The following is a 61825-nucleotide window of genomic DNA, read 5'->3' on the forward strand; positions in this document are numbered from 1 at the left end:
CTATTATAAATTCATATTTTTAAAAACTTTTTGGCCCTTCTGTAAAACCAACTCCCCCTCTACTCTTAAGAATTAAATAATTATGACTTTCAAGAAATTTAACCCTTAAAATGCCAGGTTCTCTCACCATGCCCAGCTGTGTTTCAGATGGGAAAAACTGGAAAAATGTTTTTTTTTCGATATAATACTTTCAAAGTAGATTTTTTTGTTTCTGGTCATCAGAGCCTGGTATATGTCACTAATTTTTGAAAAAAAAAAAGGTTTTTATGCATTAATATTTTTGCTGCTGTGTCAGATAAATAAGTCTGACACATAAGCTCTTAATGACCAAAAATGCTCACTTCAAAAATAAGGCTAAACAATTATTATACATTCATATTTTTCAAACTTATTTTGGTTACTGTTTAAAGCAACTCACCCTCTAACCATAAAAATTTAAAAATCATGACTTTCAAGAAATTTAACCCTTTAAATGCCGGGTTCTCTGTGCTCTCCTGTGTTTCAGATGGGAAAGACGTGAAAAACAAAAAAAGTTTCTCTTAACATAATACACTCAAAATTGATTTGTTTTTTTTTTCAGAGCCTGGTATGGCATTTATATTTCGCAACTTTGATTCTTAGGCATTATCATGTTTTTCACAGTGTCAGATGTCTGATAAATAAATACACACTTAAACCCTTAATGACCATAATGGTCTATTTTATTCATTTACCGATAAAATTATTAGCCGTTCATATTTTTATTAACATTTTTTTTGCTAATTTTTTAAACCCACTCCCCCTCTACTCATAAGAGTTAAATAATCATAATTTTCAAGAAGTGTAACCCTTTAAATGCTGGGTTCTGTCTCTGTACCCCCCCTGTGTTTTAGATAAGAAAAAAAATGAAAAAATAGTATTTTAAAAATATAACACATTCAAAGTAATTTTTTTCCTGATCATTAGAACCTGTTATATGTTATTAATTTTTGGCAACATTGATTTTTATGCATTATTATGTTTGCAGCAGCGTCAGCTGTTAAATAAATGCAACACATAAGCCCTTAATGTCCAAAATGGCTCACTTCATAAATTAGCCTAAAAAATGATAATACATTTCTATTTTTCAAACTTATTTCAGTGGCTTTTTAAAGCAACCCATAAAAATTAAAAAAAAATCACAACTTTCAAGAAATTGAATCCTTTAAATGCAACGTTCCGTCTCCATGATCTTTTATGTTTCAAATGGGGAAAAGTGAAAAAAAAATTAGATTTTTCAACATAATAAAATTATTATGTGTTCATATTTTTTTAAACTTTTTGCTAATTTTTTAAACCCACTCCCCCTCTACTCATAAGAATTAAATAATCATAATTTTCAAGAAATGTAACCCTTTAAATGCTGGGTTCTGTCTCTGTGCTCCCCTGTGTTTAAGATAAGAAAAATTTGGAAAAAATAATAGTATTTTTAAGATTTAAAACATTCAAAGTAGATTTTTTTAAAGATAATCAGAGCCTGTTATATGTCATTCATTTTTGCATTTTTGATTGCTGCAGGGTCAGATGTTAAATCAATGCAACACTTAAACCCTAAAATATATAATTTTTTTTTTTTTTTTTTACTTTTTTTGGTTACTGTTTAAAAGCAACTCCCCCTCTTGCTAAAATTTTTAAAAATGTAAAAAATCATAATTTTCAAGAAATTTAACCCTTTAATTGCCAGGTTCCGTCTTCATGCCCAACTGTGTTTCAGATGGGAGAAAGTAAAAATAATAATTTTTTTCAATATAATAAATTCAAAATAGTTATTTTTTATTCTCCCTGATTGTCAGAGCCTGGTCTATGTCATGCATTTTTGGTGACATTGATTTTTATGCATTATTATGTATGCCACAGTGTCAGATGTTAAATAAATGCAACACTTAAGCCCTTAATGACCAAAATGGCTCATTTCATAAATTAGGCTAAAAATGATCATAGATTCATATTTTTTCACCTTGTTTAAGATGGGAAAAGAAATAGAAAAAGTCTTTTTTTTTTTTTTTTTAAATGATACATTCAAAGTGGTGTTTTTTCTCCCTGGTCATCAGAGCCTGGTACATGTCATTAATTTTTGGCAACTCTGACTTTCATGCATTATTAGGTTTGCTGCAGTGTCAGATGTTAAATAAATGCGACACTTAAGCCCTTAATGGCCAAAAAGGCTCACTTCATAAATTAGGCTATAAAGTTATTATAGATTCATACTTTTAAAGAATTGGTTAATCTTTTTAACTTCTTCCTTTTGCTCTCTCTTCCTTTTTCCTCCATCTCAGTTACTTTTTCTTATCCAGTGATGCTCCCTGATCTCTAACACACACACACACGCACACACTCTCTGTTCTTTGATGGGGTCCTGGTATATTGTATTGAATATGACTGAGGTCTGGTGCAGCGGGCCTGTACAGACAAAAGCCACTGCACATGGGGGGGTGGCAGATCCCTCTGAAGCCATGCCAGTGTCTGTGCCAAGAGTGCAAACACGCACGCACACACCCCCACACACACACACACACACACACCAGTGATTATCAAGCAAAGCCCGACAAGTGGGGAGCTTATAGAACTGCAGGAAAGGCCTGGCACTCATCCACCCACGGGCCTCTTTACCCCCACCCCCCACCTCTCTGCTTAGCACACAGTGGGGGGTCAGCACACACACACGCATACACTCCATCCACCCCCTGCAGAAAAAACAGCTTCTGTATTGTGTTTCCGTGTTATTCTTCTTTTTTCAGCCAATCCCAGGGCTCGCAGTGAAGACAGGAGTGGTGCGTTTCAGGGGAGCTTTCACTCTAACAAAGACATCTCGACCACATCAAAGTGTTGGAGCGCTGACACGCACAGAAATCATGCAACATGCACGCCTTTGTTTCATTCCAGAATCAAAACAAAATGGGATAATGAAGGCACAAGGGACGCTGATTAAAGGATCAGTTCGTCAAAATAAAAGCACATTTAGAACTTGTTTTTTCACTTACTGCTAATCTGAAAATGCGAGAAGTTCTGGTTCAGTGTGTTTTATTTCCTCTCAGACTTCTCTTGTCATCTAAATACAATGGAGACCAAGGGAGCTTTCTTCATGAGGATCACAGCCTTTAAAATATGACATTTAAGACAATGCAGTGTTAACAGCTCTTTCCAGTCTTACTGTCCCAGCACTCATGAGAGTACAGAAGAAGCTGCTGCTGGTTCCCATTGGGACTTTCTTCAGCAGACACAAGTGTGAAGAAATTAGTATAACGCTAAAGCTCATGAAGAACATGGATTCACTAACAAAGCTACGAAACGCTACATATAGATTTGCTTTTTGGAATGGGGGTCTCTGTGGCCGAGTAGCTGCATGCAGACCAATGCAGCGCTTCTCTGTTTGGGTCGGGGTCTGGGTTTGGAGGATGCCGGGAGAACCTAACCTGCCTGACTGCTTTGTGCCAACTGTGAAGTTTGGTGGAGGAGGGATAATGGTATGGGGCTGTTATTCAGGGTTAAGGCCTCTTATCTCCAGAAGACCAAGCTCCACCATACTAAGACATTCTGGACAATGCTATGCTTCCAACTGTTTGAGGAAGGCCCTTTTCTATTCTAGCATGACTGTGGCCCAGTGCACAAAGAAGGACTATACAGACATGGTTTGATGAGTCAGGTGTGGAAGAACATGATTGGATGAATGGGAAAGCCTTCCATGGAGAGGGGAGGCTGTTAAAGCAGCTAACATGTATTTTGTTCCAGCTTCCCTCCATGTTTAACAGGTTATAAGAGTGGTATGGATCTCATCATCCGAGGCATATTATGAACGTAAATAGATTTGTTTTACAATTATAAAACTGTTCCTTTAAGATGTTTGTCTTGACAAATTTCTCAGACCCAGCTACACTAGTTAGAGTGAGCCGTCAGCCATATTTGACCCTTTCTTCCTTAAACAATGTTTGTGCTGAGTGGGCTTATTGTGTGTCGCCGCTGCCTCATTGTCTCGCTGTCTTTACACCACTGTACCGGTACTCCTGTCCACCTGCCCGGCTCTCACGCACACAAACAAATGAGCCTCAGGAGAGTGGAATCTCCACAGCTGCCCGATCGGCACGTGTCCTGACCTGCACTGTCGAAATGTCAAGGGTCACAGGTTGCCTTCCAACAGATGGACCGTGTGAGCGTGCGCGTAAGCATCGGGGGCTGGTATCGGCTGATTGTCAGCGCCTGCTCACATGGTTCGAACGTGACAACAAGCACTCAGAGAAAGAAAGGGGGAAGTAGGGAGCAGGCCTGGCGTGTGCCGGGGTCGCGACAGGTCGGAGGTCAACAAAGCGGACAAAGGCCAGCAACTCTGATGAGGTCACCGGCCTCCGGCTTCTTTCAGCCATTCACAGCTTTTTATTGCTGGGCTGCCAGTGACCTGGCATTTGTGCCGTGATCCCTGATGGTCTGTGGTCCTGTGTGGAAACAGAGCAAGGTGACTGCTAATTAAGAGGATGGGTGTAAATCTGAAAGGCCAGCTTTGATTCAGTGTGGTGTATATGTTTGGGTCTGTGTAGACATGATACCAGATTTTCAACAAAAATATAAGTCCTACTTACCTACCATTTGCCAATTTATTATTTCAACTACCCAGAAATGTAGGGAGACTTCTCTATACTGTCTTAACTGCACAAATACATAGGTAACATTTCAGCATTAAAACATTTCCAACTGAAATTGAGTAGAAAAAAGGCCCACTGTTTGGATGACTTTCTTGTAAATATTCATAAAGACAAAGAAAAACTTGAAAGTGTGGAGACTGTGAAGGTTTTTGTCCATTACAAGCATCAGTAAAGATTAAGCTCATCAATTATAAAGCATTTCTGAATAAAGCATTTTTCATTCATAAGCTGCAGCAGTAGACAGGAGCGTAGCTAGGAATTTTAGAAGGACAGTTAGACAGGACTGCCCTCAGCTGGTAATCCAAGCAGGAATGTTGCTTTGCTTTGCAAATATCTATTCAAATTGATTTATTTTTGGATTTTCACTATGGTTAAATAAAATTAAGTTGTATCATTTATGTCTTCTCACTTATCATCCTCATCTCGCTCTCTGTCCCTGCTTTCTTCTTCTTTATCATCCTACCTTTTATCTCAGTCTTATCCTTGCTTCCTTCTCCATCATCCTCATCTTGCTCCTTGTCCTGCCTTTTTTCTCCTCCATCATCCTACCTTTTTCTTGCTCTCCCTCCCTGCTTTCCTCTTCCTTTATCATCTTACCTTTTTCTCATTCTCTGTCCCTGCTTTCTTCTCCTTCATCATCCTCATCTTGCCCCTCTGTCACTGCTTTCTTTTTCTTAAATTTCAGTGTGCTGAACAATTCATGTAGTCACTTTGGATTCATTAATGGCATTAATAACTGAGTAAAAACACATTTCTAAGCTTCTAAAGGGCCTGCCTACTGTGGGCTGAGGTAATCAGTGACTTATGACTTGTTTAGGCCTCTAAGTGGACCGTAAGGTTAAAAACCAAACCAAACGAAAGAAGACTAAACTAAAATACAAAGCCGGTCAGTGAAGTCAGTTCTCATTCAGGTCACTTTTGCCAGTCCCAAGCCCAAATAAAGGAGCAAGGTTGAGATTATGACATAAAAATAAAACCATATACAGAATATAGTTCTTTGGTAGTTCTGAAGCTATTTAGTGCTTTTTAAATCCCTTTTTCCCTCCCATGAGGTTATTCCTCTCTCCTAAAGCATCCGTTACAATCACATGCACATGGCCAATTGTGCAAATTAGGTGATGATGTCATTTAGTGGCTTCTGGTGACTTTAAGGCCAGCCAGTCGGTACTTTTCTTTACTGAGGAGTTGACAACAGTGCAGCCACAAAATCTACTGAGCATGATGGAAGAGGACTTTATGGAAGCCCATTTCTGCCACCAGGAACATTAGAAAATAATTTCCTCCCTTCATTGTTTGTACTGGACTGTTTTATTCTGTATGCTTAATAGTTGAGGTAATCACAATGTGGGAAATAATGTGCAGGTAGCAGAACATTTTTTTATTCATAAGAGGTTAAACGACGTCCATATGGAAGCCCATTTCCAACAAATGAAAGATAAGATGTGAAAGTAAGCCAAAATTATGAGGAAAAAAAAGTCAAAACTATCATTTAAAAGTCAGAATTATGAGATAAAAAGACAAACTATGAGAGAGAAAGCCGTTATAATGAGATAAAAAAAAAAAAGTCGAAATAATGACATTAAAAGATATAATTGTAAGATAAAAAGTCAAAATTATGAGATAAAACATCAAAATTATGAGGAAAAAAAGTCAAAACTTTGATTTAAAAATCAAAATTGTGAGATTAGAACTATAGATAATGAGATTAAAAATCAAAATTATGAGATAAAAATCAAAATTATGAGATTTAATGTCTAAATTATGAGATATAAGGTCAAAATTATGAGATAAATAGTCAAAATTTGGACACAAAAGTCCTAATTTTGAGATGAAAGTTGATATTATTAGATGAAAAATCAAAATTATGAGATTAAAAGTCAAAGTTTTGAAATGAAGTAATAATTATGAGATAAAAAGTCAAAATTATGAAATAAAAAGTCAAATTCTTGAGATAAAAGTCAATATTATGAGAACAAAAGTCAAATCATAATTAAATCATAATTATGATAAAAAAAAGGCAAAATTATGAAATAAAAAAGTCAATATTTTGAGATGAAAAGTCAAAATTATGAAATATAGATTTGAAATTATGAGATAAAAATCAAAATTATGAGATAAAAACTCGAAATTATGAGATTATATGTCTAAATTATGAGATTTAAAGTCAAAATTATGAGAAAAGGGGTCATAATTTTGAGATAAAAAGTCAAAATCAATAGATAAAAGTCATAACTGTGAAATAAAAAGTCAAAATTATGAAATTAAAGTCCTAATTTTGAGATGAAAGTCATTATTATGAGATAAAAAGTAGACATTATGAGATGAGTCTCATAATCATAACATCTCACCTCATAATTTTTTCTCATAATTTCGACATTTTATCTAAAAATTAGGACTTTGGATTTGTTTTTTCAAGAATTGCCTTACTACTTTTTCTTTTTTATTTGGGAGAAATTGGCTTTCATGGGACGTCCTGGTTCAGTGTGCATGTCAGAGTTACTGTTCTTATTTCTCTTCACTTAGTCAGTAGTACATCTTACATAATTCATCAAGTGTTAATTTCGAAGTATCTGAAATGACCTAAACTCAAGTGCAAGTACACAACACTAAAAAACTTTTGAAAATGCAACACACAATAACAGTTTTTTTAAGTACGGTTTAGTAATTGGATTTCACAGTGTACAGAATCTGCTCAGGAATCCTAGAAGAGATGGATGAACCCGGTTATCTTTCAGCGTGTACCACTAATGGAGTCTGAATAAAGAACTGGTCATATGTAAGCAACAAATGTAAAACATCACTGAGGCGTGCTGGTCAGTGAACTCTGAGCTAGCTACAGTTAAATCATGAAAGTAGAAGTGGTACTGATGTTGGAGCTTTGTTAAGGCGCTATTGAGGGACTTTTAGTTTGAAGAGTATTACAATGCAAACTTTATGCTGAGTCAATGATGGAAATAATCAGAGCTACCACTATGGAATGTTTCTCTACAGTTTTTAAGTACAATGAGAGAGACAGAGAGAGTAAATAAGAACAGACAGTGTAAAGAGGAAAGGAGGGATTTGGAGCCACAGCAGAGGGGTGACGGAGAGATACGAGCCCATGGAAAAGGCCTTGTTTGCCAGCTGGGAGAGGCATGAGCTCATTGCCCCGTGCTACTCTGCACCATTATCCCCCTTAACGTGTGCTCCTCCTCTCTCTGCCTCCTATCAACCTCCCCTCCCATCACACACACACTGACACACTCATCCGACTGTTCTGTTTATTGATGACTCAAGCTTGCCATTCCTTTCCGGATACACAGTCAACACTGGAGCTCTGGCACCTCAGGGCCTAATGGACTGATCTCGACTGTTTACAGCTGTGCCCTTTCTAGAATGACTCACAAAGGAACAAAGAGGTCTCTGTGTGCAAGAGAGCTTTTCCTATTCTCGTCAACAGGACCTACCAATGCGCACTGTAGTCTTTTTTTTTCTTCGAAAGCCCTCCTGTCTCTCCTCCTTTGACAAGCTTGTCATGTCTTCTCCTGACTCCCTGTCTGCTTATCTTCTTTGTCTGACAGTCCCTATCTTTCATCTACTGGAGGTTCTTTACCTTGTCATCTGTCACCACCGCCACACACACACACACTACCTCTCACCCGCTTCCTCTTCGCCATATGTCGCTTTATATTTTACTCACAAAGACTTCCTCTCCTCCTGAACTCTGAAACAAAGTCATTGACATCAGTCAGTCTGGAAAGAGTTACAGAGCCGTTTCTAAGGCCAAAGAGAGCCGTAACCCACAACTGGAGAAAAAGTTAAACAGTGGTGAACCTTCAGACAACTAGAAAAGCACGTAACATGACCATTTACCATGTAAGTTATCAGTCTGGTAAGGGTTATAAACTCACTTCAAAGGCTATCACGATAAGAGCCATTATCCACAAATGGAGAAAACTTGGAACAGTGGCAAACCTTCAACTCAAAAAGCAGTATACAAACCCAAGTCCATCCACCATTTAGTCAAATTATTATTTTAGAAAGGGTTGTAAAGCCAATTTCTAAGGCTCTGGAAATCAGCAAACCACAGTGAGAGCCACTGACCACTAATGGAGAAAACTCAGAATGGTGATGAACTTTCAAATGGTTAGAAATGCAGTATGCAAGCTCGAGTCCGTTTAACAGTTAGACCAATTATCAGTCTTGGAAGGGTTGCAGAGCCACTTCTAAAGCCACTATGAGAGCCATTATCCACAATTGTAGAAAACATGGAACAGAGGTGAACCTTCAGACGACTAGAAAAGCAGTATACAACCTCAAGTCCATCCACTATTTATTCAAATTATCATTCTGGAAAGGGTTGCATAACCACATCTAAGGCTTTTGGACTCCAGCATATCACAGTGAGAGCCATTGTCCACAACTGGAGAAAACTTGCTCATGACCATTTACCATGTAAGTTAATTGTCAGTCCTGGAAGGGCTGCAAACCCACGTCTAAGGCTTTCGGACTCCGGCATATCATGATGAGAGCCATTATCCACGAATGGAGAAAACTTGGAACAGTGGTTAACATTCAGAAGGAATGAAAAGAAGTATACAATGTTCAGTCTATTTAACATTTAGACCAATTATCAGCCCTAAAAGGGTTTCAGAGCCACTTCTAAGGCCACTGTGAGAGCCATTATCCACAACCAGACAAAACTTGGAACAGTGGTGAACCTTCAAAGACTGGAAAAGCAGTATACAAGCTGAAGTCCATCCATCATTTAGTGAAAACATCAGTCTTGAGAGGGTTGCAAAGCCACTTTTAAGGCTTTGGGGAGTCAGCAAACCATGTGAGAGCCATTATTCACAATTTGGGAAAACTTGGAACGGTGATGAACCTTCAGATGGTTACAAAAGCAGTATGCAAGCTTGAGTCCATTTAACATTTAGCCCTTTTATCAGTCTGTAAAGGGTTGCAAAGCTAAATTCTAAGGCTGCAGTGAGAGCCATTACCCACATAGGAATACTTTGAACAGTGGTGAACCTTCAAATGACTAAAAAAGCAACATATAGGATCAGGCCCACTTACCATTTAGTCCATTTATTAGTCTGGTAAGGGTTGCAAAGCCATTTCTAAAGTTCTGGGACTACAGCAAATCATGGTGAGAGCCATTATCTACAACTGGAGAAAGCCTCAAAAATGCTTGCTGGAAAGGGTGGAAATGCCAGTTATTAGGTTTAGGGGGCAATGAATTTTTCACATAGGGCCAGGTAGGTTTGGATGAAACATTTAAATGTGATGAATATGCAAAAAAAAAAAAAAAAAAAAATGAAATAAGGTATGGGAAAAATAGTTTTTCCACAGCTATATAAATCCTAAATCGTGCCTTTATGAACCCTGCAGGGCCTCAAAACTTGTTAGTCTCATTAAAATGAGAATACAGATAAAAAAAAAAATTAGGAGATTTGCTCGACCAGTTCTTAAAGAACCCCTGAGAAGTCATTGTAAATGAATAAAGCCGGTCATAAATGTATGTTAAATGTCAAAGTGAAAGCAATTTTCCCTCCATAGTCTCCTGCTAAACCAGATTGTCTTCCCATCCCCCCACCCATTCTCTTCTCTATCCACCCTTGAACCTTTCACCTTTGCCCCACTTACCCAACTCTCCGATGTGTACATATGTGTTTTGCGGATATGTGTCTTTCCATGCATACCTGAGGCTGTGAGTGCCTCTGTGTGTGAATACTTGCCTGTTTGACATCAGCTTTCCACCCTCCGTGGCTCGAAAAGGCCCCATGTTTGTTTGCTTAGCGCAAAGCCCCGGCGCGAGCGCTGCATCGGCACTCACCGATTAGCCCGCCCGGGAACAACACCCATCGGAATGTCTGGAATTATACACAACAAGGATTAGCTCATCCCTGTCTGTTGTCTCTGGCCTCCCTGTTTGTCATGCTTTCTCTGCATGGACACAGAGATGGACAGACAGATAGACGGACAGAGGAAGAAGGATGGTGCCGTAAGTGTGGCTCTTGAAGGCCGTTAACCTAAGTGCTAATGTTTGCAATAAGCCAGGGTTTGTTTTGCTTTTACTTCAACTCTAATTGTTATAAAGCAAAAGTCCAACAAAGACAGCTGCTGGCACAGAACCCAGCATTTCTATCCCTGTGGATAACAGGCCATGCCTAGACAGCATGACATCATGTTCAGATTATTCAAACACAGCTACAATAGAGATTTATTTTTGGAAGAGTTTCAACAGTTGTGAATATCAAAGATAAAACTCCTTCAGAATGAGCTCTTTGTGCTGTTAAGAAATCCAAATATAGACGTTAATGCAGTGCAACTTCAAGATAAAGATGCTATTGTTATTACTTTACATGGAAGTCTTACAAGTCTTCAGATACAGTATTCTCTGTCTCAGGCCTTGTATGTGTTAACAGATTCTTATCTTAAGGTTTCCAGAGGGGTTCTGGGAAAAGAAGGAATAAATAAATGGAGTAAAACCAGACCAGATAGGGTTGTAGAAAGCAGGTGAATCAATCACTGATACACCCAAAAGGATCAGGCTGTAGATCTCTACATGGGGCAACCTCAACCATGGGGTAGGAAGTGGCGTACTAGCCCTCTTAAAGGTTTTCCTTAGTTTGTGGTGTGTTATTTTTAATTTCATCCCCCTTACCCTAGCCTTTAGCATCAGGTACCTAACCCTAACCCTTTTAGGGCTTTTCCTTAGTTTGTGGTGTGTGGTTTTGATTTTATCCCTCTGACCCTAAGGCCAGTTACACATCGCCGCGCGGTATCTACAGTGAAAACTGTCCCCCGAAATGCCGAGTATTTTTTAAAGCAGCTGCTGCCACCCCGGTACGAGGCAGCAATGACGTAAAGGTGGTTGCCTGCTATGTCCGGGTTCTCTTTCTCCTTCAATGTGATTGGCTGCTGCCAGGCGGCTGCCACCAGAAAGTTCAACACGCTGAACTCCAAGTGGCAGGGTAAAATCTGTGCACGTTCACATGGGCGGCAACTGCTTCTGGGTCCTATCACCGCGGTTAAAACTGCTTCCCATCTGCCGCCCTTCCCTCATTAAAATGACTGGAGGCGGCGAGTTGCCGCGCAGCGGCGTGAAAAGGGCTTATCCCTCTTGGGGGTTTTCCTCAGTTTGTGCTGTGTAATTTTAATTTTATCCCCCTAACCCTACCCTTTGGGTTCAGGTGCCTAACCCTAACCTTTTTGGGTTTTGTCCGTGGTGCGTGGTGTGCTGTTTTTAATGTTTCGCCCCTTACCCTAGTGCTTACCTTTGGGTTCAGATGCCTAACCCTAACCCTTTAGGGGTTTTTCATTAATTTGTGAATATTCAGTTTCAATTTAACCCCCTTAGCCTAACCTTTAGGGTTCAGGTGCCACAGTGAGAGCCATTATCCACAACTGGAGAAAACTTGGAACAGTGATGAATCTTCAGACAACTAGAAAAGCACGTAACAAGCTCATGACCATTTACCATGTAAGTTAATTGGGGTAAGTATTTTTCAAGTAATATGCAGAAATTTGGAAATGTATTTGATTGGGAATTTGGGGGAAATCCTTTGAATTTTCAAGAATTGTCATGGAAATTAAAAGGAATTTATATGGATGTCTTGGGGTATTTGCTGGTATTTTTCAAGCATTTTCAAGGAAATCTAATGAGAGATGTTTGTAAATAGTTTCATTAGATGCTTTTGGAAAAATGTGCTTTGGAATTTATGGCATCTTTGGGATATTTATTTATAATTTTTTTAAAAAGATTGGAATTTTTGTGGGGAATCCTTTGAATTTTCATGGAAATTAAAGGGAGTTTGTTTGGTTGTTTTGAGAAATTGCTAAAATAATTTCAAGATATTATCAAGGAAATTCAATATTTTTAATTTACTTAATTTTTTAATTTTATTATTTTTGGGGAGGTTGTTCTTTGAAGATTCCATGGATTAGATGGAAATTTCAGGAAATTTGATTGGAATGTTTTTGGTGATTTGCTTTGAATTTTTTAGGTATTTTTTTAATGAAAATTTTGGGAAATTATTAATTCATGTGTGGAAATGCATGGGACTTTTTGGGGGAGGACGATGTCCTTTAAAGTTCTCGTCATTTTCGTGGAGATTTCAGGGAATTTGTTTGGATGTTTGGGGAAAATTTCCATCATTTTCATGGGATGTTCGGGAATGTTTATTAGAAATTTGGGGGATATCAATCAAACAAAAAAATGAAGAGGATTTTGGTTGAAAATTTTAAGAACTTTACGTGGAAACTTTGGAAACATTTTAGTTGGAGTGTTTAGGCTCAGGTCTCAGGAGGTAATGCCGTATTTGGCTGCACTGATAAAAGCTCCTAGAGACCATAAGATGTGTCTCTTAATGTAATCAATAGTTGCTTATCCAATGACAGGTCCTCATTCTGTCCTTTTCCAGTTGTGTTATTGTGCACAGATCTGCAGGGATGAGCTGAGCCTTCAACAGAAACCACCCACATCAGTTTTACTGTTGCACCCTCTTACATCAAGTCCTGGTGAACAGCGCCATCTAGTGCACTTTATTAGAAACGCAGGGAAAACAGAAATGGAATTACAATTATGTTCAAAAGTGCAAAAAGGACACTGAAGTCAGGCTTAGAAGATGGACTCTTAGGGTCTAGCTATTTATCTATATCCCCGTGAGACATGTGCTTTTATTTTGAATGCATTTTTAGTTTCTTCCACTTATTTGTGATCAGTAGATCCTGCTTAGTTTAAAAGCACCACCTTGTATCTGGGCGGGTATTAGTCTGACCAAAAATGATGTCCACAAATCTCCTGAAGGTCCTGAAGGTCCTGTTTCTGTAAAAATAAATAAATAAAAAAATACAGCACTGGATCTGTTTTGGAGCAGATGTTTCGGCTATGTTGGCTGGTTGTGGCGGTCTCAGGCAGTCAGAAATGGTGTAGAGAGGGAACGCTGGAGTCTTTTCTTTTTATTTTAAAATTTTCACTGAAACTTCTGAATTTCTTGGAAATTTTCCTTTCCTTTCCTAAATCCACACAAATTTCCTAAAATTTCAAAGAGATTATCTAAAATATCTGTAAAAACTATTAAACATATTTTAAAGTATCCCATAAAAACATTCCAATAAAAATTTTCCTCAGAAACATCCCAGGAAAATTCTTGAAAATTTTAAATTTTAGCTGCAGACCTCTGTGGCCTGTGGCTTTTTTTTTTTTTTTCAAATCAGCAGAATTTTATGAATAAATTCATGAATTTACTGAGGGGGTAGATTTAATTTTAACGCACCACAGACTAAGGGAAACCCAAAGAGGGTTAGGATAACACATCTGGACCCTAAAGGTCAGGGCTATGGTAGGGGTAGAGGGGTTAATATGTCACTTCCTGCCCATTGTAGAGGTCTGCAACAGAAGAGCCTGAAACGCCCCACCACAGAGGTCTGCAGCCTGATGCCACTAGAAAAATTAGTGCAAATTTCCCAATACATCAAAGTAAATTCCCCCTAAAATGTCTGATCAAATGTAAAAACTTATTATGTAGGCACACTCCTGATCAAAACTTTAAGACCGGTTGAAAAATTTCAACAATTTGCATTTTGCACTGTTGGATCTTAAGAAGGTTCTATGTAGAGCTTCAAAAGGCAACAAGAAGAAACGGGAGTGAGACAAATTTGAGAAAGCAATTTATTGAAAACAACAATTAAACAGAAATAGGCTGTATAAGGAGTGTATGTATGTCCATTTTTACTGTTATAAACAATATTCCCCCAAGACTTCCAGTGAAACTCTCCAAATATGCACACATCTCCCCCAAATTTTCATGAAAATTCCTAAAAATTGCATAGTAAATTCCCCCAACATTATAAGCTCAAACTTACTGCTCAAACTTCAGGGAACACTCTGGACAATTATCCGAGAAATATCAGAAATTATTACTCTGTTGTGAGAAAGCCAAATGTAACATCTCATATGTACATGCCGGGTCTTCAGAGGTTGAAATATTTCCATGTTTGTGTTTCTGTGAAGTTATGAAATCCTTTCTGTTTGAAGTGTTTCCAAGCCTCTCTGTGTATTTATCAAAGAGTTAAAGAGTGGTCAGGACAAAATTTCATGTCGGATAAATGGTTTAACAAATGGAACATCAGGACTCACGTTCTGCTGAGGTTACACTTGGTGGATACTAAGAACCGTCCTACAGTATGACATTTGGCCTGAAGATGGCGCTGGTTACCATGTTTTTAGCAGGTTAAGATAGACAGACAGACAGATAGATAGCTGATAGAGATTTCTCTGTGTAGTTTGGCTCTAATACAGTGTCCCCCCCAGATTGAAACAACTGAGGCCCCGTCCACATGGAGATGAAAACGATATATTGTTGTTTAGTTTTTGTGGTGAAGGAGCATCAGATTTTGTTGTAAAAGCCACAACAAGCTCAGTAGCTTCTGCAGCTTGAACACAACCCTATAATCCGGCATTGTTGTTTTGGTCGGACCCGCGCAGGCGTCTTAAGGGAGCTATGCTGTGTGTCATGTAATCGTTTCAAGAAAGATGTGGTTGGCCGTCTACACGGAGATGAAACAGTAGTCATTTATGGATTTGTGCACTCTGGGACCCGTTTTCCAAAACTATCATTTACAGTCACCCAAACCGCCGTTTCCGTACGGTTGAAACGCCAATACAACAAAAAAAAACGTTTGCGCATACTCCTGAATTCATCTCCGTGTGGACGGGGCCTTTATAAATGATTTAAAATTTTATGTTTTATCAATTTAATGAAAATATATGCATAAAATTGGTAAATGTAAAGTATTTGGTGAGATTTATGCTGAAATCAAAGTAATAGCTGAAAAATCTGTCAAGAGTAATTCTGCACACTGACATGTTAACAGATTTGGCCCTGACTGACCAAAGACTGGGCCCTCCTATTCTTTTTGTTCTAATGTTAAAAGTCTTCATTTGTGCCCATTTCAACCACTTTTCACACTCGATTTTGCCACTATCATCAATCATGTTCAATTTGTGCCAATTTTGCCTCATTTTAACCTTTTTCGCCACTTTTGAACTTGTTTTCATTGATTTTTGCCACTTTAATTCCATTTCTGCCACTTTTTAATCCCATTTCACCACCTTTTCTGCCCTTTTCTTAAAATGTACAACATTTTTTTCAACTTCTGAAGTCTTTACACCAAGTTTCTACCACTTTGAAAAAAATTATTTCCTCTTTTCACCTTTTGCTGCCTTCATAAACCCACTATAAGCGCAATTAATCCTTATTCACCACTTTTAACACCCATTTTTGCCACATACACTAATTGTTATGTCCTTTTTTGAGTGTTTAAACCATTTCTGCCACTTTCTGCCTTTTTTCTGCTTCAGTTAACCCATTTTGCCAAATTAAACCAATTTTTCCAACTTTTAAATCCTATATCACCACCTTTTCCACCCATTTATGCCACTGTTTAATCTAATTTCACCACTTTTTGTACCAAATTTCGCCACTTTTAAGCCAATATTGCCAATGTTAACTTCTTTTTACCGCTTTTTATTTTCATTTTTGCCACTTTATTTTTGTCACTGTTATCTAAATTTCACCACTTTTCACCCATTTTGATTCTTTTTAAGAAAATGGATTTACACATTTAACATGGCTTTTACTATGGAACAAATACATTTTTAAAAAGTTTTTTCAGCCTTAATAAAAGTCGTTTTTCAGGGGGAAAAAGTACAGACATGACAGTGTAACTTTATCCACTTTGATTGACTGGTAACCAGTACAGGGTGCACCCCCACCTCTCAACCACAGACCCTCTGGCCCCCCTTATCCCAAACAAGGATCGGCGGTGTAGATAAAGGATGTTTGAATCCCAGTCTGAACTACAGGACGGCCTTACTGACCACAGGGATTATCACAGGGATTGTTAAATGATGCAATCTTGTCATATTGGTGCATGAGAATGAACTCCCTATCAAAAAAAGATTGAGTTACTAATCTCTCTAGTTAAATAAAGGCTGAAATACATTCTAAAAGTGAAATAAATTATTGTAATGGCGTTTTTATCACTCTAACCAGTACAAAAATAACTGTTCTTCAAATATGCACCAGTTGTTATTTCTATCTTTAAACATTTTCAACGTTTCCAGATGTTTATGATGTTTTTTTACTAAGATCTGCCTGAATCCTACATGTAAAAACTTGATCCACCAAAGTTTCATGACCTGCATGATGCAGTTCATTCCCAAAAATCCCCATGGGATTCCCAAAAACCCCACTGTAAATCTATTTTTACAGTGTAATATACTCATAAGAGATGTCCACAGCTGGAGCCATTACAGTCGTCCTGGTTGGCAGCGTTCATGATTATATCACCGTAAATGCTGTACAGTACAGCCCTGTCAGGTAAGGTCAGGGTTATTCAGGTCAGTGAGATGAAGGAAAAACCTACTTTTCTCTTCCAGTACACCTGATAAAACCACATGACTGATCTGATTTCATCAGAGCAGCCTTTCATCTGAAACCTCATGCCCCTACTCATCAGAGCAGAGCCGCTCTCTATTGAATAGAGGGGAAAATGTGCTTTTTTGATTTTCTAACATGCACCAGTGATGCTGGAATTTGGCTTTTATGAAACAACTTTTATTCACCTTATCTGTAAATCAGTTTCATCTTGACTGAACTTTTCTAAAGCTCTGTTCAGTTCAGGTGGGTTTTCTGTAGGAGTGAAATAAGCATTCCTCTTTCACCTGAATATCTCAGTTCTGTTCTCTTTATGAATATGACTACACTAGAGGTCTGTCTGCTGTTAGGAGATGGTTCATGCTACTTAGGTTCGCCAAAGACGAGTCTCAGAGAGCTCTGCAGGTGGTACCAAATGCAGCAACTCAGGATCTGACCAGAACAAGACTATACTACTAATAACACTAGTAGAAACATTTCAGAGTGCACATTTTGCAAACAACATAAGAGATAAGGAAGACGGTCGGTGCTGTAAACTTAAAGATGGGATGCCAAACTTAATCACAGTAGGGGCCGAATTCTGAGGGCCGAGCAGGGTCCACATTTAACCATGAACTGTAAACCTCATTTTCACCAGCAATGAATTATGGGAGAAAAAACCTCAGCACTGATGATAAAGGATTTTGAGATTGAAAAAGTCAAAATGATATGTTTTAAGGCTGAAAATCTGAGGTAAAAATTCAAACATATTAGCTCAAAAGGTTCAAAACATGGCATTTAAAATAATGTTTTAAAGGCAAATATATGAGATAGAAAGTTGATAACCTGATTCTTAGATAAATTCAAAATCATCAGTTTAAAATGTCAAAGTGTGAGAAAAACATTTCAAATTTTAGTTTTAAAATTTGTAAAAAAAATATGACTTAAAATTTAAAATTGAGGATCTAAAAGGTCAAATTTTGAGACAAAAGTCAAAGTAAGGAGCTAAAAAAGTTAAACTGTAAGAAAAAAATCATTTTAATGAGTTTAAAAGGTCAAAAAAATTACTTGAAAATTTAAAATTGAGGATCTAAAAGCCAAACAATAAGATGAAAAGTTGAAAATATGAATCCAAAATGTCAAAATGTGAAATAAAAAATCAAAATCTTTAAGACTTTTAGGGACCTTTGACTCAACAGGACCTGGAAAAACTCTCTCACGCTCCTATCTTTTCCAGATTAGATTGTTGTAGTTCACTCCTCTCCGGTATTTCCCATAACCCCCTCTCTCGCCTCCAGCTGGTCCAGAACGCAGCAGCTAGGCTCCTCACTGGTTTTAACAGACAACATCACATCACCCCCCTTTCAGCATCTTTACTCTGGCTTCCTGTTAGTTTTAGAATCGATTTTAAGATCTTATTAATTACTTTTAAAGCACTGAAGGGCCTGGCTCCAAGCTATATACGAGAACTTTTAACCCCCTATGAGCCAGGCCACAGCCTTAGATCCTCGGACGGGGGCTTCGTGGTTGTTCCAAAGTCGAGACTCAAATCTAAAGGTGACAGGGTCTTATCCATCAGGGCCCCTCGACTTTGGAACGACCTGCCTGGGGAGATAAGGCATGCAAATCACTTCTTAAAACTCATTCTTATAGACTTGCTTTTATGTGATGTCGTCTTCTTCTTATTTGTTTGCATCTTCTCACAGATTCTTACCTATTTTAGTTTCATTTCCTCTTAATCTCACCTTTACTCCCTGTCAACCTCATTTTATTCCCTTGCCCCTTGGCTGTTTTTAATCGTTCCTGTCTTCCTCACTTTATTGCTTTTATGTCTTTATTGCTTCTCTTTTGTTTACCTTTGCTATAATATTTATCAATTTTACTGCTTTTACAGTCGTTTTATCTTGCTTTACTATTTTCTTCATTTACATTTTACTGCCTTTTCTCGTTTATCTCCTGTTTTGTTTTTACTCCTCTTTGTTTCTCTTTTAATTTCTCACGTCTTTAACTTTGGTCCTCTCGGTCTCAGCCTGTGTAGCTGGGGTCCTGCATTGCCTGGGTTCCTATTGTTTTACGGTACTTGATGTCTGTGTCCTGCATCCTGATGTTGTCCATGATGTCTTAGTGTAGTTTGGTTTGATGTCTGCACTATGACGTCTGTGAGGTCTTAGTTTGCATGGCATCACATGGCGTCTGGGTTTTCATGTATTTTGATGCTCATTAATTATTATCTCGATCATATTTTGGGTTCGATTCTTCAGGTGTTTGGATTCTGCATGTCACATTCTGTCTTTTTGTCCTTTATTTGGGTTTGTTGCTTTGTTCTTCTGTTTGCTTCTGCACATGTCAAAACACTTTGTAAACCCATGTTTTTAAAGTGCTATACAAATAAAGTTGTTATTGTCATTATTATTTTTGAAGTCTGCTTTGCCCCTTTAAGGAGAGCACTGAGGGTTCCTGTAAGGAAGCTAGGCTATACAGTTCTGTGGACAGGTACAGTTAATCCAATTTTAGATTTAAGCCAACAATGATTTTTGGCCAATTCTGAGGCTCAGATCTTGTGGCTGATTTGTATACTAATACAAAGTACCTTACAAAACCCAAATTTAAAAATAACAAAATATGCTTTTATATAAAGAGCCCATAAAAAGTACTCAAATGGAGGTGTAAGGATCTAAACGTGTTAAAAGACCCAAGTTTTGGCTTGTGCATCAGGTCTGGTGAAAAAATTGCTATTTCTTGGGAAATGTTTGGTGGGAAGAATGATATGGCTGGTGGGCATGGCCTATTTTTGGTCGCCATTAAACAGGAGGTAGTTTATTTCATATGCTCTACATACTTGCACAGCCATGACACTTGGTGGGAAGAATGATTTGGCTTAAACTGGTGGGTGTGGCCTATTTTTGGTCGCCATTAAACAGGAGGTGGTTTATTTCATATGCTTTGCGTATTTGTACAGCCATGACACTTGGTGGGAAGAATGATTTGGCTTAAACTGGTGGGTGTGGCCTATTTTTGGTCGCCATTAAACAGGAGGTAGTTTATTTCATATGCTTTGCGTATTTGTACAGCCATGACACTTGGTGGGAAGAATGATTTGGCTTAAACCTCGTGGCCGTGGAAAATTTTGGGGCACCCTCGAAAATTTCAAAACAATCCTAGGATGTTGAAATTTGGTCTGCACATATACCATGCCAGGACCTACAGAAAAGCCACTTGGAGCCATATTGTAAATCAACAGGATTTTCTTTTTTTTAAACAGATATTAGTTAAAGTAGTCATTTCCAAGGAAGCATTATCTCCTCTGAGGAATTCATCAAGTCAGCTTCATGTTTGGTGTAAAATAAGAAACGCCTTTGAGGATTAAATGCTAGCATTATGCTAACAACATGCAACATGCACCAAGACCAGATGTGCACAAAGGTGTGAGGGCCCATTCAGACCTGAGTGCAGCCCTAGTTGATTTCAGAGCTCAAGCATGGTCAATATAGTCTGGCTTTTTAGACAAAAACCTCTTTAATGTCAAAGTGAAAACAGATTTCTACAAAGTCATGCCAACTAAATGACAATGTGTAATGTAAAATAAGTGAGTGCATAAATATTCAAGCCCTCTAAAGTAGCTGACCTAATTCAGCAGAGGTCCAGACAGTTGGTGCTAGTAGTCTCACAGGAAGTGACACAGGGATCCTGAGTGCTGTGAATGTGTCTCAAGTGATTGTAGTAAAAATACACCTATGTCTGGAAGGTCCAGTCACTGGTTAATCAGTATCCCTTGCAACCTTTACATCATGAAGACAAAGGAACACTCCAAGTCAGGGAATGGATACAAATACATTTCCAAGGCATACAGAGAAAGCTACACAGAAATCCTTTAAAGACAAGAAGAAGAATGTTCTGGAGTGGCCGAGTCAAAGCCCAGGCCTCAATCCAATAGTGAATTTATGTCTGGACTTGAAAAGGGCTGTTCAAGCCCAATTCCCACGCAGTCTTGAAACGTTTTGCAAAGAGTGGAGTAAAATTGCATTGTCCAAAAAATTGCTGAGTTGGCAAAAACAGTAAATAATCATTTATTGCACAGAGAGAAGAACATCAGTGGCAGTACCTCCAAATAGGCGGCACACAAAAGCACCATTCTTGTGCTACTACACAGCTTAGGAGGGAAAATCAGATGATCCAACCCTTTAGGAAAATAAAGCGGCAACAATCATGATTGTAACTATAAGAGAGCTGCCGATAATGACTCTTTGCTTTGTCATCATGAGTTGCGTATTATTTATTTCCTCATTGTGTCTTAGTCATGATAGGAAAACAAACACGTGATGATCAAATATTAACACATGGTTATTATTTATGGCTCAGTAAAGGAGATAACTTTGTTTTTATGATGTTGGGAACTTGTGTCTGTTGATTTTTGGAAAGATGAGCTAACATAGCTTTGTCATGTGCTCTTTGAGAAAAGATAAAAATAGACGCTGCTGCTGCTCTGTTTCCTGCTTCCTGTAAGGTAGTTGGCCATGTCATTTTGCAAAAGGCTATTATTGTTCCTCAGTTTGCACCAGAATCCCTGTGTTTTTCAGGAGCTCAAACCCAGAGCAAAACCAGGCGCTGGCTGTACAGCTGTCTGCCTGTACGCTTTTGCATAAAGAGCAACAGGTGAGGGATGATGATGAAGGGAAGAGTCATGTTTACCGTGCATCCCGAACTAATCTAACCAGGAAATTAGCCTCAGAGCACCCACAGCTAAAGCTGTCCCATTTAGGGTTTTACAGGAACAAGTTCCTGGTGTGACAGCCTGCATGTAAGCAGGGCTGTGTACTTGTGCAAGGCTTCTATGCAAGTATGCAAACAGAGAAAGCTCTTTGTTCGCAGTCTCCTGTTTGAGCAACATTATTTGTTTGTATGTAAACCAAGAAGAAGTCCCATCAGGCTCAGAGGGAGTGGTGGAAGCTCTCTGTCAGGAGGTGAAGCTTTCTTTTAACCAGGATGTAAAGCTGCTTTCCAGTAAGGCGTTTGTGAGAACCAGGACTGATGATTTCTGATCAGTGCTCCTAATAAAGATCCTTCTAGAGGGAGTGGGTCTCAGCCTTGGGGTCAAGAGCCACTGAGAGGGGGTCTCCAGATTCCCTAAAAAAATAATATTCTTTAAATTACACTGTTGTCACTTTGCACAAATTTAGCCAAATTTCAGCCCACTTTCATCAATTTTTCCCACCACTTTTAACACATTTTTGCCAGTTAAAAACTTATTTTTTTTCCATTTAAAACCCTTTCCACCACTTTTTTCCTGCTTTTACCACTTATAACCAATTTTTTCCACATAATCCCAATTTTTTATGCCTATTTGTCTTTCTCAGTTAACACTTTTCACCAGTTTATATCCATTTTTATCCCATTTCACCAGATTATCACCTATTTTTGCCCATTTGAAGCCTTTTCAGCCACTTTTTAACTCACTTTTACCGTTATACCAATTTTTTTTCTTTTAATCTCATTCTTGCCATTTCCATGATTTTGCTGACCTCCATAGGCCCCCAGTTTGAAAGCCCCCCCCCCATGGGTGTCCTTGTCTGTGCATGACTGTTCTTTGATTTACAGTGGAGGTTCATGGTCTCTGGCACCTTTATTGGGGGGGTCAAATGCTGAAAAGTTTGAGAAACGTTGTATTAGAGCAATGGTGTTCAAACTTTTGTTGCCCAAGGAACACCTAAGGTTAAGCCAAAATCTCAAGGCACACCATATTCATATCAATTGAAAATAGACTTTTAAAATAATATAACAGTCAAGGTGGCCCATTAGGGGGGATAAAGGGGAGAGGTTTCTGGGGCCCAGACAACTGGGGGTGGCAAAAGTGGGCAAAAAGTGCCTGAAAGGTGGAAAAAATTGGTTAAAGTGACGATAAAATATGGCAAAATTGGGTAAAAAGTGGCAAGACAAAGTCAAAAATGGTTAACAACTGGCATAAGGGGTCAAAAAATGGGTTAATAGTGGCAAAACATGTTTGAAGTGTCAAAAGGTGGCAAAAATGGGTTACAAGTGGACAAAGGGGTTAAATGTTGTAAAACGGTGGTAAAAATGGGTTAAAAGTGATTTAAAAAATGGAAAAATTAGGCAACAAAAAGTGGTCAAAAAGGCAAAGTGAGTGAAAATTAGTAAGAAGGTGGTAAAAACACACTGAAAGTGTCACAAAGGTGATAAAGTAGGTTACAAGTGGCAGAAAGTGTTGAAGTTGCTAAAATGTGGTAAAAAAAAAAAAGTGATAAAAAAATTGTCAAGCAAATGTCCAAATAATAGCAAAAGTAGGCAAAAACTGTAAAAAGTTAGCAAAAATGGGTTAAATATGGTGAAAAGTTCAAAAAGAGGTGCAAAAAATGGTTCAAAAGTATTTTTTAAAAGTTGCAAAATTGCAAAAAGCAGCAAAAATTGTTTAAGTTGACAAAATTAGTGGCAAAATGGGTAGAACTATTGGTTAACTTGGTTAAAAGTAGCATGAAAACTGATTATTTCAACACCAATTTCAACTCAATAATAGCTTGCCAAATGAGGGAACTATTAGCCAGGATGCTAGCACCAATGCTACTGACCCCCCCACCCCCCACCCCCCATGCACCTAAGAAAAGGCCTAAGCACGCTTTTCTTATTCAAGGGCCTTTGTATAAACTACTATTAACTCCTTTATCAGGGTTTTAGTCAATATTTGCAAATCTCGTTTTGGAAGCCTCAGAGCAGATAAAGCGTCGCGTCCCCCAGTAAGATCTTTGGTGACCGCCCAGGAGGCCCAGATCCAATGTATTAGAGCAGGGTTGTCAAACTCAATCACAGCTGGGGCCGGATTCTGAACTTGGGTCTAACCTGAGGGCCTACATTTAACCATAAACTGTCAACCTCATTTTCAACAGCAATGAAATATGGGGGGGCTAGCACTGATGATAAATGATTTTGTGATTTAAATGTGAGAATGATCAGTTAAAAACTCAAAATTTGAGATAAAATGTCAAACTTAGAAGTTTAAAAGGTGAAAGGTAAAAGCAAAACCTGAGAGAGAATATTGCAACCATGAATTTTAAAAGTCAAAAACTGAGATAAAATTCAAAATCATGATTTTTAACAGTCAAAATATGAGGTAAACATCGAAATCATGAGTTTCAAATTTCAAAATATGACAAAAAAATTAGAAATCATGAGTTTTTAAGGTTAAAAAAAGAGATAAAAGTCACAGTTAGGAGTTGAAAAAGGTCAAAACATGATTTAAAAGGTCAAAATAGGATTTAAAATTATTAATCTAAGAGGTAAAATATGAGATAAAAAGTCAGTTATGAGATGTTAATGTCAAAATATTAAGTAGAAAATCTAAAGCATAACTTTTAGTCATAACTGAGATGCAAAATTGAAAACATGATCTATGATCTAGTGGGCCGGGGATAACTGCACCACTGGTCGGATTTGGCCCCCGGGCCCTCAGTTTGACACCCCTGTATTAGAGGATTGCATAAATGTTTGCATGTAGGAAGCTTTCCTCACATTAGCTGTCAGACACAGGGAGTACTCCTGATGTATTACAATCTACACAACACAAAAATGCCAATACTGCTTGGATCCATGCTTCATTTATTAGTAGTTTTTACTGAAACTGGGCTTGAACTGGGTGTGGTTATTCTCTGATACACTCGCGTAGTTATGATCTAAGGTCACACAGAAGTCAGATGACTGTTTACAGATTCTACATCAATGAACACAAAGCTGTATTGTCAGTGTTCGGGGTGGAATCTTATCTGGGGTGATGAATGTGAGTCACCAGTCGTCTGGAAGCTGTGGTCAGGTTGGTCCTGTACTGGTTTTGCCTCCTGATGGCCATCCTCCAGGCCTGTGTCATGCCCATGCACTATCTGCACTATCTCTCCAGGTGTCATCCCAGCTGACCCCTCCACGACGCATGTGGCTGCCCCTGGCACCTGGACCGGTCCACTGGGTCCTGAGCACTGGGCGCCTGTCGAAGCACAGTTGCTGTTCCAGTATCAGTCAGCTGACCCCTTCCATCAGCCTCACAGATACGTGATGCCTAAAAAATGTATCAAAGTTGATCCAAGATCCATTTGGCAAATAATTTAAGGCAGTTATTTTCCTCTTCTTTTAAACGGTTGTTTCAGTATTTCAGTAGTAGTATAGTATAGTTGAGTGGTATAAGTTGCATAGTGATTTCAGCGACCCTTTAAGACGGACTCGCTGGTTGCACCGGCTAGGAATTTAGGCAATACAGTGTAACAGATGGGTACGGTTTCTCCAGGGATTCTTGCAAGTTTTTGGTAGAAACTGGCCACAAAGCAATGTTGGCTTAAAGGTATGGACTTTTTAAAACTTTTGAAGAATTGCATTTTCTACCCAGATAGCCTCTGTGGTTTTGCCACTGTTCTGCAATGCAGGCTTTCATTACAGTTACGTGCAGCAGTGTTGTAGTCGAGTCACCAAACCTCAAGTCCGAGTCGAGTCCTCCTTGCCTGAGTCAGAGACTGAGTTGAACCTAGAGCCAAATTAAATTAGATTATTGATGATTTTTAAGCCGTTTGAGCTTTCTGGGTGGGCTACACTGATGTCTTTTATTCATTTATGAATTTCTTCAACTTTTTATTTCAGAGGGTTAGAGGAGATGATGTGCATGTACAAAACCATCTAAGACCCTGTGGTGGAGTAGACTTAGAGTCAGGGTTCATTTTTGCAGCTGTTTTTAGTTTAAGTCACATTTTAGTCCTGATCTCCCTTCATAGTCTTACTCTAGTTTTAGTCCATGAAAACTCAAAAACAGTCCAGTCCAGGATGAGGATCATTGATTTGTACTGACATTGATACTCTTATTAATGCTCCTTAATCATAACACTCTTCATCGCTAATTTTAGTTTTATTAACAGGATTATTTGTGTATTTAGGGTGGAAAAATGAGACAAGGTGTCAAACTCAAGGCCCGGGGGTCAAATCCGGCCCGTGGTACAGTTACACCCGGCCCACCAGATCCTTTCATATTTTTATTCTAACTGGCCCACTGGTTTGAGCTCTGCAGATTTCCTCCAGTTTAAAATTGTAAACTTAACCATGAGGATCTAAAATATCCTTGTTCATCATGGTCATTAGAAAAAGTAAAAAGTTAAAATAATTAGATAAGAAGTCAGGAATGGGGTAAAATACATTCATGTTTTCATTTCATATTCTTCATTTTGCATCTCAGTTATGATTTTGACTTTTTATCTTATTTTTTGACCTTCTAGATCCTCAATTTTAAATTTTAAGTCATATTTTGACCTTTGAAACTGACAATTTAAATGTTTTTCTCACACTTTAAAGGGATGATTTTGAATTTGTCTCATTTTTTGACTGTCAAGACTCATGATTTCAACTTTCTATCTCATATTTTTGCCTTTTAAAAATATCATTTTGACTTTATTGCCATGTTTTGAGCCTTTTGAGCTAATAAGTTTGCAAATAAAACAGGATAAAAGTGGCTAAAACTGATGAAAAAGTGCAAAAACAGAATAAAATGGGTGAAAAGTGGCTAAGAAGAAGTGTTAAAAAATGGGCTAAAAGAAAGAAATGGAATAAATGTGGCAAAAAAAATGCAAATAAAGGGGCAAAAATTGCAAATAAGGGCAATGGAAATATACAGAGAAAAAAGTTGACAATTAAGTTTGGTCATTAAAACCTGCTGTATAAGAGTGGGGAACAAACTGATTAAAGTGATGATTACTGGATACTTTTGAGGTCAAAGTTTCCAGTTTTTAAGGTTTTCTGGGGAATTTCAAATTAAGACATAGAGCCACAGATCATCACAAAGGAGCCACATGTGGCTCTAGACAGTATTCATCAGCCATCTGCCCATGGCAATTTAAATCAATGCAGTGCATTTAATTAAAGTTAATGTTTCAAAGAGGACAAACACATGATAGATTCATAAAGAACAGTAGCCCTGTCCTCTTTACCCTCAGTTTCATTTCTAGTCTCTTTAGTAGTGATGAAAGAGTCTTCATACAATAGCTTGAGGTCATGAGAGCAAACATAAAACAGCATGAAGAATGTCCATTTAAAGGAAACAGAGGAAACAACGCTGCTGGCATGTCTGAGCAGGTGTGCACCTTGTTGTGGGAATTCCAGTTAAATGTTATGTGGAAACATCTAAATGAGACCCTTTGTGAATTAGAAGCTGAAAGGAGGCTTCTGCAGGGTGTGGATAAAAAAACACCCACCCACACGGGATTATGACAAAATGTTACTGAGGAACTCTGTCAGAGATTGGACCGGATAAAACAGGATCTCTGCAGCTCAGTCAGTGGGGTTTTTGGTCACCTCTCTTACTAAAGCCCTTCTCCCCTGATTGCTCAGTTTGGCCAGGCTACCGGCTCTTGGAAGAGTCCTGGGTGTACCAGACGTCTTCCATGAGAATAACAGAGGCCACGGTGCTCTCAGGAAGCTTCGGTGCAGCAGAAATGTTGCAGCCTTCTCCAGATCCGTGCCTGTCAACAATCCTGTCTCTGAGCTCTGCAGGAAGTTCCTCTGACCTCATGGCTTGGTTTTCGCTCTGATAGACATCGTCAGCTGTGAGGCCTTCTATAGAGAGGTGTGTGCCTTTCTAAATCATGCCCAATCAAGGTGTAGAAACATCTCAACAAAGATCCAGAGAAATGGGCGGAGCCTGAGCTAAATTTACAGTAGTGTTGTGAAGGGTCATGCACGAGTCCGGCCAATAACACTAATGGAAGAATGCATGATTGTGTCGGTGCTGCAGAAACTACTGAGCCTATTGAGGCTCTGACAGAAAAACCCCCCACTCCTCTACTACCACCTTAAACAACAAATGATCATGGAGAACTGCATATGGCAGCTTCTTCTGTTTTGGGTGTATTTCCATGGCAGAGTTACAGCGCCACTTCCATGTTTGGCATATATGCTACAGCGTTTTTCAATCATTTTGAATGGACTCGTGTTTACGCGGACATTACTTAACGTGTTTCCAGGAAACTTTTTCAAAATGAAACTGAAATATGTCGTCTCCGTGTGTCCACAGGACACGGCTTCCATGGTTTCCAAAAAGAATGTCAAATTTTGATTAATCTGACCACAGAACAGTTTTCCATCGTGCCTCAGTCCATTTCAATGAGCAGTTATTTTGCAAATTGGTCAACCTCTGCTCATCTTTACTTCTGAGAGACTCTACTTTGCTTAAATGCTTTTTTTTAATACCCAGTCATGTTACTTAAGGGTTGCCAGTCAACCTTATTAGTTGCAAAATGCTCCTCCAGCTGTGTTTTTTTTAAACTTGTGCAACTTACTTTTGCTGCCTTTTATGACCCGTCCCTACTTTTCTGAGATGATTTGCTGCCAGCAAATTCAAAATGAATGTTATGTTATACTGTGAATCTATGAGATTCGACAATCATTGCATTCAGTTATTTTTTATGCCGTAATTTCCGGACTATAGGGCGCACCTGAATATAAGCCGCACCAACTAAATTTAAAAAGAAAAAAATGTGTACATATATAGGCCGCACTTCATTGACGGATTTTTTTGAAGGATGACGGAGAATTTTGAAGGCTGTCCTTCATTTTGATGGGCTGGAATGATGAGGATGAGCCTGTATTTCAGCACGCACACACAGACAGATGCACCTTTCCCATTTAGCACACAGGGACTATCAAGGAGTTTATTTAATCTATTAAAAATCTTGTAGCAGTGGGCTCTCTCACTGGCCTGACACTGTGTGAAAATGCGTCAGTCTCTGTGCTGACAGCACTGGGAGGCTGCTGCAGGTGTCTCAGTACACAGGTCGGCGTGCAAAGTGTTAAGGCCTTTGCACAATGAGCTAATGCTAAACTAATGCTGAAATTGTCATTTTAATTCTCGTTTTTGTCAGAACAGGCTAGATTTTATGTGAAATTTCGTAAGTGCCCAAGATGAATGATGATTCAAAACACCTCATTTGCTCACCGCTTAAACTTCACTTTAAACACCAAAGTTTGCTCATTTATCATGAGGATATCATCCATGGAAATAAAACAGATACATGGGTGAATGATGATTCAGATCAGCGCCTGTTGCTTTATTCTCTCTTGCTCACCACCACCTGACCCTTCTCTCTCTCTCTCTCTCTCTCTCTCTCTCTGTGTGAAACCTGACTTTAAACACCGCAGTTTGCTGGTGTATTATGTGGATATCAACCATGAAGATATAACAGATAGAGACATTTGTTTGTAGCCTACTCACAGGTCATGACAGAGACAGAATTAAAAAGTTGTTCTCCATCTCTCCAACTTGTCTCTGCGCTATGATGCATGAGTGTATGTTGTACGAAGCTCTGTGTCAGGATGGATCCAGCGGGATTTTAAAGGAGTGGCAGAGACACAGGATCGCAGTCAGAAACTATTTGACACATTCTACGAATTTTCGTAGTAAAGGCGAATACAAATGCATCTGACTCAGTGAGGAGGGTCAGAGTGTGACGTTTTTACGGATTACGACTCCTGTGGAGCAGACAAAAATGTGCACGGCTCAGTGCAGCCCTTTAACAACTTGTTATCAGCTATGGTCGTCAAACTACAACATTTTGATGCTAAAAATATCCTCAAAACTGCGCGTGATATCATAAATGGCGCAGTTCATAGCTGCTTGCTTAAAGACAGGGATTGTTGCTCCATCGTCACTGCGTAAAAATGTGGAGTCCGTTAGCCCATAAAAATCTATAAATTAGCCGCATCATTGTTTAAGCCGCAGGGTTCAAAGCGTGTGAAAAAAGTAGTGGCTTATGGTCCGGAAATTATGGTAATTTAAACAGTGCTCCACTTTTTTGGAATTAGGGTTGTTCAAAAAGTTTTTTTATCTAATTTTCTTGTTTGGCATTTCTTTGAAATTTTTGTTTTCAGCTATCACTGAAATTCATGCATTTTTCTTAAATCTTCATCATTATTTTACTATTTTTTATTCTATTTTATTTTATTTTATATTTATCCTGTTTTATTTTTATTTTATTTTAAATTTAATTTTATTTTGTTTTTTATTTAATTTAATTTAATTTTATTTTGTTTTTATCTTTTTTTATTTTTATTTGATTTGATTTTTATTTTTATTTTATTTTATTTTTTTATTTTTTATTTTATTTTATTTCATTTCATTTCATTTTTTATCTTATTTCATTTTATCTTTTTTTTATTATTATTATTATTTCATAGGCTTTCATTGCATTTTCAGACAGGAAGAAAATGACCGACATGAGACAGCACAAAACAAAGGTTCATAACCTTGGATTTAAAGGGGGATTTGTAGATCCCAACAGTCTTGATGTCTTTATTTTTGCCTCCTCGTTGTTTTACATTTTCCCATTATGTATTAACATTCTCCGCCCATTTTAAGTGTTTCTCAGTACTGACGTCATCATCCATGAGAAGTCTGACTGGTTTTCATAATGCTGATAAGCTCAGTAAATACTCCTCCAGGAGACGGTCTCCTAAGTGGGTAATACAGAGTAGTTAGTCCTATCATTGTGACATTTAGATCCATTATATAAAACATACTTTAGAAAAAAAACAGGTTTTCCAATATTCCAATTTTTATTGAAAATAGAAATTTAATCATGAGTGAAATCGACTTTTTAGCTGCAAAATGAATGAATGTTGTAACAAAAACATGAGATAGCAAACCTTTACCCAGGCAGACAACAGGCAGTAACATTTAGAAGCACACTGTCACATATATACAGTGAAATATAAAACTTTTGAAATGTTTGCATCAAATTTAAAACACTGCATTCAACAGAGAACTTCTTCACTGTAACATCTTTAAAGTTTTATACCGCTAATGCTTTTAAATGGAACCCTCCTCTTTGGTCGGTCAGTCAGAGATTAAGTTGGCCTTCTCCGTGTTCCCACAGTCAGGAATGAGAGCCGGAGACGGCACTATCCGGACCGCACATTCATTAGCAGGATCTGAAGAAAACAAGGAGTAAGGGTGAGGTTTCAGGTACTAAAAATATGCATGCAGTGATGAGAAGATGGTGATGATTTTACCAGTTTGCTTATCAGAAGCACAGTCTGCATTTCTTCTCTGCTTCCTCTTCTGATACACTGAAATGAAACACATGGGGAGTCAAGGGCAGAAGAAACTCACTTCATGCAAGGACTAAAATTAGGAAAGACTTCCAATCATGTGAAGTCATGAGCTTAACCTCTCATTCAATTACAAGTCAACTCAAATAACTCAAATAGACTAAAACAAACAAGCAAACAAAATCAACACAGCGGAATCTCCTTAGCACATTAACAGAAGCTTTTTTATTGGGTAAGACTCAAGATGTTGTTTGGGATGCTTAGTAACTTATCATAGAGCCTAGCTGACCTCAGGGCAGCTAAAGACATGGTAGGGACATGTTAATGACTTCCAAGCTGCTTATATGCTGGCTAGCTGCCAGTCAGCCTATTGGTTGTTGATCATTTTAAGGCAGGTGGGCACAGTTAGCACTTTTCTTACAGGAGACACATCTTTACAATCTGCCTGCTAGGTTGCTAGTGTGTACTAGGTAGCGAGTACACACAGGAAGCCTGGAAGGCAAGTGCTCACTATGCCTAGCTACCTTACAGTCATCCACAGCCAACAGACTGCCTGGCAGCTGGCCAGTATACACTCCTGATCAACAATGAAGCTGAAACAGGCTGTTCATCAGCTGATCAAAAGTTTAAGACCACAGCCTTTAAAAGCCCAAATCTGCACAAAAATGTGGATTCAATGTGAAGTTTACAAAAATGGACATCAGTTCCAGACAGTGGATGCCCTTCATGAAGCCATCTTCACCAGAGGCTAGTGGGAGCAATGTTCCCACTAGCCTCCTGGAAACACTCGCATCAAGCACGCCCGAACCAATATTTTGAAGTGATGAACAAGAACAGTGGAGCTACTCATTGCTGAGTCCTTTTTTAAAAACTTTTATTTCTGTTTTGAGGGGGTTTTCAGGTTTTTTGAGCTGTGGTCTAAACTTTTGATCAGCTGATGAACAGCCTATTTCACTTTAATTGTTGTTTTCAATAAATTATCTCCCTCCAATTTCTTCTTTTTGCATTTTGAAGCTCTACTTAGACCCTTCTTAAGATCCAACAATGCAAAATGTAAATTCTTGCAATTTTTCAACTGGTCTTAAAATTTGATCAGGACAGTATAAGCAGCGAGGAAGACATTAACATGTCCCTAACACGTCTTTAGCTTCCCTGAAGTCAACTTACATGATAAGTTACTGAGCATCCAGCGAGGCATCTACAGTCTACCCAATATAAAAGCTTCTGTTAATGTGCTAAGGAGGTTCAACTTGGTTGACTTTGTTTTTTTTGTTTGTTTGTTTGTTTTAATCAGTGGTATACTTCTGATTTGAGTTAAGGTAGCTGATATTAAACCTATGGCTGATATAGAAGCTAGCAAGCAAGCTAGCAGAGTTGTCTGGGGAACTGTCAAGCTTGCTCAGTCAATACAATAGTGAATATGACTGGATGAAAGGTTAAGCTCATGACCTCACCTGACTGGAAGCGGGTTGAGGGCGGGACGTGCCTTCCAGGCAGCTGCTGAATTCCAGGCAAAGTTGACACCAGCAGGAGTGTTAATTGCTTGAACCGCATTTACCGTCACAAAACTCTTACTCTCTCCCTCCCTCTGTGCTTAGTCCATCTGACTGTAAACACTAGCGTTACATTTGTTCTGCAGGTATCTCATCAATGACTAACCCCTCCGACCCAAGAAACTCAAAAGAGAAAGATGGATTAAAACTGGAGCAAAGTTTGAGAAAAAGAATCACAAACTTTGAAGCAATTAAACACCATTTCTTCCTGCAGCAGTCTACCATGATTACACTTAAGAAAGGAGAGTGTAAACAAGGCTCAGAAAGTCCAGCCTGTGTTTTTGTTTGAGTGGAAACTGGACCCGTGCCTGTTCAATTTACCATACAAGTGCTTATATAACAGCCTGCTAAGAAAAGAAACACTGCTGCAAGCCTGAACACGACAGGGTCATTTTGTGCCTACCTGTTAGGAGAACATGGAGAGCCAGGGCTACAATTATGATGGCAGAGAGGCCAACACCAACGGGAACAATGACCCAGGCAGAGTCCCCAGAGGCTCTGGTGGAGAACACGGTCTGGACAGACGATGCTTCATCTAAGAAAAGAAAAGGTTTGAAGTAGATCAGATAGAGTTAGGTGGTTTCCATTTGCTGGTTTTATGCTATTTATCTGTTTACAGTGCCGATAAAAAGTATTCTCTCTTTTAGATGTTTTAACCTTTTATTTATTTATAAATCAATTGTATAATTTAAGTGAAATTCTGTATAAAGACACCTGTGTCTGGAAGGTCCAGTCACTGGATAATCAGTGTTCCTGGCTAACATTACACCATGAAGACAAAAGAACACTTGAGGCAAGTCAGAGAAAAGGTTATTCAAAAGTAAGAGATAAAAAAACTCCCAGGGCTCTGAACGTCCCACCACAGTTCATTCCCCCGATGCTGGCGGCAGCATCATGCTGTGGGGATGCTTCTCAGCAGCCAGCCCAGGAAGGCTTGTAAAGGTGGAGGGTTAAATGAATGCGGCAAAATATAGGAAAATCCTCAAGGACGATCTACTCAGTCTGCAAGAGATCTACGGCGCAGAAGATTTATTTTCCAGCAAGACAATGAGCCGAAGCTTACAGAGAAATGGTTTAAAGAGGACAAGGGGAATGTTCTGGAGTGGCCGAGTCAGAATTTGTGCCTGGATTTGAAAAGGGCTGTTCACACCTGATCCCTGTACAACCTGACAAGAGCTTGAGCAGTTTTTGCAGCGAAGAATGGAGTAAAATGTCACTGTCTTTAAAATTTCAAGGTGACTCTACTAAAAACTAACTTGAAGGGGGTGAATATTTATGCAGTCACTCATTTTTATCTAATTGACATGACTGTAGAAATCTGTGTAAAATGTAGTGTGAAATATTGTTGTCAAAACAGAAAAATTATATTGACCATGATTTGTTAAATTAATAATAGGGTAAAGCATCCAAGGAGAACTTGCATCTTGTTCCTACAGGATAAGTGATGATTCTGTGTATGTTTTTTTTTTGTTGTTGTTGTTGCTATCTCTCCCCCTGAAGATCTTTGCCTCAGCTGGCCCAAATCTGCCTGCCTGCATCTCTGCTTTGGGTGGAGGCAGGCGCCAATTTGAGTCAATATCTCAGTATCATTATCTGTAAGGATAATGTCAAATACAGTTGCAAGAAAAAGTATGTGAACCCTTTGGGATTTCTTGGATTTCTGCATAAAATGGTCATCAAATGTGTTCTGATCTTCATCTAAGTCACAACAATAGACAAACACAGTCTGCTTAAACTAATACTGCACAAAAAATGATATGTTTTCATGTTTTTATTAAACAAAACATGTAAACATTCACAGTGCAGGGTGGAAAAGTATGTGAACCCCTAGGCTAATGACTGGTTGACCCTCCTTTGGCAGCAATAACCTCAACCAAACGTTTCCTGTAGTTGCAGATCAGACCTGCACAATGGTCAGGAGGAATTTTGGACCATTCCTCTTTACAAAACTGTTTCAATTCAGCAATATTCTGGGATGTCTGGTGTGCATCGCTCTCTTGAGGTCATGCCACAGCATCTCAGTCGAGTTGAGGTCAGGACTCTGACTGGGCCACTATTTTCTTCTGTTGAAGCCATTCTGTTGTTGATTTACTTCTATGCTTTGGGCCGTTGTCCTGTTGCATCACCCATCCTCTGTTGAGCTTCAGTTGGTGGACAGATGGTCTTAAGTTTTCCTGCAAAATGTCTTGATAAACTTGGGAATTCATTTTTCCATCAATGACAGCAATCTGTCCATGCCCTGAGGCAGCAAAGCAGCCCCAAACCATGATGGCCCCTCCACCATATTTCACAGTTGGGATGAGGTTTTGATGTTGGTGTGCTGTGGCTTTTTTTCTCCACACATAGCGTTGTGTGTTCCTTCCAAACAACTCAATTTTGGTTTCATCTATGGACAGAATATTTTGCCAGTAGTGCTGTGGAACATCCAGGTGCTCTTTTGCAAACTTCAAACGTGCAGCAGTGTGTTTTTTGGACAGCAGTGGCTTCCTCCATGGTGTCCTCACATAAACTCCATTCTTGTTTAATGTTTTACTTATTGTAGGTTTGTCAACACAAATGTTAGTAAGTGCCAGAGATTTCTGTAAATCTTTAGCTGACACTCTAGGATTCTTCCTCACCTCATTGAGCATTCTGCGCTGTGTTCTTGCAGTCATCTTTACAGGACAACCACGCCTAGGGAGAGTAGCAACGGTGCTGAACCTTCTCCATTTGTAGACAGTCTGTCTTACCGTGGACACATGAACATCAAGACTTTTAGAGATACTTTTGTAACCCTTTCCAGCTTCATGCAAGTCAACAATTCTTGATCGTAGGTCTTCTGAGAGCTCTTTTGTGCCAGGCATGGTTCACATCAGACGTGGCTTCTTGAGAACAGCAAATTCAAAGCTGGTGTGTGTTTTTTATAGGGCAGGGCAGCTTTAACAAACACATCCAATCTCATCACATTGATTGGACTCCAGGTTGGCTGACTCCTGGCTCCAATTAGCTCTTGGAGAAGTCATTAGCCTAGGTGTTCACATACTTTTTCCACCCTGCACTATGAGTGTTTACGTTTTGTACGTTTTGTTCAATAAAAACATGAAAACATATCATTTTTTGCATGGTATTAGTTTAAGCAGAATGTGTTTGTCTATTATTGTGACTTAGATGAAGATCAGAACACATTTGATGACCAATTTATGCAGAAATCCAAGAAATCCCAAAAGGTTCACATACTTTTTCTTGAAACTGTATATCTATTTTGTTTGAGTGCTGGGAAAGCACACTGTCAGTTCTCAGCTATGCTTTGAAGACATGGTAAAATAACAGTGTTAGTCCACTGCAAAGAAACTCTTTCTTCGTCGCCTGCTTGTTTAGAAATGCTCTGAAGGAAGACTATCAGAAGAAATCATCCATCATTGCACGCCAAGGTTAAGTGCAATAAACAGTGCTGGTTCAGAGAATCCTTTTGTTTTTCAAAATGATGCCAAGAAAGGAAAAGAGGAGAAATCGGTCGGGACATAGGACGGGACTGATAGTTGACTTACTGCATTCTTCAAAACAGTGAAGGACTGTGGCAGCAAACCTCACGTCCAGCCTCTTGACCTATCAAAACACAGAATGTGCATTTAAAGTTATCATCCATCTGCAAACACCTGTTCCAAAAATGTTGGGACAAGATGGGGCTAAAGAGAGAATACAGTGAAAGTTATTTTCAACCTGTGTTCAACTGAATACAACACAAAGAAAAAGACCAACTTTTACACTTTTTATGTACATGCATTATGAATTTCATGCCCGTAACACGCTCCAAAACAGCTGGGACAGGAGAATGTTTACCACTGGGTTACATCACCTTGTCTTCTCACAACAGGTCTGACGACAGCAGACCAGTCTCTTTTACTGTGAAGCCATGCTGTTGTAATCATGCATGGGCACTGACACACGCCAACACCATCGCCACCACACCATGGATTTCTTCTTTAGCACGGTGGACTTAATGGACATGATTTCCCAAAACAGTTTGAAATGCGCACTTGACGGACTAAAGCGCACTTTTATGAAATCAAGTTGGTCGCACGTCTGGATGTTTTTGACATATGACTGTTGCTTTGCATGCTAGAGTCTTCACCTGTGCATGCAGCAGCAGACGGTTTTAACTGGCAATGGTTTCCTGCAGAGTCCCCAAGCCCATATTATATTATTATACAACTTTAATGCAGATCACCTAAAGATTTGGCCCCTCTGCTCTACAGAATGAATGGGCGTAAATTCCAACAGAAACACTCCAGAATCTTGTGGAAAGTCTTCTAAGAAGAGCAGAGGCTGTTATTGCTGCAAAGGGGGGGTCAACTCTATTCTACAGTACACGTATTTAAATACAATGTCATTACAGTCCCTGTTGTTGTAATGGTCAGGCAGCTGAAAATTCTTTTGTCCATATACGTTGAAAAGGATTTCCAAATGACTGTAACCTGTTTTTATTCACATTTTAGACAACATCCCAACTTTTTTGGAATTTGGTTTGTAAAAGTGAAGGATCTGCAAATGTTATTCGAGGTTAGACCTTCACAGACATACCTGTAGACAGGTGTTGCATGATTCTCCCGCCAGGTTTAAGTCAACAGCTTCATGCTTTTCCTGAGAAACACAAAAGAACAAAAGCCTTTAGAAGCGTAGCCGTCCTGGTATTATGGAAGTTATCTGGTTTCAGTGTTGGTTTCAATATCTCTGTAGCTGTTCCACTGTTGGCTAATGATTCAGTGATTTAGTGATGACTGATGAATAAATAGCAATAGAAAAAAATAAAGGCAGACACAAACATAAAGCAGAAGTTCCCTGCCGCAATACTGGAAAACATGTTGTTTCATATTTTACGTGACCGATGTAACGGCAGTGAACCTCATCTTAAGTGGTGCAACAACCTGCATTTACTTTTTATGTGAGTGTTCTCCACAAATACAGCAGCAACATGTAAGAGGAAACATGCTGCTCACTGGCAACATACAGGAAATTTAGAAAATAACCAGATTCACAGAAGCTGGCTTGCAAAAATTACAAGTATGCTTCGCACAATTGTACATGCACTAGAGCAGTGTTACTCAACCCTGCTCAACCAAAGAGTGAAATGGTTTAAAAATACCTTTACAAGAGCCACAGTCTAAGTGGTGAAACGTGGCAAAAATGTGTTAGAGAGGTAAAAAAAAATAAGTAAAAGTTGGCAAAAGGTCAAAAAGCAGCAAAAACGAAGTCAAAAGTGAGTGAAAAGTGACTAAAATGGGTAAAAAGCACCAAAGAGTGGCAAAAATGTGAATTAAAAAAGTGGCATTCAATGGTAAAAGGTGGCTTAAATTGGCAAAAAAGTGGAGAAAAAAAAGAAAAGAAAGGGGGTAGCAAAAAACAGGATAAAAGAAACAAAAACTGGTGAAAAGGGGCAAAAACAGGATAAAATGGACAAAAAGTGGCAAAAACAAACAGCAAAAATGAGCTTATAGCTGTAAAAACTGATTTAAAGTGGCAAAAAAACAGGAAAAAAGGTGCAAAAACTGTAAATAAGGGCAATGGAAATATGCAGAGAAAAAATTAAGGTTGACATATAAAGCCAACTGTATCCACCTTATTCCTATCCCCCATGATTCTTTGCATGAAATATGGGCACAGCTTTCGCTCCATTCTATCTAAATGGGACTTAGCATAGAAACATTACGCTGAAAATTATTATTAGAGCAACGTTGATACCAAAATATGTAAACTTTGACTGCTTCACCTCAAACAGGATAACATTAGTATTTCTCCACCCTCGACTAGAGAGCACAAAGTGACGACATTACCTCAGATAACCTAGACAAGTATATTTAGCTAACTGTGTTAGCTCCATATCAGTATAGATCAGTGATACTCAACGTGTGGCTCTTTTGTGATGGTTTGTGGCTCTTTAATTTCTTAATTTGAAATATTATTCCCCGGACAACCTAAAAAAGGGAAACTTTGACCTCAAAAAATTAATCACATTAATCAGTTTATTTCCCAGACCTATACAGAAGGCTTTAATTGTCAAACTTAATAGTCCATTAATCCCATTTTTTCCCATTTTCCCAAATTTTTTTTTGCCACATTTCACCTAATTAAGCTACCTTTGCCATTAAATGCCACCCTTTTTCCTACTTTATTGCCCATTTTGCCACTTTTATCCCATTTTTTGCCAATTTTCACCACTTAAAGCTACCTTCTACCATTATATACCACTTTTTTTCCCATTTTTGCAACTTCTTTTAGCCAGTATTGTCCATTTTTTTGCCCATTTTCACAATTTTTTGTCCACTTTAGCTACCTTTTGCCATTAAAAACCACTTGTTTCCTATTTTCTTTTTTGTCCTTCTTTGCTGCTCTTGACAGCTTTTTGCCCATTTTAGTCACTTTTCTCTCTTTTTTTTTGCCACTTTTAGACCATTTTTGCCACCTTTAACATACTTTTATTGCTTCTTCAAGCCATTTTTGTCACTTCTCACCACTTAAACTGTGGCTCTTGCGAAGGTGTTTTTCAACAATTTGGCTCTTTGGTTTAGCAGGGTTGAGTAACACTGGTATAGAAAGAGACATGACACCACCTTCAAATAAATTTCTAGTTTGTGGGGTTGCTGAAATGTTCATTTCACAAACTAATACCTCTTAAAATGGGGGAATTATTTTCATAAACCCAAACAATCCAAATATATAACTTTATACGTTACTGGTACCTCAAACGTAGCAGCGGGTACTGAGCATTACAGAAAATATTATTTAAAACTTTCAGCTCATATTGATTTAATAAAAATGAAGCAGTATTTACTGCAGCAAATATTTCTTTCTTTCAGAACAACCCCTGTTGGCGCTAAATCACTTTAGTAAGCCCTTGAAAGAATCATGTTTTTGCTGTTATTGTTACCGTACAGGAAGTTCACCCATATTCATAGCAGTAGACCCCCAGGAATAATGTGGTATCCACCTTATTTACCTACTTACAGCTTACAATTCAAACAATGTGAACATGTGATTACAAAAATATATCAATATTTACAAATTTGAGGTGAATTCCTATTGAAATAACTCATTCTTTGTTAGCATCTGCTGCATTAGCTGCTGTATTACAATTCATGTATTTAATGTACTTCCACTTTAGCACAGGGAATGTCGCCCATATTCAGATTTACAGCAGCAGGAATAAGGTGGATAGGGTAGGGAAAAAACACTTCATGTGACTTGCAGTGGATAATTTATAAGATCAGAATTTCCCATTTTTAAGGTTTTCTGGAGGAATAATATTTCAAATTAAGACAAAAGAGCAAGAAATCATCGCAAAAGAAAATTTGAAATTGAATTGAAGAGTTACTTGATATCTTGGGACTTTGCATTTCACTCTGCTGTCACTAAATGAGGAAAAATCCTCGCTGCCTCCATTCGCCATCACACCTACCATGTGCACGATGCGTGTCGTGGTGATCTGGCACTCAGTGGAGCTTTCGGATTTTTCACACAGCCCAACAGAAAAGTTTGCGGTGATTCGTGACGACAGCTTCACGTCGTCATGACGCTGACGTCTGGTCACACTGAAGTCCCAGGCTGAAAATGATTGAACAGCCGTAAACATAATAACTGTTACCAATGAGAGACATCAGGTAATGTTAGTCGTTATGTAAACATGGTCACAAAAATAAAGGCGGCTCCTCATGTAGATTTATGGCCATAGACTGTTGTGGTGCTGCTATAATTAGATGATTGCATGTTGATGTTACTAAAAGTAGTACCTTGTAATCCTGCATCAGCAAAAGGGCATCTGGTCCAGGACTGAGAGCCTGTAGTGAACTAAAGAAGGAGAAACAGTTTCATTCTGATGTGTGCAGAAGATAATAACTATGGTGAAGATGTTAAATGCTGTCATAAACCAGTACAGATGATAATGTTTAACAGATAACAATAAACAGGGCTTCCGCTTTGTGGCAGTACCAGTGAATTCTAGCTGTTGGCATTAGCTGGAACCTTCACACACAGTTTCCCTTTCCTTTACAGTGAATTCCATTGTAAGTGTACTGATACAACGCTGCAACTCCTTTTATAGAAATAAACCAGCTTAGAGGAAATGCTGCCGGCTTTATTTCCAAACAAAAGCAGGTCATTATTGCTACTGAATATTCATCACATTTCTGTGTGCTTCACTGCTAAAATTCTAAATGACATTTATTTGATTCCTGAGAATTATTAAAACAGTAATAGAGCCACACAAAACACATTTATGCACACACAGAGCCAAAAACTTTACCTGCAATCTAAGAGCACAGTGTGTAAATGCCTCTGCCTGGGGAGTCTTAAAGTAAATGCAATAAAAAAACGGCACTCGATAAGGTGTATTTACTACAGCACTGTTTTTAGGGGTGTAATGATACATCGATTGGTTGACTAATAATCCAATCAGATGGATAGAAAGTCAAAACATTGATCTGAATCAACACCCCCACACGCCTGTTGACAGCTAGCTGCAAGCTAGCTAACTAGCAGCAGTGGCTTAATGGGGACATATTTTGCAAATATCACTTTTTTTAGGCTTTTCTAGCAAAAATATGTGCCCCTGGCCTGTCCACAATGCCCTCAAGTACCAGAAAAATCCATTCCCTACCAAAATGTGTGCTGATACAAGCCGTTCTCAGATTTTCCCCTCATGATAATGATGGGTTGTTCATGAACGAGCCGGTTCAAAGAGCCAGCTCTTTTAAGTGAACAATAAGAGCCGGATCTGGTTTGAGGGGGTTTATATAATTGTGACTATTATTATTATTTTCATGTAGATTGTGTGTGTCTGTGGGTTATTTGATTGATTAGTGGGGATGATATTTTACCCTCTACTACAGGTAAACCATGCATTAAGGACTTGTGTTTTATGGTGCAACATTAATGTTTTATGTCAGGTATGTGTTATACAACTCAAACAGCTAGCAGATTACATCAGACCTGCAAGGTGTTTTGGGGTGGCAGTACATTTTGAAAAATGATTACATGATATTTTCATCAATTTTAAAAATTGAGTACAGTTGGAGTAAAATACCTGCCCAAATATCAGTCATGTGTAATAATATTGGTAAAATTGGCAGGTAAAAAGAAGCCAAACTGGTACCTGAATGAAGAGCCTTCTAGGAGTACAAAGAGCCAACTCTTTTTGCTGAGCTGAGCCAAATGTGCCGGATCACTGGAAAGGACCTAAATTCCCATCATTACCTCATGATGTCATGTGGGGAGTTAGCCCTGGCCCCAGGTCTGGTTTGCCCTCCCCACTTTGAAGAAAGTTCTGCCCTCCTCTCCTGATCCTCCTCTCAGGAGGATCAGAGCTGTTTCTCAAAGCCAAGGAAGGATCCTCAAACTACCGTTTTTGAAGGATACCTAGTCATCCACTGCCCACAATCCAATGTGAATTGTTTTACGTCTCTTAAAAAATAAATAAAAAGCTTAATATCAGGAGAAAGTCAGGTCCTAGCGTGCTCAATACACTTTCAAATGTCCTGTTTCTGCTGTAAATATGCTGTCATTATATCGTATCATCAAAGTAAAGCTGGACGGGTAAATGTGGCGCCATATAATATAAATATATTATATAATATGATTAAACATCATATTTTTATATATATAATATAATTATATGACGATGTGATAGTTTATTAGACAGCACAGGGTAAAACTTGTGAAAGTTGTCGTTAGTACCCCTCCCATTTTGATTTCTGCTGCCGCTGCATATATGGTCGGGGCCCTTCCTATGACATAATCGTGCACACTTGCTAGCCTGTTTCAAATGTGAGTTCAAGAGTTGCCAGGGAGGACTCTGGCCTGGCCTCCAAGGGTCCTGACTCGGGAGGATCCTTCTCATGGAGGAAGAATCCTGGACTTTGAGAAACAGCTCAGGAGAGCTACATCCATTAAGCCACATCCATGCAGGAGAGGTCTTTCCCCTTAGTTTGCTGACTACATCTACATCTTTATCTGCATAGAACTGCCATATGAGATAAACAGAGAGGATAAAGTCCGCTGCTGCATGTCTACTGACATGGGCATCTTTTGAAATAGAACGCAGCAACGTGCAGCAAATTGCTAAGAGCAATCCATGACAAGTATGCAGTACCTGAGCTATATATCAAATGTTTTTGCAACAGGTCTGAATACTTGTGTCAATGTGATATTTCAGGGGTTTTTGTTATTTACCCGATGAAATCGGCAGGGGGTTATGTAAAGGGTTTTGTATCTTTGTCTGTTTGTTTGTTTGTTTGTTTGTTTGTTTGTTTGTTTGTATGTGTACAAGATAACTCAAGAACGGAAAGTCGGATCTTCTCCAATCTTTCAGGGAATATTGGGTTGTTTCTATAAAAACAAAAAGACAAAGAGGGACAGTGGTCATTACCTTCATGCAAAGTTGAGGGTGAGGATCCACTTTGGTAAATGACACCTGAAAAACAAGGTTTAAAGAAAGACATCAGTAATAAGTAGTTAAATGGATGCACAGATTGTTGAGCAAGTATAAGGTTCAGAGTAACCCAGCATTCCCCTTATTTTTGTTTCACTTTTGACTTGATCCTTTGTTTCTTGCTCAGGAGGGTGCAGTTTTCAGGATAGAAGACTCTGCATCACTTGCTTGATGTACCCTCTAATAAAGTGGTTTCACTGCAGCAGTAATCTCAGACTAAAGTTCAGTCCACGGATCCCTGCTGTTCAGACTCTATCTTTTATTCTTTTGTTGTCAGCAGTGATAATGTTATCTAAGTACTTCTCTTTTACAGTATATTATTATTTATATGACGAAATCAATGTTAATATTCAAAAGTTTTCTTCCTTCTATTTAATCCGGTCAATGCTTTGTTTGGCATTCCTGGTATGCCAGCAGTAGAATGTGTGTCATCTTAGGAATTCCCTCCTGACCTCCACACCCTCCTCAGCTAATTGGTGACTTTACTAAGGAAGGTAAACACGTCAGCGGTTTCAGCGTGTGTCAGACGTACCTTCGCTCTGCCAACATTCTGTGAGGCATGAGGCAGATCCTCACACACCTCACCCTCTCTCTTCTGACATAACACGACCAGAGCAGTGACGGGACAGGTGGGTTCCCACGACAGCGTCTCTTCCAGCGGGTCAAAGTTAATCCCAAACCACAGCTCCTCCACATCTGCAGGGGGGTCAAAGGTCACTATCTTTCAGATCAGTGTTTTCAGTTGGGGCGTGCAACAGCTCATAATCATTCTGCTATGAATTTACGTATGACTTAAAGTGACTCACGGTCTCTGAAGGGGCAGACTTGGACTCTTGGGGCATCAGTCACAGCTGACCATCCCTATGACAAATCCATTCATGGTTGACAAGTTAGTGACTTTTCAAACAGATCCTAAAAATGACTTTTAGTGGTTTGTTAGCAGGAACTTTACCTCTATGCAGAGGCAGGGCAAAGGGCGTGAGTATGGGAAAGTGATGCTCTTATCCAGTTCCTCCTTCTTGATCTGAAAGTTAAACAAAGTTTGATTTATATCACGACTCAAATCATAAATCCCACTATAATGTTTAAATATGTGCACATGTGAGATTACTTCATCCCAGTGCTTTAATCCTCCAGTCTACTTCCAGTTTTCTACCCTAACATACTATGTAGGGAAAAATGTACACATTTTAAAGTTATTTTTTGGAATAAGATATTTTCATTTAATTCAGTTCTGATCAAAACAACCAAATTTTAAATTATTTTCAGGATTTTAACACTTTAAATGTCAGCTTGAAAACACAGTGTAACTGTTTTATATGAAAATCACACAAAAAATGAGATACTTTCTGTATAATATATGATTGTTGGGGCTGGGATCATTTCTACAGTAGGTTCCAAATTATTATGCAAATGTTGTTTTACTCTGATTTTCCTAAATAGTTGATGCAAAAGACTGTCAGTATAATTTTCAAGTCATCAACAGTAGCTCATAATCCAAATTTTATTGAACAAACCTCACAATAATAACCATTATTTTTCTAAAAATGAAAAAACTCAAAATGCACTGTTCCACATTATTGTGCACAACAGAATTTCAGAATATTTTATATTCATTGAAAAGAACTGAAAATGGTCATGTGTTGAATCTGCAGCATTAGGAGGTCATATTCACTGAAATCAAAGCTATTTCAATCAAAAACATCTGAACAGGCCAAGTTCCATGTTAACATAGGAGCCCTTCTTTGATATCACCTTCACTATTCTTGCATCCATTGAACTTGTGAGTTTTTGGAGAGTTTCTGCTTGAATTTCTTTGCAGGATGTCAGAATATCCTCCCAGAGCTGCTGTTTGGATGTGAACTGCCTCCCACCCTCATAGATCTTTAGCTTGAGGATGCTCCAAAGGTTCTCAACAGGGTTGAGGTCAGGGGAGGATGGGGGCCACACCATGAGTTTCTCTCCTTTTATGCCCATAGCAGCCAATGACACAGAGGGATTCTTTGCAGCATGAGATGGTGCATTGTCATGCATGAAGATCATTTTGCTACAGAAGGCACAGTTCTTCTTTTTGTACCATGGAAGAAAGTGGTCAGACAGAAACTCTATATACTTGGCCAAGGTCATTGTCATACCTTCAGGGACCCTAAAGGGGCCTACCAGCTCTCTCCCCATGATTCAGGCCCAAAACATGACTCCGCCCCCTCCTTGCTGACATTGCAGCCTTGTTGGGACATGATGGCCATCCACCAACCATCCACTACTCCTCCATCTGGACCACCCAGGGTTGCACGGTACTCATCAGTCAACAAGACTGTTTGAAAATGAGTCTTCTTGTATTTCTGGGCCCACTGCAACCGTTTCTGCTTGTAAGCATTGGTTAAGGGGGGCTGAATAGTAGGTTTATGCATGACTGCAAGCCTCTGGAGGATCCTACACCTTGAGGTTGGTGGGACTCCAGAGGCACCAGCAGCTACAAATACCTGTTTGCTGCTTTGTATTGACATTTTAGCAGCTGCTCTCTTAATCTGATGAATTTGTCTGTCAGAAACCTTCCTCATCATGCCTTTATCTGCAGGAACCCGTCTGTGCTCTGAATCAGCCACAGATTTCTTCACAGTACGATGATCATGATTAAGTTTTCCTGAAATATCTAATGTCTTCATACCTTGTCCAAGGCATTGCACTATTTGATGCTTTTCAGCAGAGAGATCCTTTTTCTTTCCCATATTGCTGAAACCTGTGGCCTGCTTAATAATGTGGAACGTCCTTCTTCAGTAGTTTTCCTTTCATTGGGCTCACCTGGCAAACTAATGATCACAGGTGCCTGAGATTGATTCCAGTGATTCAAAATGAGCCCTGAGACACAATACCATCCATGAGTTTAACTGAAAAACAAAGCATTGAATGATTGTGACACTATAATCCAATTTGCATAATAATTTGGAAAACAGTGTAAAGACTGGCAGCTTTATCATGACTGGACTGATAAATATGTTTAACATGTATCGTATTTGCTGGTAAACAATACCCGATAATATCACTGCATATTTTTCCTCTGCACATGTTCTCGGGGTCGGGTGTGGCCCCCAGGCAGCCGGTTGGTGATCAGTGCCCTAGAGAATGTCTCTAAGAAGAACCTTTCCTCCTGCTGTTAGGCAATGTTTTCAGTGGTTTTCAAAGCCTCTGTACCCTTTCACTAGTCCAAGAATGTACTTCCTCATCTTGTACCCACTTGCAAAGTCTCTACAGTTGCAACAAAACTTTAAAAATGCCCGAAAAAGTATTTTCTGCTGCCTTATTCTACATTTCTTGCACATTTTGTTCAACTAAATTCAAAATCCCCTAGTACTTTATAATGACCAGCCTGCAGAGAAAGTGTCACCAACCAGTGTGTGTGCTCCTGTGCCCATGCAGATGAAATCCTTGCGGCACAGACGGAGGTAGTAGTTGTGATCTTCCAGCATGTCTGACACACCGACAGTCAGCTCTTTCCTCTGTGTGTTTACACTGTAGGAAAGCCTCCCAGCTGAAGGAAGTATTAGGAAATGTTAGGAGAAAAATTTCACACCAACCCACTAAAGGGCTGTGCAGGGGGCATAAAATGCTTTGCATGGTTATAAGAAAACAATTACTTACTAATGCATTCTGGGACATGTCTTTGCATATCTTCATTGTTGCATTCTGTGGTGAAAAGCAATACCATTACATATCCTTTTAGTAATGTGAAAAATAAATGATAATGTTATGTAACCCTGCAAGAGTCACTTTTTAACGAGCAGCATTTTCTTATGCGTTTTTCCCTCATGAGTCATTAATCTCTGCATTAGAATTACAGAGCGATCAAAGTCTTTCTAAGGAATTGTCTTCTTCCACTACAAGGAAACACCCATGAGTTTGCATACCATCATTCATTTACTTGAATTATGTCACACGTTACAACTCCAGCTGCTCAACGCCTGTTGGTCATCATTCCACGTGTTCAAAGTTAGACAAACAAAGCACATGTTCTTACCTGGAGCTCTGTAGGCACCAGTCCAGGATATGCCACAGAAGCTTGGCATGGTTTTCACTGTAACTTTGACATGCTGGCTCAGTGAAACTTCAGTGCAGTCATTCTCAACCTCCACCTTCAGAGGGGAAAATAAGAGAACACAAACTGTCATGTAGGTCAGACCTGACCAGCCGAATTCATGGCCACTGTTCAACAATTTTATGTCCTTAGTGTTGATAGGATAGGGTACAAAACTATTGGATACATATGAAAAATAGTATTGGGAGAACAGTAAAGACCTGTTTTTTTTAAGTCTTAGCCTTGTCTCAGAATCAAGGTAATTTCCACATGGCCTTGGACTTGCTGGACTCAGGATTTTCCATCAAGACCAGTCATGACCACCACTGATGTGCTATTCTTTAACATCATTGATGTGATCATGAAAAGAAGTCCTTGTTGAAGCAACAAATTGCCTTAAGTCATGTGAAATTTCACTTAAGTGTCAAGAAGTTACTCAGATGACCACTCAACTGTCACAGAGTCACTCTGATGATCTCTCAACAGTCACAGAGTCACTCTGAAGATCTCTCAACAATAACAGAGTCGCTCTGATGATCACTCAACAGTCACAGAGTCACTCTGAAGATCACTCAACAATCAAAGAGTCACTCTGATGATCTCTCAACAGTCACCGAGTCACTTTGAAGATCACTCAACAATCACAGAGTCACTCTGATGATCTCTCAATAGTCACAGAGTCACTCTGAAGATCTCTCAATAGTCACAGAGTCACTCTGAAGATTCCTCAACAGTCACAGAGTCACTCTGATGATCACTTAACAGTCACAGAGTCACTCTGATGATCACTCAACAGTCACAGTCACTCTGATGATCACTCAACAGTCACAGAGTCACTCTGAAGATCTCTCAACAATCACAGAGTCGCTCTGATGATCTCTCAACAGTCACAGAGTCACTCTGATGATCTCTCAACAGTCACAGAGTCACTGAATATCACTCAACAGTCACAGAGTTTGCTCTGACGATCACTTAACAGTCACAGGGTCACTCTGATGATCACTCAGCAGTCACAGAGTCACTCTGGCGATCACTCAACAGTCACAGAGTCACTCTGATGATCTCTAAACAGTCACAGAGTCGCTCTGACGATCTGTCAACAGCCACAGATTCACTCTGAAAAGCACCCAAGTCACCGCTGGAACTTTGTCCCTTCTACACTCTTTTACCCAGTTCATTTCATGTACGTCTTTTTGTAAGGTTATTGAATCCATTTGAAATCTTTCTGTCTTTGCTCTACAACCTTTCCTTGCTTTCAGTTTTTACTGTGATTGCTCAGCTCGGTTCATATGACTAACTTCTGTAACTGTCAATATCTGAGACCTTTATTAAAAAACAGCCGGTTTAAATTTTGTATATAGACATACATAAACAGTATATATGTTTTTAAAGCTGTTTCTCTCTTCATAATGTTTTTGTAACTGCAATTGTAATTTTGTCAGACTTCTGCTGCTGCAATAAATGCCTTGAATTCCCCCTGGGGACTAATACAGTTTTTTGAATTGAATTGAACAATACATCATTACACAGCACAATACCATAACATACCACTGATATAATACTATTACATGGATACAATACAATACCATATGACAGGACACCATACGATACAAACTGCTTCAACAAAAAGTAAAAATCATAAAATCTATAGAAATAACATTGTGCCATTTAGTAGTGCTGTGACAATCCTCAGTGATGACACTGCTTCTGTAACTGTACCTGGAGTCCTGTCTTTCTATGATTTTTGAAGCTGATGATTTGGCAGTTGCCGATCATTCCTGCAGAGCTGGTGCAGATGGATAAACCATGGATGGACTCTGGGGAGACAGTTTTGCATATTTTAATCAGAAGATGCACACAGCAGTTATCCACCATTATTTATCAGCTACTGACTAAAAACCATTAAGTCAACTTTTAAAAACCAGTAGTGCAACCTAATGTGAGTCAGCGTTGGTTTAGGTGCCAAAGAGGAAGAAGAGTATCTGGTTGTGTGGACAGATGACTCAAACAAGATCAAAGGGATTTCTCCTCTCCAGCTTGGACAGTAAATACCATCAATAGTGTTTATTCTAGTGTACTGCTGATGTGGTTTTTTGTTTACCTGCGTGTGTTCATGTTAGACTTATTCAAATCACATGCTCTTTGTGCTGATCAGGAACTGAAAAGCACCATGTGATACTGAGCAAAAGCAGAAGATTAATCATGGAAAGTGTCGTCAACGAGGCTTCCTTCCTTATTATGTGATATCTTTCTTTAGGTGTGACCTTGTTGGCTTAACAATATTCAAATAACCAGCAAAACTCTGGGACTTCTTCTTTATACTGAATGAGAAAGTAGCTGTTTTTTAAAGCATTATAAAAAAGAAGAAATCTTAAAAAGCAGAAATAATATGAACTCAGTAGCTGGGGGATATAGGGCCTATAAAAGTATTCACCCCCTCGGATGTTTTACCCTTTTATTAATTATATAAATCAATCATTGTCAATTTAATTTGGATCATTTGCTTAAAAACATGAAAAACATCTTTAATGTCAAAGTGAACTCAAATTTCTACTAAGTATTGTAAATTTAATAAAAACATCCAACATAAAATAAGTGACTGCATAAGTATTCACCCTTTAAAGTGACCGACCGAATTTAAGAGGTCCAGCCTAGTGTTGCTAGGAGACTCACTGTTTCTGAAATGGGGATCACCTGAGTGCAGTAAATGTGTCTCAAGTGATTATAGTACAAAGACACCTGTATCTGGAAGGTAGGGTAACCGTTAATCAGTATTCATGGCTACCAGTGCACCATGAAGACAAAAGAACACTCCAAGCAACTAAGAGAAAAGTTATACAAAAGTACAGGTCGGTAATTTGTTGTTTCACACATCCATCTGATAAAGGACTCATAGACAGTGATTGGGAAAGGGCAGAGACTTTGAAAAAAAATTGTTTTGTTAAAAAAAGAATTAAAATACATTAAAAATAGCTAAAATGGGTTCATAATGGCAAAAAATGGTGGGAAAGGTGGTGGAATTAGATTTTGAAATTAGCAGAAATGGTAAAAATTAGATAAAAGGGGCAAAAAATAATCAAAAAATAGGTTAAAGTGGCAAAAATTGGCATATTAAGTGGTATAAGGGGATTAAAAAGTGGCTTAAATGGCATTAAATTGGCAAAAACAAGATGAAATTTGGTTAAATGGGATGTACATTGATATAAACTGGCAACACAGTGTTAGTTGAGGAAGAAAGAGTCAGACAATGACAAAAATGGGCAGTAAAATTTAAAATGTCACTTAAAAATTGGTAAAGAGGGGTTAATAGTGGCAATTATGTTCCAACAGAGCCGACAATAAGCACAGAAGTGCAAAATTTGGTTTAGAAGTGGTGAAAACAGGCAGATAAAAAGTAGTGGAAAGGGTTTAAATGGACAAAATCGGGTTTTAAGTTGCAAAAATGTGTTAAAATTGGCAGAATTGGTGGAAAAAGAGCTGAAAATGGCTTACAATTAGACAAAATTGATTTACTGTGGCAAAAGTGTTATTAAAAAATGTTCTTAGTTTTTTTCTCAAGGCATCTGGAGACCGCCCCTTAGTGTCTCACGACCCCCAATGGGGTCCTGACCCCAGTGGTGAGATCCCCTTGTCTAAATAACCTGCTCTGTTTAGTCAGCTCTTTAAAACTTGATATCACTTTCAGTAATCAGCCCTAAATATCACTTTTAAATAGAATATTCTTGGAGTATTGTTTCATCTCTAGTTATCACATATACTCACCAGAAAGAAGTACAGCATTTTTTATTCTAAGGTGTAGCGAGCACTTCTGTCTCCCTTCACATCTCATGACTGTGGAGAGGCTGATGTTCCTGAAGATGGAGGAGGAGTTGAGACCTTCCGGAGGATTCTCACATGAAGGATGAAAGAAATCTGGACACGAGAGATCCAGAAATAAATACAAGGGCACAGCAGGGCACAGTGTAAGATGAAACAACAACAGTGCAGGTTTTCCTGAGTCATACCGAGGACTGACAAGGTTTTGTGCTCCGTTTATGACATAGGGTGATGTGTGTTCAGGGTGTATTCTAAATGAAAACAATCTATGGGTGTTTCCAAGGAAGGAGGCTGATGAGTGAAATAAATTTTGCTTAGAGTACGAGGAAAGATTTTTTTTTTTTTTAGATTTTTGGGCGTTTTCATGCCTTTATTTGATAGAAGAAGGACAGCAGATAGATTTGGAAACAGGGAAGAGACATGCAGTAAAGGGCCACAGGCCAGATTCAAACCCGGGCCGCCCACGGACATGGGTGGCGCCTTAAACCGCTCAACCAGCTGTGCTCCCTAGTATGAGGAAAGATTTTAGCTGTAATTTCTGCAGTAATTTAATTAGGATTTAAAAGAAAAAAACATTTCCCCTTTGGCGATCTTGACACAAGATTTTCTTAGGCAAAGTCCAAAATGAGGCCTTGCAGGGCTGTACGTTAACTTTTTTTGCCCATAGCGCTGGTGCTACAGAGGTCGACAATCTTGTAGCACAGAACGAAAACCTGTAGTACAATATATAATATGTTTGTTACATCTCTAAAACCAACGTGTAACCAAAATATATGCTTATTAAGTGAATGTACTTGAAAAACAAAACCAAAACAGCCTAAATTACAGCTCTTATTAATGTCTACCAAAGCAAACAGCCGATCACAGAGAAGAGAGACGCTGATGGTTCATCTCCACCTTCAGACACAAAACAAGAGCAAACTCCTGGAAGCTGACTAACTTAACAGAAGTGTGGTGCTTGAAGATGAGTAGAGCAGTATGATTTGGAAATCAGACTTTGAGATCAGACAGAGGAGCAAATGAGCTCTGTTGGTGCTGCTACTTGCTGCTGGAATCCTTTTGTTTTTATTCATTAGTTGTTTTTACTTTTGGCAGGACCAACAGACAGCTGAAGTGTTTTTCTGTGTTCATCCTATTTACTTAAACTTTAGTGTGGTCTAGAGACTGAAGTATGTTTCTTTGTTCATCCTTAAACTGTGTTTCAAGGACTGAAGTGTAAAGGTCTAAACTACATTTATATTAATATATAGAATTTTTTATATATTGGTATTGATAAACCACAATATTGTGCATTCCTAGTCAAACTAAGAAATACAGTAAAGTTTTAGGTTCTTACGTGGGCCTTTTTTAATGGATTTCTTGTAAGGCCAATTCAAAAGGACCAAGGGCCACAGCTGGCCCACAGGCCATAGTTTGGACACCCCTTATATATTTACTGATACTCAGAGTAATAGGAAAATCTTCCTAACATTAGTAGAAAATTAAACACTGTTAGAGATTGGTCCGTATTGTAGTATCACTCTGGGGTCTGATGTTTATAGAGCTAATGTAAATGAACAGACGCTCTTTTCTCTCTAACAGTGTAATCATAACATCAGTACTGTTGGAGTTCAGCGGTAATTAAAAAAAACTATCTCCAAGTCAGGTCTTTACCCTAACAATACACATAAAAGTTTATGCAGTGTGTGGCTGTATTATCTTCTTCGTGCTCCTTTCTCTCTCTCTCTCCCTCGTACACTGCTGTCTGTTTGTCCGTGTTATATCGGACCTGTATGCTACATGCAGACGCGTATTGTCTTGTTAACCAAACAGCAGCAGCTACGATGTTAGTGGAGAAAAAAATGCACCGTTTTATACGTTAATCTTTAATGAGAAGTTAGCGCAGACTGAAAGCTCTGTCCTCTCACTGACAGCCAACTCACTGCAACCGTCAGTGCATAATCGGAAAGGACGAGGCTAACGGAGAAGTAAGCTAGTAGATACACGTTTTTGACATCGTCTAGCCTACGGGCTTTAAAATAAAACTTGGGATTATAGCAGCGCTCCTCTTCAACATAATGACACCTGTACTGCGTCTACCCTGAGCCTGCCCCGTCTGTAAGAGCTGCAGCAGGCCACTCTCTCATCATCACGGAGCGTGGCCGCTCGCACTCCAGGCGTACAGGATTGCACATGACGAGAGGAAAAAAAACATTCTGCTTGAGTCTAAAATGTACCAGAAACAAGAAATAAATGGACTGGGTATGAAAGTCAAATCTCAAATCAAATTGGAGTGAAGTTTTTGGGCCAACAAGTCAAACCTAAAGTCTTATCTGCGCGTCTGGCATTCACACACCTCTCTCACTTTGTCAAAGCACCTGTGCGATAAGGAGTGAAAACCTCTTAGCACAGACCAATTTTCTCGTAGTATTTGCAGTATATATGTCGCACTGTACAGCCCTGCCTTGGCCCATCCAGCTAAAAGCAATCATAACAAGTGATCAACAACAATCTGGCACTTTGCTGCATTACTCTTGGTCCTGTATTGTTCTGGCCTCCTTAAAGCAGTCCTCCAGGCCTACACCAGGCCTATGCCCCATCTCTCCAGAGCCGTGTTTCCATCAGGGGGTTCGGTTTGATTCAGTATGGTTTGGTACAGTTTGGTACGCTAAACCCCAAAATAGTTAGCGTTTCCACAGACACCCGTGGCCCCACTTGATGGGTGGGCTGTAAAGGCAATGAATGTGAAGTCACATGCAGCGCAGAGTTATAGAAAGGATGAGTGACAGAAATCAGTAGAGAATAAGCATTAAACAGCTAATTTCAGCTGAAAGTGCTTTTTAAAAAAAAAAAAAACTAAATTTTAATGATGTTAACCGCTGTCAGTACAGATCCTAAGCTGATAAAATATGTGTACAGAGATGTTTTGTGTCGTAACTGTACGTTGATATGTGAATATATCTAGTCTAGAACAGTTTATATGACAAAATATGAAAGTTTAGAGCTGTACTGTGAGAATTCGCCGCATTAAAATTAAAGGAAAAATTCAGCTGGTGTTAAAATCAAGCTAGATTAAGTCCGAAATCCGTGGTGCGCTGATCTTGTTGTTAAATAGTCTGCAGCCTGAAGTTTTACAAACACATTCAGCAACCACAGAGCGATGTTTTCACAGGTTACCAGACGTAAGAAGTAGATTAATAATTAGTTACAGAAGAGAATCAACTGTTCCAAAGCTACGTATTCACAAAACTTCAGCATTAACTTAGTTTCTCATCCATCACGGATGGATCAGGCTGATGTGAGCCTTTGGGCTCTGCTTTGTGTTCTTAAAATCAGGTCCAGTTAAATGTCAGGAAACTTTGTGGCCAGATATAAATATCCACAGACTGGGAAACAGTTTGGATCTCTGTTAAGTCTAAATTTCCCCGATTTAAGCAGACATTAGTCCGTTTGTCTCCCATTTTCGCTGCCCCTCACAGAGCAGACTTCTGTGTTTTGCAGCCTGGAGGCGAGCAGCTGAGTCGCACGCTGACGTGATGTCAGTGCAGCTCCTATTGTAGTGTGTGTAGCTCAACCTTTGTGGTACGGATAGGTAAGATTGGCACCCCTACGGAAGGGCGCCGAAAAGTGGGATGGTATGGGTCAGGTTTTTGGGACTCTTTCCAATTTTTGCTCTGTGTTCAGTTTGTTTCACCCAATAGTTAATTAAGTTATTAGTAGTATTAGTAGTTACTAGTTATTAAGCACAATTTTACTTTTTGTAATAAACTTTAATACACCAACACCATCTGGTTTTTATGTAACTTCCTTTTACCCTCAACAAGCTGGTCGTAACAGCAACAATATAACACCAGTGAACCCATTGTTGTACTAGCTTCTGCCTTACTGAAGTAGGTCATGGTAATGCTGCCAGCCTGTACCGACTGTTTACGTTTGCTAGTTTAATGTGGCATTATGCTGGCATTTTCGAGGGTAACTAAAACATGGACATTTTCAGTGATTGCAAAACATATGGCCTGGTACTATTCCTAGGAAGCAGTCCTTGTTCTGGAACTCTCTAGTGCAGCCTTTTCCCACACCAAAGCCCAGTTTAAAACTTGATATGCTGCCACAGCATGAGGCTCAGAGTATTTAGAGAACTTTTGGTTTGGTTTTCAGAGGAATTCCTGTTACTAGGAAACTAGGAAAGTTACAAGGTAGAGTTAACAAGCCACCACCATTTATTTTGTTTGGCTTAGGCATCTGGGAAGTTATCTGTATTTTCTTTACTGATATTCATCTCTTCAGACATACTTTCTGACTCCCCAAACCTCCTAGGGACTTCCTAGTAATGCTGATGCCTCAGAGGCCACTGATAAAATCCCCTAACCAGGAACTGATCAGCATAGCAGATAGTTAAATAGGGGAAATTCAGTTTTAAAAATTTGTTATGGTTTTTATTTATTGGGCCCCATCTGCAGTACCTCTGGAGTAGCGGCTTGCACTTTGAGAAGCACTGCTCTGGTAAGTATTGTCTTTTTTTGGCATGACGGCTAGCCTACCTGACTTTATACAGTAGCTTCTGTCAGTAAGATTCAGGAACCTGAACGACCGCCGACCACGGCCCGACTACAACCTGATGACCTGCTCCCGACTGGTCAGAAGGATTTCTGACATGTTTGATATTTTGGTCGTACGACTCCAGACACTTCACAGTGAGAGCAGAAACGCGAGCAGAATAAACAACTTAGGGTTCTTGTTTTCCTTTGTAAACGGTCAGACAATGTCCTAAATTACCATGACAATGGCTGGAATCACTTTCTGATGCACGCCCGCTATGATAAAGGAAATAAACGAGCAGGAAATATTCCTACACGCGGATGATGATTCTGTTTGTGTGTATGGGATAGAGAGAGAAAGCGGGAGAGAGAGAGAATATGACTGGAAACACTTCAAAACTCAGTGTGTGAGACTTTTTAAAAAGGAAACTCAGCGTGTTTCTGTCACAGTCCGTTCGGACTTCTTTCGCACGGTGTGAGCACTCAGGTCATTCACGACCGTCGGATGGTACAGTGTGAGCTCACGACTCGTGCGCGATGGTCGTGCGTCATAAGTGATTCAGTCGCACTGTATGAGATGACATTCTGCCACGACTGTCGTATGGTCGGCTTGAAATCGCACAGTGAATGCCGGCTTTAGAGATAGGGTGAGGAGTTCAGACATCCGGAGGGAGCTAGGAGTAGAGCTGCTGCACATTAGCCTGTCTGGTCTGGGAAAGCCTCAGGAAGCCCCAGAAGGAGTTGGAGTTAAATCAGATAAATATCAATTTCCCCCTAGAGTACTATACTTTCATGCAGTAAATACACACTAAAAAAAATCTTTTCATGGTCGCCTACTTTTATAACTTACAGTGGTGTGGCTAATTTTAGCTAAGCTCATTTTTAGTGTCTCATCTTGCATTGAGGTTGCTATTCCTTTAGTGCACAAACTCAAGTGTGAAAAAGTGCAGTAACACATGAGGAAAGACTATACTGGCATACAAGCAGCCTAATAATAGAAACTCTTTTTATTGCTCTTTTATTGCACCATGACATTCTTAAAAGTAGAGAACTGTATGAGGAAGGAAGTATTATAAATGACATCCCTGGTTTTATTAACCTAACTGTATGTTAACACACCTGTCAGGGATTCTCCCCTGTGGAAACGCCACAACAACATATCAAGCCTATCTCAGTGTCAGAGTAGTCCATTCAAAGGTTTGTCATTGTGGTAGACGGGGCAGCAGAATGATTTATGATGCCCTTAATGTTGTTTTCCAGACTCTTTTCTTTCTCAACCCTGCTTAGCAACTTTACAGTGGCATGGAAATTTAATTGGCGCTATTATTTTTGGCAGTCACACTGTTTTAGGTGAGTCATTATGAATCACGTCTTGCATGCATTAATGTAGATGAGCAACATCACGTGTCTGTACTCACAGTCTGGCTTGGTCCTGCAGCGGAGGCCCTGCAGAGACAGAAGAAAGGAAGAGGGGTTAGACCAGGGGTTAGACCAGGGGTGTCAAACTCAAGGCCCGGGGGCCAAATCCGGTCCATGGCACAGTTATACCTGGCCTGCAAGTTCATATCATATTCTTATTATAAGTGGCCCACCAGTATGAGGTCTGCAGATTTTCATGAAAATGTAAACTTAACCTTAATGATACCAAATATCCTTAAGTCATAAAAATGTGAAAAAATAAAACGTAAAAATAATAAGAGAAAAAGAAATGTGAGAAAAGAAATTTATGTGTTTTCATCCTCATCCTCATCCTGTTACATTTATCATTTTGACATTTTATCATATATTGTGTCCTATTACATTTATAACTTTGACTTTTTATCACACATTTTGACCTTATACATTTGTAATTTTGACTTTTTATCATATTTTGACTTTATACATTTATAATTTTGACCTTTTATCTCATATTTTGACCTTTTACATTTATAACTTTGACTTTTTATCTCATATTGTGAGGTTATACATTGATCACTTTGACTTTTAATCACACATGTTAACCTTATAAATTTATAATTTTGACCTTTTATCTCATATTTTGACATTATACATTTTTCAATTTGACTTTTATCTCATAATTTGACCTTATACATTTATCATTATGACTTTTTATCACATATTTTGACCTTCTACATTGATCCTTTTGACCTTTTAGGTACAAAATTTTATATTTGAAATCATATTTTTGCTTAAAAAACATGATTTCTATTGCCAATTTTATATACAGTGCTAAACAAATTTATTAGACCACCACTCAAAGTAAGGTTTATGCCACAGCTGACCTAAATTAACAGCATTGGCAAAAATTGGTAAAACTAAAATCATTTTTTATGTTTCTGCAATGTTTAATACACCAATATGTAGAAGCTCTTTAACCAAAATGATATTTTTAATGCTAAAATATAATTATTATTGTTATCCATGAATTTTCAAATTTACTGATTTACAAATAAGACTGAAAAAATTATAAAGCACATTAATATTTCTTGATTAATATGTCAAATTATAGTTATTTACTCACATTCCTGAACAGAAAAATGAGTTTTAGTGGTTGAATGTTATGCTTGATTAATTTCTGACTTCTCAGAGAAGCCCAGTGAGCCGGCTTAAATTTAGGTGAATTCAGTTTGAAATTCCTCATTCCTGTTCAAAATGGTAAAACATGGAGAGCTGACTGAAAATGAAAGAGTCCGCATTAAAGCACTTCATGATGCTGGATGGTCTCTGAGACAAATATGACAGGTGGTCTAATACATTTGTTAAGCACAGTATATGCATTTTAAAAGTATTATTTTATCATCTAATTCCGTGTTTTGACCTTTTGAACTTACAGCTTTGACTTTTTATCTCAGATTTTGAGCCTTTTAACTTATCATTTTGACTTTTTAATTCTCAAAATCAGTCATCATTGTGCTAAATGTCCCCCCATAACTCTTTACTGGTGATAATTAGGGTGACAGTTTAGTTAAATGTTGACCCTTTTAGGCCCTCAGGTCAGATCTTAATTCAGAATCTGACCCCTGCTGTGATGAGTTTGACACTCCTGGGTTAAACAGAGCAGGGTGTTACTTTTTGCCTGTGATCTTCAGTTAATGAAGAAGCTCTTAACAAAGAGAACAAAGGTTGAAGGGAATTCCCGGACAGCAATGAGGCTTTTTCCTCATTGCTCCCCCAGATAAAGGCAACATATGAATGTTTTGGTCCAGTGCAAAGCCAAATGCAACAGTTAAATATAATATTAAATAAGCATGTCTTTTGTTGCTCTTTTTGGGCATTTGCAGGAAGATTCAGCGCTAAATCATCATCACGCAAACACTGTTGACCATGTCATTTGTCACTGAATGATTCAAGGTTTTCCTGAAATGGTAAACTTTTCCTGGCATTCTTTCCTTTGATGATTCCTGAAAGTAAATTTTTCCAAGCTTTCCATCATTTTTTCATCAGAACAAAGGTAATCCATAGTCCTCCAACAAGTTGGGAGACAATGTTATATTACCTCATGGGTAACTTCAGCTCCAAAACAGCTGCTTAGAGACAAGCAAACATGATGACCCAGATAGCACCTATCCCCATCTGTGACTGGATCTATGTCCTTTAAGTATTTGGGGCAAAAATGGGGTTCAAATACCTTAAAATAAGCACATTTATGCATTAAATGCATGAATGTCACTCTTAGAGTGACGCATCCTGACAGAAATGACAAGTCATAACCAGGAACTGGCTTTACAACAGCCAATTAAAGTGTGCAACTCATGCTTTGAGGAAATCCTCTAACCCTGACTTTACCTCTAAAGCCCAAACTGAGAGGAAGGATTAGTGGAATAAGTAGCAGCAGTTTTACAGCAGTAGCAGCAGTGGTAGTACTACAATGGGACTGTCACAGACATGGAAAGAAAGAGAGGAACAACTCTCCATCAGTGTACAGCACAGCATCAGCAGGAGGAAATAGCATACAATTGAAAAGGTCACAGCTATTTTTAGAAGGTAAATAGTCTGCGCTACCTTAAATAGTCTTATGGGTGAGATTTTTACCTGAGAACACCTGGTGCCGCATTTGTTTATCCTCTCAAGTCCTGCTGCTCCATTCAGACCAAAAAAACAGTAAGACAACAGCAAGGCCACAAACAGGATCATTTTCTATATCCACACTCTGACGTCTGTTCTCTGCCTTCTTCAGCTGCTCTGCTGCCTCAGAGGATGGGTGTTGTGCTTTAGGCTGTCCTGAAAATGATGACATCCACAGTGATGTGTGAAGAGGCAGAGCCAGACACACAAAATGAAACATAAGCACCTGAAAAGAGTGGATTTAAATAACTTGTGGAGGCGGGGCTACTGGGTTATGAATATATTTGTCAGAGTGTTAGGGAAATAGATGCATACACATCCTCTTAAGCAACATTTTCAATGAGGTTTCAGTGCTATTTAACAAATCACATGAGTCACACAGGCCTCTTCCCTTTACCAGGCTGTTTTTATGTATGTCACTCAGTGGTGGACAAAGTACAGCACTTACTAGAGTAAAAGTGGATACTCTTGGACTTACATGACTCCATATGAATAATTAAAGGGGGCATATTATGCAAAATACACTTTTTAGGATTTTCTAGTAAAAAGATATGTGCCCTTGGTGAAAAATCCACTAGCACCTCCACTAGCACTAGCATAAATAAAATAGGCTCAAAAAAAGGGGAAGAACAAACAAAAACAAATGAAAATACAACAAAACAGTAATCAAGCCAGTTACTGTGAAGAAAAGAAAAAAAAAAAAAATATATATATATATATACATACATATATGAATTTTTTTCTCCTTCCTTTTTTTGTATTTATATTTTTTGTATTTACATGTGTTGATATAAATATACATGGTCTAGTATACTGAAAAAACAAGCATAATGGAAAACAATGTGGCACTAGGGACGGCAGAATTGGACAGTTAAGCCGTGTTGTGCTTTTCTATTAATTTCAATGATAATTTCTTTTTGAATATTGCCAATGAAGAGGAGCTTTCAGCCAGTTGGTGGTGTTCATTCCACACCAGAATCCCTCTGTACTTAATGGTCTACTGCCCTCCAGAAGTTTTGCAACGGGGTTGGTGTAGTTGACGTGCTTGTCTTGTTTCGTATGTATGAATGCTCAAATTTGTGCGAAAATATTGCTGGAATTGGATTGGTAGTACAGAACTTTGGTGGACTGCTTTGTAGAAGAAAATGCAGATTTGGATGGTGTTAATATCAAAGATAGTAGAGAGTTTTAATTTGTCAAACAGCGGAGAAGAAGGGGCCCTGAACTTTGAGTTTGTCGCTATTCTTGCAAAGCATTTCTGGAGGAGGTGGAGTTTGTTTAGATGAGTGGGATATGTGGTTGCCCAGACAATATTGCAGTAAGTTAGGTATGGAAATATTAGAACATAGTACAGTGTTAGCAAACTGGATCTGTTGAGGAATGAACTGATTTTATTGATGATTCCTAAGGACTTGGATACTTTCTTTACTACACAATCGATTTGCTCTTTCCATGTGCATTGCTCATCCACCACGATGCCAAGAAAGCAAGCAGAGGATACTCTACTTATTTCATTGTCTTCAATGAAGAGCTTTGCTGTATTCATATCATATTTTTTCCGGCCAGAAAATATGATGTTTTTTTTAATATTCAAGGATAGTTTATTCATTTGAAACCATTTTGAGAAGGCCAGGAGGCCATTGTTGGCTTCCTTTATGAGGGTTTTGAAGTGCTTACTGGAAAGAACAAGGTTTGTGTCATCTGCAAATAAAATGGGGAAAATAGTGTTTGATACTGTGGCTAGATCGTTGATATAAAGTAGGAATAATAAGGGACCAAGGATTGAACCTTGAGCCACACCACATGTCAAAGTTGAAGTGCTGGACTTACAGTTGTTTGTGTACACAAATTGTTGTCTGTTGGTGACATAATTTTTTAACCAGTGGAAGACATTACCTTGAAAGCCGTATTATATAATTTTGATAATAATATTTCGTGGTCGACTGTATCAAATGCTTTTGATAAGTCAAGAAAGATTCCGATTGCATATTCATTGTTGTCCAGTGCTGTAGTGATCTTATCTAAAGATCTAATAGAGCCATGTAAGCAGAATGATTTCTGCCGAAGCCATATTGATGGTTGTAAAGTATATTGTTTGAAGTTATGTGATGTAGACATCTTTTGTAGACCAATTTTTCCAGAATTTTGAAAAACAAGGTAAAATTGAAATTGGGCGGTAGTTGGTGAAGAGCTTGGATCGTCTGATTTGAA

General features: G+C 38.8%; 1 protein-coding gene across 2 annotated transcripts; it reads right to left on the reverse strand.

The window, feature by feature from the left end:
* Positions 1–30403: 30403 nt before the first annotated feature.
* il17rel (interleukin 17 receptor E-like) lies at positions 30404–59801 on the reverse strand. 2 transcript variants are annotated; one of them, XM_041781094.1, is made up of 19 exons: positions 59582–59801; positions 56968–56995; positions 50979–51128; positions 48936–49033; positions 47160–47274; positions 46784–46828; positions 46534–46673; positions 44097–44168; positions 43951–44005; positions 43677–43840; positions 43082–43126; positions 40449–40506; positions 40118–40263; positions 37246–37305; positions 36213–36270; positions 33089–33220; positions 31094–31150; positions 30880–31012; positions 30404–30534 (listed from the first exon to the last, which is right to left on the reverse strand). In XM_041781094.1, the coding sequence occupies exons 1-18, from the start codon at positions 59681–59683 to the stop codon at positions 30918–30920; spliced, it is 1620 nt and encodes a 539-aa protein (XP_041637028.1). In that variant the 5' UTR covers positions 59684–59801; the 3' UTR covers positions 30404–30534; positions 30880–30917. The 2 variants fall into 2 exon arrangements, with proteins under 2 accessions (XP_041637028.1, XP_041637027.1); XM_041781093.1 differs by lacking the exon at positions 30404–30534 and having other exon boundaries at positions 30665–31012.
* Positions 59802–61825: the final 2024 nt, after the last annotated feature.

The sequence above is a fragment of the Cheilinus undulatus genome, linkage group 23 (genome assembly GCF_018320785.1).
Source record: "Cheilinus undulatus linkage group 23, ASM1832078v1, whole genome shotgun sequence".
Lineage (NCBI taxonomy): Eukaryota > Metazoa > Chordata > Actinopteri > Labriformes > Labridae > Cheilinus > Cheilinus undulatus.

Bases quoted from the DNA above. Each gene is read 5' to 3' on its own strand.
- il17rel (XM_041781094.1), bottom strand. From the start codon at position 59,683: ATGATCCTGTTTGTGGCCTTGCTGTTGTCTTACTGTTTTTTTGGTCTG. The intron at 47,275-48,935 runs GTACAGTTACAG...TCCCCTCTGAAG, and splicing joins ATAGAAAGACAGGACTCCAG to GTGGAGGTTGAGAATGACTG. The intron at 33,221-36,212 runs GTAAGTCAACTA...TTCTTTTCTTAG, and splicing joins TCACTGTTTTGAAGAATGCA to ATGAAGCATCGTCTGTCCAG.